A 68350-nucleotide genomic window follows, 5' to 3' on the forward strand; every position below is an offset into this window, starting at 1 on the left:
TTGACGGAGGAGTCAGTCCAGGACTGGGTGCTGCGGTGACCTCCAGCTCTCTCCGTGTTCTCTTCACGGCGGTGATGTTTCCGAGGGGTCAGGAGCAGGTGTCTGCTGGAGTCTCTCTGAACCTGGGTGTGTCCTCCCCTCCTCAAGACAATGCTTTTGGTGAGAACACTGCAGTGGAGGGCGGGGGCCTGCCCCAAGACATACATGGTGAAGTTTGTTCCGAAACGTTTGCTTACCAACTTAATTTCTTATTCATTGAAATGTACTTCGTGGCAAGAAGTGAGGATTTAATCGGGTAGTTTCTCTAACCTGCCCCAGTGGCACTGCGTGCAGGACTTTCAGCGTCTCTTGTTTCCTCCTCTGGAGTCGCTTCAGCTTTTCCGGGCTCTGCGTGTCCCGGCCCGTCTGTCCCGCGCTCCATGCTGTTCTGACGATCCCGGCGCCCTGCCGTCTGACCTTCCTCTTCATGCTCAGAGCCTGTGCGCCTCTTCGTTCTGGGAGCATGGGTGCTCACCCCGCAACTCTGCCTCTTTGGGGCACTCTGATGTCCTCCCCCCGCCCTGCCCGTGAGCCAAGGTCGCCTCCCTGCCGACCCCGCGGGCGCTGGTCGGGCTTGCGCCTCTGCTCCGGGAGGTGCCGGCCTCCCCGCGGGAAACCTTTCCATCCAGTGAGTCCGTCTCTCTGGAGGGACATGCTCTCACCATCTCTCCTCTAGGAGGCCTGGGAAGCCAGCAATGCCTCTCCCCAACCAACCTGTGAGCCCCAGACTCCGGCCTCCCCCTGGGGGCTGAGTCCCATCAAATCTGGAGGCTGTCTACACTCCTCACCCCATCCACAGCCCGGACAGAGGGATGGGGCCGCCAGCAGCCCCTGGGGAAGAGGAGTGCGTTGGCTCTGGGTTCAAGCCAGGTGACCACCAGACTTGAACCTTGGAGCTCACGTCTAAGAGGCAGGAACTCGGCCATGAATCCTGAAGACAACGGTGGGGTGAGGTCTGCCACCGGGGCCTGGCCAGTTGGCAGGCGGCTGTGGGGGACTGGTTTCTCTTTCTGCCCCCGCATGTGTTGGTTCTGCCCCCTAGAACAAGCCCACGACCCTGACACGGTCGCGAGGTCTGTGGGACCTGCCCACCGCCCACCAGTCCCAGCTCATGCCCTCCTGCTGGTCCTCGACACGCCTCGCCGGTTCCTGCTTCCAGGCCTTGGCACAGGCTGCTGTAGGCTGTGTGACCTTTGCCTAGAAGCTTCCATCCTGATCTCGGCACTGGCTCCTTCAGAAGCAGGCCTTCCTGACCACCCCAGCTCCCTGACCTGGAAGCGCGGGCGCTGGCCACTTGCTTGCTGCTCCCTGGAGAGACTGCCGGCGCCGCGAGGGCATCGTGTCAGCGCTGCAGCCCTGTGCCCAGCACGGAAGTACCTGCTGTGTGAGTGAGGGTTTCCGAAAGCAGCCCCACAGGGCTGGCTATTACCAGAGGCAGGAGGGGAGGCGCCAAGATGCTGAAGGGTTTGCTCAGGGTCATACGGCAGACGAGGCAAGCACGCGTGGTGGGCAGAGCAGGCTGCGGGGTGTTCTGGTCTCCAGGTGCTTCGGGCTTCCCAGGGCAGGACTTCCGCCCCGCCCCTGCCCTACTCATACTCACCGGCTTGGCTCCACCGAGGAGACAGGAACTCCGGATGCCCAGACCAGCCTTGTCCAGTAGAAACCTCACTAAAGCCACCACATTAAACACAGGACCGACAAATGGGTGAGATCAGTCGCAATAACAGTTTATTGACTTCATGTATCAAAAGTGCTATCCTTTCAGCAGGTAACAAATGTGACACTTACTAGTGAACATTTTTACACTCTTTATCTCTATACCAGGTCTCGGAGGCCGTGTGCATTTTACACAAACAGCACATACCAGCCACGTTTCAAATGCCCAGTGGCCTCCCGTGGCAGGGGGCTCCCATCCTAGACAGACCAGGTCTGGCCTCAATTCCTGAAACCCCCAAGTGCCCCTTCCCAGAGGTCTTCATTGACAAAATATTCACAGAATGATTGTAGGCCCATACGCTATGTAAAACCTCATTGCGGTTTGTGTGTTTAAAAGGAAAATATTTAATAGGGAGTTAAAACCAACACTGAGCATGGGGAGGCCGGACTGGAAAGGCCTGATCCTGAACCGGGGCCTGGGGCGGCTGAGATGATGACTTAATTAACACCCGCCTGGCACTTTTGATCTTCAAGGAGAGCTGCCCACTCAGCTGAGGCTGCTCCTGGATTAATTGCCCTGAACCAAGAAATCCTTGCCCAGAGATAAAGGGAAATACGGTGTTTCGTCATGACAAATTGTTCTGAGATCTGCTTTGGCAGTGGGCAGAGACCTGGGCCTGGACGCCCAGCTGGCCACCCAGGCGGAGGCAGCTGTGCCCGAGCCTGGGGTGCCAGGGCCTGCAGGCACGTGTGTGCGGCGATTGCCTCCCTGGGCAGGAGGCTGGGTGGTGGGAGACAGCCGTGCACAGCAAGGTTGCCGGCCCCTACTCCTCAGATGTGAGAACAGATTCAAGGCAGGGCAGGGGCAAAGTGCTCCAGCAAAGCCAAGGTCACGGGGCAGAAGGCAGCTAGCACCTCTCGGGACGGGGGAATTGAGGCCCTCACTGCCAGGGGGCCGCGCCATCCTTCGTGTCCCTCTGAAACCTGCAGGGCCAGCTGGCCTGAGAGAGCGCCCACCCCCAGCACTGGGAGAGCTGGCCCAGGAGTGGCTGTCTGGGGCTGCGCTCTGGGGCTGTGGGCAGTGCCCAACTCCCTGGCATCTGTAAGAGGGGTGGTGGGGCGGCTCTCCACCCGTAGGGGCCACTCAGAAACCCTCAGAAACCGAGGCGTCCAGTGGACGTTAGTCATGACTCCCACTGCAAAAAAAAAAAAAAAAAAACAGATAAAAGGATGATAGCAGCAATGGAGTGCCAGCTGGTGCCAGGCCCCAGGCCAGCGCTGCACGAGCGGTGAGGTGGGCTGTAGGGTGAAGGGTCCTGGGCTGGCCTCAGGTCCTTAACAAAGGCGTCCCGCTCTCCAGGAGCGGCCGGGCCCTTCCCGCCCCTCCGCGGGTGGCGGGAGGGAGGGGGGGTCATGGGCGGTGCCCAGAAGAACCAGCGAGGGGCAGACGCGCAGCCACCCGGATGCACCGGGAGTCCCTCTCTGCACCTATTTGTAGCACCTGACTCACCTTAATTATGGGTCCGCGACACGTCGGGGCGCGCCGCCGGGGACGCTGCAGATGGCCCGGAAGCACCAGCTCCGGGGGCGACCGGACATCCCGGCCTGCCAGGTGCGCCTTCACCTCCCACCAGCACTTACCCTCTCTGGAGCTCCCCCCCAGGGCCCCCTTCTTCCGCCTCGGAGCCGTTGGCTGCCAAGGGGCGCCCACAGCCTGCCAGGGCCGCGTGTCCTGGGCCTGGGCTCCCAGCTGTGTGTGTGGGGGGGCGGGGGGGTTAGGGTGGGAGCATCGGGAACCGGGAACTGGTCGGGGTCGAGCCGGACTCTCGGCCTGGGCGGGGATGCCCCGCGGAGCCCCGCCCTTGCGCTCTGCGAGGCCGCCCACGCCTCCTCCGACTCGAGTGTATATTTAGCCTCTTTATCAAGTGTTTGCAGTGAACCGTGTGAACCGCCTAATAGCGGCTGGAAGTGAAACTCGATTCCTGGGCAGAAAGGAGCACGTGACCGCACCTGAGCAGCCAGGATCGCAGGACAGGCGGGCTGGGCAGGTGCCGGAGCGCCCACGTGCCTGGCTTCGGGACCCAGGGTCCCCTCTCCCGCCGCCGAGCCTCCATCTGAAACCGCCTCCCTACTCAGCCCCTTCCCGAGAGATGAGGATGCCAGGCTCTGAAAGGGGAAGGGGCCTCGGAGAGAGGCGCCAGGGTCGGGGAGTCCCCGCACGCGTGGATTCCCGTCCTGGTTGTTGATTCTTGCTCAAGTCGATTCAAGGTCTAGGAAACAGCGGCTAGCGATCTACTTTTGCCGGCTTTTTCGGAGGGGGGAGGGTGGGGGAGGGCTGTCCTTGGTGGCAGGGCAGACCTTGATGGACCAGTGTGAGTCTGCCCTGAGTCTCCCCCAAAAGCGGCTGTCACCGGCTGCACAAGTTTGTGCCACCCTGGGCAGCCGCTGTTGTCGTGGTCGCTATGACAACGAGCCGAGGTTTTATTTTTAATAGCCGCCAGAGATTAGAAGGATGCCTCCGTTGGCGCGCCCCCTCCCCCCCCCCCAATCTCGCCTGCTCTCTAACTTTGGCCTGGGCTCCCGTAGAAGATGCCCCCATTCCATGTTCCCAGATCTTTTCTCTTCTGCCCCAAACCCACATTTCTGTCCCAAACTCAAACTGGGAGCCCCTGAATTTCCAGGCTGGGATGGGGCACCGAGCGAATCACTTGCTCAAAGCTGGTGGGACCGCCCCCGCCCCCAGGACCTAGGGAACCTCTGTACAGAGGTTGGAGCCAGAAGGGCCCCCACCCCAGCCCCTGCAATACAAGGTGACCTTTCCTCATCCGCACACCCGCCATCAAACCAAGTCCTTCAGCCCTGAAGACGTGTGGGTCCTCAGGTCCCCTCTGCCTGTGAGGAACTGGACGCTCAAGCCGGTGTGATGCGGTCAGCTCTCAGGAAATCTCTGGGCTCCGCCAGGGGAACAGCCTGAGTCCAAGCAGTGTGCTCTTCGCCTTCTGGAAACCATTCAGCGGACTCCCTCCAGTGCAGTGGGAGGTCTACTTAGGTGGACAAGGACAGTACCAAGGCTTCCCGAGCTCTGCCTCACCCTCCTTTCTAAGCCCCGAGTGCGTGCTTTGGGGGGGAGGCTGCAGGTGAGGCTAGCAGCGGAGAGGGGCAGGTGCGCTGGGGGACTGAGTGCTGGGAGACCCTGCCCGCTGGGAATCCCAGGGGGGGCCCACCCCTCCTCCCCGGAATCTGGGGGAAGCTGAGGGACCCCCCCCCCGCCCCCCACCGAGGGCCCACTGGACTCGGCCTTTGAAATGCTGGAGCCCAAGAAGCCAAGGATGAAAGAGGGCCTGGAGCGTTGTGTCTTTACTGCCTTTGGCTGGAGGGCAGCCTGGGCGGGGGCAGGGGCCCAACCCGGAGGATGGGGGTGTGGGGTGGAGGGCTCGGGCCAGCGAGGTTCTCTTTCCGCAGCCCACCCAGCCACTCGCAGTCCCTAGCCTTTAATGGCCTCCCGTCTAGCTGCGGGGTCACTTGGCTCGTTACCCCTCTAGCCCTGATACCGGGGGCTTCTCCGCCCTTCTAGAGACCCGTCGCCAGGGTGCGGTCCCACCTGCTTAGGCAGGCGGGAGGGACCCAGCTCGGCGCACCGCCCTTCGGTGGCGGGGGCGCCGTCCAGCCCCGCTCAGGCCTCGGCCTTCCTCGCGTCGCTCCCCCGCATCGCTCTGTGCGGCGCCGCGGCCGGAGGTGGCGCTCTGTGCGCCCAGCGGATCCCGGCGCGGGAGGCTGAGACTCCCGGGCTCCTCTCGAGCGGCTCTTTTCTTTTCCTCCCTTCCAGCCCTCGAGTTTCTGGCTCAGACCGCCGCCAGGCCTTCCACGAGGGCGCGGGGACTTGGGGGTGCGGGAGCCCAGGGCGGGGACGAGGCCCGCGGCAGCCCCCTCCTCCGACCGGGGCGCCTTCCTCTCCCGGAATGTGGGTGGAGGTTCCTCGTTCAGACGCCCCAGGCATCGGATTCCGGGCGGGGGCGCGTGGCAGCCGCCAGGTGAGTGTCCCAGACGCGCCCCTAAACCCGCCCCACCTCTCACCAGAGCCTCACTCCCCCTCCTTTTATGGCGGGGGAGCCGGGGGCCCGGGATCCAAACCGTGCAGAGGCCGGAGCACCAGGGCGGGGGGCGGGAGGCGGGGGCCGGCTCGCTTTTGCCCTTTTTGGCGTAGCAGCTCTGGGCGCTGCCCTCTGCCGCCGCTGGGGCCCGAGAGAGGCGAGCCGGCGACGGCGGCGCTTCTGCGGCCGCCTCCTCCCCTCCCCGTCCGGTGCTGCAGGGCTGCAGCTGGCACTGGGGGGTGGGCAAGCTCGAGGGAGGGGCGCCCGGGGAGCCACGGGCAGCGCGCGGAGCCCCGGCGGCTGTGCTCGGGGCCGGGCCCGGGGCCTTGATGGGTTTTACTGCCTGCGCGAGCGCGTGTGTGTGCTCACTGCGGCCGCGGCGGGGCCCTGCCCGGCCCGTTCGGCCCCCGCGCGCTTCCGAGGTGCGGGTCCGGGGCCCGGAATCCGGGGGAGGCGAGGGGGAGGGGGCGGGGGAGGGGCGCGCCGCGGCGCTATAACCCCCTCCCCGCCGCCGGCCGGCTCCACACGCGCGCCCCGCGGAGCCCGCACAACTCCGGCGAGCCGGGCCTGCCCGCGCCGCCTCCTCCTCCTCCTTCTCTGTCGGCGGCGGCGGCGGCGGCGCCGGCTCGGCCCCGGCTCGGCCCTCAGGCCCGCGCGGCGAGGCCCCGGGCGGGCGGCGGCTGCCAGGCGGAGCGGCCGCGGGCGCTGCCCGGCTCGGGCCGGCGGAGGGCGGAGGGCGGAGCGCTGCGCCGGAGCCGAGGGCGCGCCGCGGAGGGGCGCACGCAGGCCGCCGGGCCGCGCCGTGCTGGGCCGCGCCGTGCCCGGCCGGGCGGCGGCGGCGGCGGCGAGAGGAGGCCGGAGGCGAGCGCGGGGCCGCTGGTGGGCGCGCAGGGCCGCCCGCAGCCCGCAGGGAGAGCGCGAGCCCGCGCCGGGCCTGGCCGGGCGTCCAGACAGGTGATGGGTGGTGCGGCGGCAGCGGCTCCAGCCTCGCTCCGGGGTCCCTTTCGGGGCTGACGCCCGCAAATATGCAGAATTACCGGCCTGGTCGCTCCTAGAGCCAGCGCCGGGGAGCGAGCGCGGCGGCGGCCAGCACCGGGAACGCACCAAGGAAGAGGCCCAGCCCCCGCCCTCCGCCCCTTCCGTCCCCACCCCCTACCCGGCGGCCCAGGAGGCTCCCGGCGCGGCGGGCGCGGCGAGCGCGCACTCCCTGCTCCTCCTCCTCTCTGGCGCTGCCTGCCTCTCTCCGCACTCGCTGCTCGCGCCGGGCGCGCTCCGTCGGCTCCCTGCTCTCCGCGCCACCCTCCTTCGGGCCGCGTTCCCTGAGGGATGGTACTGAATTTCGCCGCCACAGGAGCCCGGCTGGAGCGCCCGCCCCGCGGCCTCGCCTCCCCGCCGAGCCACCGGTGCCTCGGGACGCGATGAGGACCTGGGCTTGTCTGCTGCTCCTCGGCTGCGGGTACCTCGCCAATGCCCTGGCCGAGGTGGGTGCCACCCCCGCGCCCTGTCCTTTCTCCGACTCCCCCTGCGCACGCCCCCTGAGGTCGCCCGAGAGCCCGGGCTCCGGGGCTCTGCAGGGCGCGTTTTGATTTCTGCTAGGGTGGTCGGTTTTAAAATTTTCCCAACTGGGTTCTATTTTCTGCCATGCCTAAGTGTGTCTGGTGAGTTTCCAGCGTGTTGCGTCGCTCCGCCGCGGAGGGACGGAGTGGCGGCTGGGTGGACGAGTGGGGAGAAACTTCGGGGGCCGCGGGCTCCTCTCCGAGGAGGGAGACCTAGGGCGCGGCGGACAATGCAGCATTGGGGTGCGGGAGCGCGGAAGGGGGTGTGTGTGTGTGTGTGTGTGTTTGTGTGTATGTGTGTGAGCCCGCGGAGCCGGGGAAGAGGGAAGAGCCCCCGACAAACTGGTAGGGGTGGTCGCAGCGGGAGCCCCCGGAAGGCAGGGTGAGCAGCGCGGAGCCGCAGACCCCGGGTCCCGGTCCCCACGCCCGGAGCGGCGGCTGGGCCGGCGCAGTCCCGCCCGCCCGGGGCCTGCTTACAGGTGGCTGAGCGAGGCGAGCCGGGGCCGGGCCGGGAGCCCTCGCCCTCCCACCGCCCGCGTCCCCACCCCCACCCCCACCCCCAATCCCAATCTCGAATTCCGAATCCTCGTGAGCTGTGCTGTGATAAATGACTTTCTACACGCCCGTCGTCGGGACTTAGTGCTTGAGACCCCCCACGACCCCCTACTCCCTTTAAAAATCTGGAAAGAGTAGGGGAGGCCGAGAGGTTGGGGGTGGTCTGGGTTGGGACCCGGCGCTGCCAGACATAGATATTTAACCCTCACGTTCCCTGGCAGCCCCTCCCAGTCGCGGCTGGATTTGGGGCGTCTTCGTCGGCGCTAGGGCCGCAGCTGGGCCGGAGCCCGGGGTGGGGCGAGTGTGAGTGTGCGCGCGCGTGTTTGCAGACCCTCTCCCCCGCAGGTTCGGTCGGGATTCCGGGTGTGAAATTTAAACCTCGGGGTAGATTAAAGTGTTAGGGCCGCCGTGACTTTCGTCGCCGGTCCGTGACGCATTTCAACTTGATCTTTCTCGATGTTGATTTCACTATTAGACCAGCAACTCCCCTGGCCCCTCGCTGCCCCTAGACCTCCTGTAATGGACACCCCCGGGCAGAGGGGCCCGGTGGGTTGTTTGTTTGTTTGTTTGTTTTTAAATTTAAAGGCGGAGAGCGGTTTCTTTTTGTAAAGGGCAGACAGGGATGGGGACGGAGAATTGGATTGGGGGTCTCATCCAGCCCCACCCTGGGCCTTAGGCTCCAGGGCCCAGGCTGGGGGTCCAGCGGCCTTCCTGCAAGGCGCCCGCGCGGGCCGTGTGGGGGACCAGGCGCTCTGGACAGCCACGGGCGCTGACCGTGTTGCTATGCTTGCAGGAAGCCGAGATCCCCCGCGAGGTCATTGAGAGGCTGGCGCACAGTCAGATCCACAGCATCCGGGACCTCCAGCGACTCCTGGAGATAGACTCCGTAGGTAAATCGCGCCCCTTCCCTCGGCGCGCGGGGAGGGCGCGGGCGGGTGGGCAGGCTGTATGTGCGCCCCGTGCCGCCTCCCGCGTCCGGGCCGGGCCGGGCGCCGCGCAGGAGCGCACCGAAAGGTCAGAATCCAATCCCGGGCCATAAAAGCCGAGGCGGATGAGTCAGGAGTTTCTCTTCCAATCACCACTTTCTCTCCCGGCGGCGGCCGGGGCTGCTCACTCGCCCAGGGATTGTTTTTTTGCTTTAAGGAAAATGCCGAATGTGTCTCAGAAAGTTAAGCCGCATAGAGGGCGCCGGCGTCCCGGCCAGGTGTGCGGTCCGGGGCCTGCCCTCCGGCCGGGAGGAGCCAGCCCAGGCCTTGGGCGCTGAGCCCTGACCTGGGCGCAAGCTGTTGCGCGGTGCCGCCCCCCACCGCCCCACCGAGGGCCCCTTTGTCATCCGTGCGCATTTTCTCCGCTCCTGCTGCCGGGCTGGGCCTTTGTGGTTGTGAGTCCTGTGTTTTTCTGTTTTCATGAGCCAATAAAAAAGGCGCGCCTCGGACAGTCTGCTGTTTGGGGACTATTTTGGGGCTCCCCCCTCAGGCTCTGGAGCTGAGCCGCTTTAGGAAAGTGTCAGGCAGACTTCTGAAGCTCTTGAGTGTCCGCTGCAGAGTTGGACTGGCCCCAGGTGGGCAGAGGTGCTGACAACCCATATTGGCCTGGGTGGGAGCCGGGGGTGCGGGGTGGCTGTGCTTGCCTGTGGACCAGAGGAAGTCTTCCAGAAGACCAGGGTTCTGGCCCGCATTTCTGTGGCAGGGATTCCACTGTGAGTTAGCTAGGGCAATACTCATGTAAGAAAACTTCCTGTTGGCTGGACAAAAAGGAGCCCCAGGTGAGCTTGTCAAATGGAGCGACCAAAGTTAGCAGGGGTTGGTTGGGAGAATTTTAAGTGGAATGAAGATTTTTCTCTCACTGCAAACTACTCTAAAAAGCGGGGCGGTGGAGGAATTAAGTAAAATCACATGGTCTAGTCATTTGGAAATTTGTACCTAATTATGGTGGTGGAAAGGCCTGAACTATTTTCATTTCATGCCAAAACCATTTTCTAGCAAGGGCATGGTTTCTGTAGTTTCTTGACCCAGGAAATCCTTTGGCTGATCCTTATCAGGAAGAGGGTAGAATTTCACTTGGAGATCAGAGTGGGGCGGGGGGGTGGGGTGGGGGGTTTGATCTGGCTCCTTGATGTGTAACGCTGGGGAGAAGGCTTTGGCTTTGGTTAGGCGAGGAGAACATTTGCCTGCGTGCTGCTGCTCCCTGATGGACTTGGGAAACGGGGAGACTGGCTCCCAAGAGGTTTTTCCCTGGGGAAGGCTGGGCCTCCCGCAGGACCTGCTTTGGGCTGCGCTGGGGAAATGGGCCATTCACTTTCTGCTGGGACCTTTCTTATTCTGTTTTCTGCAGCCCCGCCTCCCGCCTCCCCCACCCCCACCCCCCCACCCCCCACCCATTAATGCTTTTAGCGTTGCAGCTCCGGGGTCATGCTGATAGCATTCCTGACCTGGGGACTTCTGGGTCCACGGCCTCCTTGGAGGGTCCAAGCAGAAGCAGCAAGGGTGCACCAGCCGGTTCTCCGGGCTGGTTTCAAATTGCCCCCTTATGAAAGCCTGGGAGCCTGGCCCCCTCCTGCCCCAGGGAGTGGGCAGAGTGGTTGCCGCCCTCCCTCCCCCACCTGTTGGGGCAGCTGGGGTCTGAGAGGGAGCGCCTAATGCCTGGTGAGCTTTGGGCTGAGAACACGGGAGGGGCCCCAGGACCTCCTTTGTTCAGCAGCCTTGTCCCTCCCGGACCCTTTGTGACGCACACCCCAGGGCGGGCTCCTTCATCAGAGCTCTGGGTGGTCCCCCTCTCACAGCTCTGACCTGAGCTGGTTGCTTCTGTAGCTTGTTTTGCAGGAGTGCGCTGGGGGTGTGGGTGTCCTTTCCCCAGCTTCTGTTTCTGCCCCAAGTGAAGAGTAGCAATGGACCCCGCTGCTAGGAAAGGTTGTGAACTGCTGTGAGGTTACTTCTCCAGGCCCAGGACTCCCCAGCAGGGTCAGCCAGAGGTGGGATCAGTGAGGAGGCGGGTGGGTGCAGAGAGGACCGGTTGGCCTAGGTGCCCGTCCCTCCTCCTACAGCTCGGAGTGGAGCTCTCCGCGACTGACGCCTGGGAGCGGGAACAGACGCTCGGGTTCGCAGCGGCTCCTCCCTGGGGCGGGGCCTCGTGACTGGCAGGTGGGCGGGGCCTCCAGGGGCGGGCGTTCCCGTCTCCCAGGTGAGGCTGCGCCCAGGCCCGCAGGCGCTGGATTCCTTGCCCGCGCCTGAGAGACCGGACAGTTGGTTTTTCACGTGTGACCTTTGAGTGCAGGGGTCAGCATGTGGTCTTTTAATGACCAGTAGCATGGAGTTTGCGGCCTGTGTGTCGGGTGTGCGGAGAGCAGACCATTCAGCCGCGCGGGAGCTTTGTTCTCTGAAGCCTGGCCGGGTGCCCGTGGCCATTGAGTAAGGATAGTAAATGTCATCCCATTAGGCCGTTAATGCTCCTCCAGGACTGACGGCTGGAAGACGGCTTCCTGTCTTTCGGACATCTGTGCAGAAGAGGCAGAAGGGAAAACCAGTTGATGAACCGCCCTGAGAGCCATTTTTGGCTGTGATTCACGTGTGGCCTTCTCTTGGGGGGGGGGGGGGGGGTGGTCCCTGCCAGTCGCATCTCCACCCACATAAATCAGAGGGCTATCTCCCCATCAGCGAGGTCCAGGCTGGGTTTCTGGACCACCCGTCTCCATAGGGTAGTGGATGAGCTTGTCTGACTGGGAGCTCTTTCTACTCTTGTTGGGGAGTGAGTCCTGAGTTCAGGTTTCAGAACAGTTGATGGACCAGGAGGCTTTGTCTTTGCTTCTTCAGAGGCAAGAGGCCTGGGTGTGGTGCAGGCAGGCAGGGGCCTCCTGCTGGCCATCGGCCTTGCTTGTTCTTCTGAGCCTTGGCCTCAGTTTCCTCTGAGCTGGAAAGCTGGCAGCCCCTCCTGTGTGCACGGCACCATGATATCGCGGAAGGCCGCTGTTGCCTGGCTGGAGTGCTGGGTGGAGTGCGGCCTGGGTTGCTGCCGTCCGGTTGTCTCCTAGAAGCTCAGGACGGACCGGCTGCTCCCGGGCTTGGCGACGGCGAGATGGCCACCACCAGGACGTGACTCATCATGTCGCTTTTTTCCTGAAAAAATGCTTCTTGTAACATTTGGTGGATGGGATTCTTACTGCATGAGCAGTTCTGTTCTGATCTTATTTTGGGTCTCAGAAAAAATTAGCGGCAGTGGAACATTGAGTCATTGTGAGGGGAGAGCTGGGCTCTCCTGGACGGCAGCGTGCACGGCCGTGCGTCTTGTGTCCCCGCTGTGTTTTCTGTGTTTGCGCTTCGCTTCTAGTGTGTGCAGGTTCCGACTGCGGGCATGTGGACAGTCTCCAAGGCCTCTGTGCACTGCGCATCGGGGAGAGGGGTCCTCTGGTCTGGGCTCGTGGCCGGGATACCACTGGAGCTTCTTGGGGAGGGGAGGTGGCGAGAATGGGCTCCTTGGGCAGCTGTGGGCTTTGAGGCGTGCTTTCTCAGAGCCCGATGCCTCTGGTTGCCTCTGGTTAACTGTGGGGGAAGCAGTGATGGAGGGGAGAGGCAGGGAGATGCCCCACCGGGTCTGAGGGCCGGGGTGGGGCAGCCGCGTGTGGCCCACTCCACCCTGGTGCAGGTGCTGTCCTTGGGCAGGGTGAGGCCAGACAGCAGGTGTGTGTGTCCCTTCCGAGCCCTGTCTGGGGGCCCTGGGGGCAGAGCGGGTGGTGGTCTGTGTACTGAGGGGGCTGTAGCCAGCCTGGGGCGCTAGGCCCAGTGGTGACCTTGGCTCTGGGGCCGCTCAAAGCACTTTCCTTCCTGAGAGCCGTGTCCCCCACCGGGCACTGGACTCCTGATGCGCTGCGCCCGGCTCTGATGGCCTCTCCGTCATGGCGGGCTGATGTTCAGGGACGAGTGGGGTCTGACCGAGGCCCAGTCTGGCCTTGCTCCTGATGCCCCTGCAAGGCCAGGATGCTCAGCCAGGATTGGGTCAGTGAGGGCAGCAGAGGAGGCGGCAGAAGCAGAGGTGGTGGAAAAGTTGCGGCTGCAGCCTGTGCGGGTCCGCGGTCCAGTCTGCCGTCCAGCCCTCTGTCCAAGGTGCGCTGTCCAGCAAGCAGCAGCAGGCCTGTCGGCTCGGCCTTGCGGGTGGGGCGGGCTGGCTTCAGGCACCTCCCCTGGGTCAGCCCTAACCCGGCTTCCCTGAGGAGGTGCCCCGGGCGGGCTGGCTGCAGGCGCTTCCCGGGTGTTCTGCAGCTTTGAGTAGGGTGCAGGGCAGGCGCCCGTGTCAGGAGCCCCATGCTGGCCGCGTGGGGCGGCTGAGACATCTTCGGCAGCTGGGAGTCTCATCCTGCACACGTCTGGAGGCCCCCCCTTGTGGGTGCAGAGGGGCCCCCTCTGTAACGAGGAGGGCAGTGGGGTGTGCTGCTGTGCAGGCCCCAGGGGCCCAGGTGTGGGCGGATGATCGGCATCTCTTTTTCCTGTAGGAGCTGAGGAGCCTTTGGAAACCAGTCTGAGAGCCCACGGGGGCCACGGCGCTAGGCATGGCCCGGAGAGGCGGCTGGTGCCCATCCGGAGGAAGAGGAGCATCGGTGAGTCCCTGTGCCGGGGGGCTGTGGAGGGGCTCTGGGGATGCGGGCTCCGTCCCTTCTCTGCTGTGCAGGCCCCGCGTCCCCCTCCCCGCCCTGGCCCGCCCACTCCCCGCTGCAGGCCTGGCCTGGGCCAAGAGTTTCCAGAAGCGGGGAGCCGCCGTAAATTCCTGAAGTGCCCGGTCTTGTTGGGGCCTGTGCTGGAGGCAGCCTCGCTGGAGGATGGGTCGTGTTTAACTTGCAGTTCATAACATCGAGCGCGGAGTGCTCCCCGCTGCCCTGCGAGGTGCTGGGTGCAGCCATTGCTGGGCCTGGGGGCCTTTTCCAGGGTCCCCCCCCCCCCGCAGGCCCGGCCTCTGGGCCCCACTCTGAGCATCCAGGGTCTGCCTGGCCCCTTCAGGGGTGAATGGCTGATGGAGGTCTCCTGGGGCCTTGGGCTCATCCTTGAGAGGAGGCCTTGCCCCAGGGGTGCCGTTGGGGGGTTTGAACACCCGGTCCCGTGCCCCCTGGGGGTCCTGACAGCTGCCCGTCCTCCTTGTGACCTTGGGTATATGACTCCCTCTGTCTGAGCTGTCTTTCCAAGAATATGGATTTTATAGCTTCTGCCTTTGGGCGTGGTATGTGGGTAGACGATTCCTGGTTGAGGCCAGCGGGCCCTCCCAGGTGACGTGTGCTGGCTCGAGTCTTCGGGGCTGATGGGGGCCTCTCCTGCTCCAAACCGGCGGCCTGCCCTTGAGTGGAACTGGGGCTGGACTGAAGGCCTGTGGCCCTGCCTAGCTGGACCCCCCAGACCCTTCCTACTGGTGGGCACTGGGTTGGGCGCTGTGAGCGGGGCCCCTTCCCGCACTGGGGTAGCTGGGTCACCAGTACCCTGCCCTCTTGATTTGGGGGCCACTGGAAATGTGCTTGTGGGAGGCGGGGCCCTTGGGAGGTGAGGCAGGTGAGAGATGGCTCCCCGCCCCCGGCCCTGAGTGAAGATGGTGTCTCAGCTCCAAGCTGGCCTCGGGCTGTGTGAGCCCCTTTTCAGCCCCCATGCTCCAAGGGGGCTCTCTGCAGCCCCCTCCCCTCTGGGGCCTCCCCTCCCAGCTCTCCAGTTACCGCTCATCTTTGGGCCAGCCAGTGGCACCGTGCTGGGGGCCGGGGTCTTTCTGCCTCTGCTGGACCAGGGGCTGTGTGACACGTCCCGTGGGCTTAAGCTGTGGGCCGTGGGTCGCTCCTGCCTGGACCCCTGGGTGCTGCTGCACGTTCACCCGCCTCTCACCTCTGCAGAGGAGGCCATCCCGGCGGTCTGCAAGACCAGGACTGTCATTTACGAGATACCTCGGAGCCAGGTGGACCCCACGTCCGCTAACTTCCTGATCTGGCCGCCGTGCGTGGAGGTGAAGCGCTGCACCGGCTGCTGTAACACCAGCAGCGTCAAGTGCCAGCCGTCACGCGTCCACCACCGGAACGTCAAGGTGAGCCCGCGCGCCCCTGGCCCGCGGCGGCCAGCCGTGGCTGGTGAGCCGGAGGATGCGTCCATTTCTCTGACAGGCACACTGAGGCCCGGGGGCGGGGCTGGGGCTTGGGTCCTGGTAGGTGGTTTAGGGGTGGCGTCTAGTCCCCTCTCCAAGGGCCTCTCGTGGATCTTAGGACAAGTGGTGGTTTGCTTGCCGACGGGTTTCGCGTGGTGTCCAGCCATTTAGCTGAGGGCTGCCTGGTGTCCCCTCCAGGCTCTGGAAGGGTCTCTTGGGCACTTTAGCAGGGGCTGTGGTGTGTGGCAAGGGGGCTGGGCGTCCCCTGAGAGCCTCTTCCCACCGAGACCGGAAGGGAGCCCTGGGCTGGGGCTGGGTGGGGAGGCTGACTCCCACCACAGCTCAGAACTTGGCTCAGAACTCAGGCTGCAGGGCCAGGCACATGCCCGTCATGCTAGACCTCTGGCCCCTGTGAAACCTGGGAGGGTGCCCCTCTCCACTGGATGTGCTGTTGATGGGGCACCAGCCTTGGGGTGGCCTTTTGGGGGCCAGGTCACCCCCTGTTTCAGGAAGGTGTGCTCTGCGTGGCGAGCCCCAGGCCCAGCGCTTGGGTCAGACGTCTCTGCCTCCTGTATTGGGCTCCTGGGAGCCAGTGCGCGGCAGTGCTCACTGCGAGGCCTTCTGCCAGGCAGGAGGCTGGCTGGCCTGACCGCTAAGGGCATCGTGGGGTCTTGCAGCGGATCAGGTTCCAAGGACACATATGGGGCTGGTCCTCTGAATCTGGGGGACATTTTGCTCCCTCAGGTCCCTGGGCAGCTAAGCTAGGGGCTGGCTTCTGGCCCCATGTCTGCAAACCTTTCTTAGCCTGGGCTCGCTCCCCTCTGGCTGCACCTGCCTCTTTGGGGGAGTGGGTCTGGGGCGTGGGGACTGCCTGCCCCCATGCAAGGTCTGGCTGCAGGTGGGTCGTGGTCCCTGTGGCCCCGGGGCGTGGACTTGGCACCGCCCCGTGGAGCAGCTCCCTCCCCACTCAGCTGGGCCTCCAGGTTTCCTGGAACGCGGACTTCTGCTCCGGGGGCGCAGTAGAGCTCCTCTCCACTGGGAATTATTTCCGCTCGCCTGCCAGTCTGAGTCCAGGCTTCTGGCCCCAGAGTGCGGTGTGGAGTTGAGGGCCCTGCAGCCGGCGCGCGAGAAGCACTTTAGACTCTAACTGGGCCTTGACGTGACCTCGGGGACTTGGTCCTCTGCGTGCTTTGGGGATTGAGTAAGCAGATTCCACGGCTGGCTGCCTGTGGTCTCAGGTGGACACTCCCCTGGGGCCAAGGTGCCCTGGAGTGCCTGCCTGCAGCACTGGCTCCTGCCTTAGGCCTCAGACTCCGGGTGGGGGGCATCCGCCCCGGGCACCCCGTGGGCCCCGCTGCACCCTCCTCGGTCAGGAGGAAGCAGGCCTGATGCCCGCCGCGGGCTCAGCGGGGGCCCTGGCCCTCAGCCCAGCCTCCTGGGCTTCCGCTGGGTCTGGGGACCCCTCCTTGTGGTGTGTTGAGAGGTCTTAGGAGCCCCAGGAATCCACAGAACTGAGGCCTTTGTCTCTTGGGCCTGGGGGTGGGGTGCCCTAGATTAAATGGTCCTGCTTACGGACGTTGGAGCCTGTCTGTCGGGCCAGCAGCAGGGGCCTGGAGGTACGGGGGGGTGGAAACGGAGCGGGCTCTCTGCCTGTGCCTCCACCCTTTGGGGTCCCCCATGGCCCCCACTCTTGCCCCCTGGTGTGAGGGCCAGGTCATGTCTGGTCCTGGGCTGGGAAGTGACTCCCTGCCTCCCCTGGTCCATCCTAAGGGTGGGCGGTGGTCCACAGCTCCTCAGGGGTCTCGGTGGGTGAGGGCGGGTGCTCCATCTGCCGGGTCACAGGCCTGCCCAGCGGGCGGGAGAGCCTGGTTCCGTCTGCCCAGAGCGGGGTGGGGGGAGGGTCAGCCCGCCGCGGGGGGCCTAGCCACCCAGCTCCGCATGCATCCGGTACCCCGCGCGCCTTCGCCCACCCCCTCTCCCGGGGAGGGCCCCTCCCGCCCTCCCATCAGGAGGTCGGCAAGGAGACATCCGGCGCCAGACCCTGGGGTCCTGGCGGGAGGAGATGGAGGTCAGTGGGAACAGGAGGCCCATTGTGGCGTGCCCGCCCCCCGGCCTGGCCAGGGGCCACCCCTGTTCCATTTGGGGTTGAGGCCGAGCGGAGAGCGGCCCTCGAGGCCCAGACTGAACGCAGGGTTGGTGCTGGGGGTCATGGGGCGACGCACAGCCCGAGGCCCCTCATTGGGAAGAGAGGGCGGGGAGGCTGGAATAGTCTCCCAGGTGACTGAACCAGGTGGGCACCCTCAGCTGCAGGGGGCTCTGGGCCCGGGGTCAGGACGTGCCCCGGTTGGTGGCCTGCCCACCAGGGCCCTGAGGCCTCCGGGCCTGCCCTGGGGGTGGCTTGTGGACCCCGGAGCCCCTCCAGACCCGCCGTATCGCCACGTGGGCAGGAGTCCTGGCTGCCTCCCCTGCGCAGCAAGGTCAGCGCCTGGCGTCTGCCCCCTGGTGCGGGCTGACGCGCGGACCCCGCCCCTAGACCCGAGCCTCCGTGGCCGGGACAGGTGGAGCTGGCGTGGGTGGCGGTGGGCCAGGCAGGAGAGGCTCCCCGCCAGGTGGGCCTCCGGCCTCTCAGGTGTGGGGCGTTTGGGGCGGCCCTGCTTTCGCGGCCGCCGTTGGCTCAGCGCTGCAGCCGTGTTGGGCAGTTAGCTGCAGTCTGACGTCGCTAGACCTCCGGCCTCTGGGAGGTGGGCCCGGTGTGTCTACCTGGGGCAGTCCAGGGTGGGCCTCTGCACCCCTCGTGGACGGGGGCCTGTGCTTTGGGTGGGGCTCCCCAGGGGGCCGCATCGGCCATTGCCGTTCCGGGAGCCAGGTCGGGCCGAGAGGGTGAGGTACTGGCTCTGGCAGCGTGTCTGGGTGCTGGGCTCCTGAGTCCCTGCCCCGTGTGGCGAGGCGCCCGCTGCTTGCCCGACTTGAGCCCTAGTCGGTCAGGGAGGCCAGACCCCATCGGCCACAGGCCCCGAAGCTGGGGTTCTCTTCTCCGGCCGCTGTGGCCTCTAAACCGAGCCTGGAGAAGGCCTCCTGCCGCCCGCCTGGGAGCCAGGTCGGTCTGTCCGTCGTGACTCCAGGAGCTGGACTCAGTTCTGAGTGGACTTTGGGCTGCAGGGCCCTGGCGACCCCGCCCAGCGGACTCAGGACGTGGCCTGGCTGAGGGGCGTGCTCAGGGGCTCTGCTGGTCGCAAGTCCGGGACCCCTGCCGGTGAACCAGGCCCTGTCTGTGCGGCCTCAGTTTCTCCGTCTGTGAAACGGGCCATGGTTGTGCCCTCTCGAGGCTGCTGTGAGAGCTGTGGGCCTGGCCCGTGGGGTTCAGGAGACGCTGTTCATTCCGGATGACCCGTGTCGGGGGGCCCTCCTGGGAGTGTCCTGCTTCATGGGGGCTGGTGGGCGCAGGAACCCAAGGCCTGGCTCAGAAGGTTGACGGCGTCGTGGGGGTGTGCTCGGGTGGGCCTGGCCTGGGGCCCTGCAGGCGGGGCAGCTCTGGCGGGGAGTCCGAGTGTCTGGTTTTTCAGGAGCAGCCGAGACAAACGGTGGGGAGAGCACGGCGTGTGGGCTCCGAGAGGCTGTAGCGTAGGTCTGGAGGTGGGGCGCCGAGGACGGCAGCATCTTCACCGTGGCCTTGGCTAGAGTGGAGGACGCTTTTGAGAATTTAATATTCACAGTGCGTTCTTGGGGGAAAAATGTAGCCATTTCCTGGCCAGATGGAGGTGGTGGACCAGCCCAGAATGCTTGCATACCCAGAAGCAGGTGCAGCCATGAATCCCTGTTTGTTTTTCTGTGATAAGAAAAACAAGATTTTTCTCTAAAGGCTCGAGTGGCCGCTGTTGCGCACCCTTCACTGAGGGGCCCGTTGGGGCAGCGCTGCTGAGCCTAGCGCTAGTCCCCGGGCAGTCTGTCTGATGGCTGGTGAGGCCCCCCGCCTCGGGTCCTGGGTCCTCGTCCTGCCCTGCAGAGGATACCAGGGGAGGCACCCACTGGCCAGAGGCATGCCATACGGAGGGCCAAGCCCTCGGGTAGCCTGTGTCCCCCAGCAGAGGCAGGGTGGCGGGAAGCATGTGGGCACTCAGAGCGGGGTCCGGGGTGGGGTGAGGCGCTGGCCTGTGTGCAGGCCTCTCTGCATGGGGTCCTTGGATAGGCTCTGCGCAGAGGTGCCAACTTCAGTGGCCTCTGGACAGTGACCTGAGTTCCAGGTGCTTCTATTGTGAGCGTGCGTGTGACCTGTGTTCCCACTTTACAGGTGGGAAGGTGGAGGCTGGCTGCCCACATGGCCCGCATGCCCAGCTCTCGGACTCTCCCCGGGGAAGGGGGCAGGGACAGCCGAGCCCCAGGCCGCCCTGGGTGGAGGCGTCCTGCAGCAGCTCCCACCCGAGGCCTCCTGTCTCCCTGGTCTTGAGATCTCGACTTGGGAAACCCCTGGGCCTGGCCGCAAACCTGGCCCAGCTCCTGATCCGTCTGAGCCACAGCCTCGTCACGCGGCTAGTGGGCCTCTGGGTCTCTTCTGCTTGGTTAATTCATGCGGCTGGGTGGCCGTTCCAGGTCTGGACTGGCCTCCAGGCGGCTCGCCTATGGGGTGGGCAGCCTGGCCACCACAGTGCAGGCCAACCCCCTGCCCGGAGTCCCCTGGCTTCTGGCCTCGAAGCTCCTTGTAAAGGATGGTCCCAGGCTGGAGGCTTCTGGTTGCCGCCTGGGGTCCTGTTTGCCCCGGTCAGCTGTGGCCCATGAGCCGGGCTTCCCCGGGGCCTCTGAGTGCTGGAGGTGGGTCTTGGCCAAGCCCTGCTCCCCCCACACCCATGTCCCCGGGCGAAGAGCAAGGGATGGAGAGTGTCCCTGGGGGCCGTTCTGGGAGCCCTGGTGAAGCTGCAGGGCTGGGCCTGGCCGAATGCCAGGCGGCTACGGGGTCCTTGTCCGGAGCCCCAGGTGGGCCCACACCTCCTGCCCCTCCTCGCGGCTCGGGTCTGGGCCGGAGGGCGGATGGTCCCGGGCTGCTGACGGTCAGGCGCACCTTTGCCGACCTCTGTGGCTGTTCCATGTGTCCCTGAAGCGTGGAAGCAAACCCCTTCCCTCACCCAGAGCCTCCCCCTCGCGGGCATCCTCAGGGGCCTCTTCTGGCGGGCACGAGCCTCTGGGCTCAAGTTAAAATGGGGCCAAACCCCAGACGCTGCCCCGGATCTCACCGCTTCCTCACCGGGGCTCCCGCTTTTCCCACGGAGGGGGTCAGGGGCCGGGGGCGTCCCCGCCCCCAGGCCCGTGTGCCGCTCGTCCACGGCGCGCCGCTGTCTCGGCAGGTGGCCAAGGTGGAGTACTTCAGGAAGAAGGCGAAGTTGAAAGAGGTGCAGGTGCGGCTGGAGGAGCACCTGGAGTGTGCGTGCACCAGCGCCAGCCCGAGCCCCGAGCGCCGCGAGGAGGAGGCGGGTGAGTCCCGGCAGGGCCGCGGCCAGCGGCCTCGGGGGGCGGCAGGGGCGGGGGCTGCAGCTGAGGCCTGTTGGCCGTCGACTGCGGGGCCTGTGCGGCCCGGGACCTGCCGGCGGTGGGGGGGGGGCGGTGTGCTGCCCCCTGAGGGGATCGCGGGGGCAGGGCCACGTGCCTGGAGGGAGGGGTCAGGTCGCTGCGGGGTCCCGTCTCCCGCCCTGGCCCAAGCAGTGAGCTGGAGATTTGCGGCCTGTCCCTGGCGGGTGGCAGGTGCTGGCCACAGCGTTGGCGCTCGGGGTCCTGGCCTTCTTGGCCAGACTCTGCCCGGAGCAGCCCGGCGTTGTGGCCGCCGCGCTGGGCCGGCTCACGGGACCAGGAAGTGTCTCCCTGCCAGCGCCATCGAGCTGTTTTCACAGAAAGACAAACACCCCAGGTATTTATTGCTTCAGTGTCCACCCCACACCCTCCCTTGGGCCCACTCACCCTTCCTGCCCTTCTGTCAACAGGAAGGCGTAGGGAGTCAGGTAAAAAACGGAAAAGAAAAAGGTTAAAACCCACCTAACATGGCCAACCAGGTAGGAGCCACCTGCCCGCCGCGCCGCCATCCTGGGGTGGGAGGCGTAGCGCCCGATCGCTCCGCGAATCACCCGCAGGCGAGGACGTGCCCTGATTGGCCTTGATCCGTCCGCGAGCTTCCGCTGTCTGTCCGGCCGGGCTGCGGGTCTCCACCCTCCTGTCCTCTGGCCCCTCTCCTGCCGCTCGGGACGCCTGGCCCCCAGCCCCCTCCTGCTCAGGGGCCCCCGCTCTGGCTTTGGTCCTCGTTGATCGGGAGGCGGAGATCATAGGAGCGGGGTGATCTGGGCTCCCTGAGCAGCAGTGGAGTAGCTCCCACGTTGAATTGCTGGGATCACACGGACAGCTTACCCACTCCTTTGACAGATGGAAAAACTGAGGCTCGCCGGGGTCACAGATGAGACTGGTTGGAGGCTGGATAGCTCCTGCCTGAAATGCTTTGTGAACACGTAGGGCTGTTGGTGGCTGTATTGGAAGTTGTGTTTGGCTGCGAACAAGACACTAGAAATAAGGGCGAGGTGAGGTAGAGACCAGAGCAGGTTTGGCAGTCTCAGAGGACCATCAGACACCCACCTCAGGGCTGGCGAGGCCGTTCTCAGCCTCGTGGTCTGAGGTGGCTGCCACAGCTCCAGAAGTCGTGCCACACTCCAGGCTGGAAGAAGGATGATAGTGGGGAGAACAGTGGAGGGCCCAGTGACTTCTGCTTTATCTCACTGGCCACCCTCCACTCTACGGGGGGCCTGGGAAAAGTGGTCTTTTCGAAGGGCTTCCCAGGGCAGGTGGGTGTGGGCAACTGCAGCCGTCATGAAGGGAGGCAGTGTGGAGTCTCCCGGGCCTTGCTGTTGGACTGTCTGCCTCTGGAGAGCCTGGTCCTTGCTCCTGGGCGTGTGGGAGCCCATGGCATCCAAGACAGATAGCTGTGGGAGGAACTCTTAGCGACAGGCGCCTGGGAACCCAGGCCCAGCTGAGAGATGTAGCTGCAGAACCTGACCAGGCCAGGAGCGTCTGAGGCCTGTGGGCCAGGTCTGCTCGGGAGGCTCCTCTGGGAGGAAAGGCCCATGTACACGGACCCTGAAGCAGCCCCCAGCTGCTCAGCCTTGGCTGTGGGTCCTGAGGGTGTGCAGGGGCTGGCCTGTGCCTGCCTGTGCTTCCGGTCTGCAGCCTCTGGGCTAAGCCTCCATGGGCCGGCTGGTGACAGAGGCCCCGCCTGCCTGCTGGCATTCGGGCTCTGGGCACGTGGCACAAATGCTGGGATGAGCAACAGGCAGGCAGTGGAGGGCAGGGAAGAGCTGCTGCACTCTCAGGTCCCTGTACCCTGCCTGGTCACAGAGACCCCTGTGTCTCACTGGTGACATCCAGAGGCAGGATTGCCTCCTGGCCCAGAGTGGCTGCCAGAGCACCAGAAGTCACACCAAGCTGTAAGCCAGAAGAAAGAGAAAGGTGAGGAGAAAAGCAGAAGAACCCTTCTGGGCCTCAGTTTTCCCCATCTGTACAATGGGAGAATGGGGCTTGCTCTGAAGCTGTGTTCTATGAGATCCCAAGAGCCGAGTGCCAGTTCTGGTCAGGATGTTACAGAAAGGGTAATGGGGCGTGTTTGATTTGAAAGATTTAACAAAGGCTTTAAATCCCGCAAGCTACCACACAGCGTGCGTGCGTGCGTGCCACGGTGGCGCTCGTGAGCTCGTGGCCTCTCAGTGTCCGTCTCTCTCCTGCCTGCAGATGTGAGGTGAAGGTCAGCCAGCAGCCCTCTCCCGGGACACGGATGTACTTGGCGTGTTACATTCCTGAACCTACTATGTACGGTGCTCACTGCCAGCGTGGTCTTTGTTCTCCCCGTGAAAACTGTCTCCCTGCACGCTGCGGAGAACAAAGAGACAGTATACGTGGCTCATGTGACATCAAAGCAAGTATTGTAGCGCTCGGTGAGACAATAAGACGCTTCCTTGTCAAAAAAAAAAAAAAGAGAGCAACCAAAACCACGAAACTCGACAAACAAAACGCACACAAGCATCTGAGCAGTTGCCGGACGGAGGGGCGCCCCGACGGGCGGAGGGGCCGGCGTCGTGGCGGCCCGGCCTCTGTCCAGGTGGCCACAGGTGCTTCTGCCGAGGGTGCAGAGCCTGCTTTCTGGAGGCTGCGCTCGGAGGCCGCGGGCTCTGCAGGCGCACGCGGGAGCCAAGACTGTCTGGGAAACCGCATCTCCTTGCCGTAGTGTCTGAGTCTTATCCAGAAACCTCCCTGAGAGCCTTAAGTGGATTTTTTTTTTACATCATAAAGTGATTATTAAGCTTTCCTTTTTACTCTTGGCCTAGCTTTTTTTTTTTTTTTAATTATCTCTTTGGAAGACATTTACACCGATAACACCAGGCTGCAGTTAACAGTCAGGACCGTGGGACGGTACCTTTCCTGGCAAGATGCAAGTGAGTGAGATGTATTACAATAAACATGGTATACCCACCTGTGCATCATTTCCTGAATGTTTCTGGCTTTACGTGTTCCTTCCTTGCCCGGTCTCACCCGCCTTTTAATTTAAGCCATTTCGACAGAACTGCGTGAAGCAATCACATGCCGTTCCCCAGCCTCCTGCCTGCCGCGGACGGGCCTGAGGACCCGGCTTTCCTGAGCGGCGGCCCGGGGTTGCTCCCTGCTGCTGCCAGTGTTTGGACAGAAACTAAACTCTTATTTTTGGTAAGATGTTATGCTTTACGTGTATTCCACAGAGATTCTGTGTGCTGTTGTTTTTGTTTTTTTTTGTAAAGGTGAAGTTTGTATTTTTGTCTAATATTACCAAGTTTTATATACCTGAGAGCCTGCCATGCTTTTTTTTGTTTTGAACCAAAAGAGAAAAAACAAACCCACCAAAATGCATTCACGGTGAAAAGCATTTGTGGCTGCGGCCCGTCAGCGTCACGTGGCCTATGGCCTGGGTGCTGGAGCTCCAGGTGGTGCCCGGGAGGGCTCGGTGTCCTGGGCCTGCCTCCGGGATTCTGGAACCTAGAGGACCAGGCGCCCTAACCTCACAGAGGCGCAGCGGCGCGCCCCACCAGACGCCAAGCGGACGAGGAAGATTTGCTCCCTCGGAGTGCATGGACCCGTGTCTGCTGTGCCTGCGAACTGGGTCAGCCCTGTGTTGCCCGTGGCCTGCCGCCCCTGTCCTCCTCATCTCGGAGCTCGAGTGACCGTTGGGACCCTTCTGTTGCCCTGGGGCTGTCTCTGGTGACAGGAAGCGTCCCGGGACTCACCTGTCCGTGGGCAGTCTTCCACGTTAAGGAGCATCTTCACGCGCGGCTGTAGGACGCCTTTGAGCGAGCGTGTGGGGCCGTGGTCGTGGGCTGTGGCCCCACCCCATGGGGACCGCCCCCGTGCAGTCCCAGGACGGGTGTCCCGAGGGGTGCGCGATCCTGTGCTATGGACACGTGTCTGATGTGATATGTACAAACGTGATCTGTGTATTTGCGTCTGGTGAGATGCCCAGAGCCCTGCTCACTTACTCTTCCTTTGGGCAAATGCGTCTGATGGTCTGTCCATTAAAGCAACCGCGCAGAAAGGCTTGGTGTGCTCTTGGGGGAGAGGAACGCCCGGGAAGGGGAGGGGCCCCAAGCGGCTGCGGGGAGGATGTTGGTGGGGAGGGTCTTGGCCCGCTCTCCGTTCCCAGGTAAAGGCAGAAGACCCTGAACGCTGGCCCCTCCCAGTGCCCGTCCAGCCCCAGGGCTCCCGGGAGCCCGCGCCATCGACCCCCGAAGGGTCCAGGTGGCGCGCTCAGCTGGCTCAGCTCCCTTGTCCCCCATCTGTTGTAAATTTCCCTGGAAGCTCTAGACAGAAATGGGGAGAACAGGCCCCCCTAAGGAAGATGTGCCCATACAGTGGGGTGCTGGGCCTCCAAAACGGTGCCTGTGAAGGGCTGGGGAGCAGAACGCTTGTTGTAGGGGGCATCCAGGGGTCAAATGGTGAAGCAGGGAGTTGGGCTCCATCCCGGGGGCCTTGGAAGTGCCCATCAGAGCTGTCTGCCCGGTTGTGCACCTGTGAACACACACAACTCCTGCAGGGCCCTTCCCGTGGCCTAGGGGGAGGTGGGCAGGAAGCCAGGGACCCCACTGTGGTGCTGAGTTTGTGAGCGGGAGGATGCTGTGGGCACAGAGCTGCCCACAGCAGCCCCGGCGAAAGCGTGAGTGCAGGGCAGTGCTCAGCCCTGGGAGCACCTGCCGGCCTCCCCACCCCAGCCCTCTCTGAGAGTGCGGTCTGAAACCTGGGCTGGGCTTTGGGCCCTGCCTGGCTGGGAAGTACCCGCTACCTCTGCGCTTTCTGCTTTCCCCCCACCCTGGCCTCGTGAGCCCCCACCCTGGCCTCGTGACCCCCCACCCTGGCCTTGTGACCCCTCATGCTGGCCTCGCCAGGTCTGTCCATTCCATGGGGTATCAGTTGTAGCTGAGTCTTGGGGCTCAGGCTGGGTGGGTGGCCCAGGTGAAGGAGCCAGCATTTTTGGAGCCCAGTGGACAGCTGTCCCCCTGTGGACCCCTGGCCTGAATAGGCGAGCTAGTGCCCTGCGCTGCCCAGGCTGGGGAGGGCTGTTTCCCCAGCGGCCCATCTGCAGACCCCGGCTCATGTGCTGGCGGCCGCTGAGTGTGGAGTGTGGGAACGTGGCTCTGCCCGGCTCTTCCCTGCCACGGCCACCTGGCCCTGTGACCTTGGGCGACCTTGCACGTGACCTTGGCAGGTGGTTTCCCTGCTCTTGATTGGACAGCTGTGCTGGTCTCCTTGGTGAATGGAAGGGCTTGGCCCAGAGCAGACGCTCCAGAAGGACTCATGGGGCTCCCGACCCTGAGCGGGAGCAAGAGGAGCTAGTCTCAGATGGGGGAGCGTCTGCTGGGGCTGTGGGCTGATGGACCCCGGGACCGCTGGTGACAGCCCGCCAGGCCCGCTTCCCCAGTGGGGCTGGGCTGAGCACGAGAGCAGGGCCTCCCTGGAGCTTCCGCCCATCGGGGCCGCCTGCCTGCTCACGGCTCCTTTCTGGGTATCTTCTCACCAGCCTGGGACCCTGGGAGGCAGGGCCAGGGTCTGTCTTTTCTGGGCCCCCAAGGGAGACCTGGTGTTCAAGTGAGCTGTTTGCTCAGAGCGTGTTCCGTGTCCCTGGGGCTGCTCTGAGGGAGGAACCCGGGGTCACCCCTAGGCTGGAGGCCAGGACCCAGCCTGGCCTCGGGGGCCTGCAGCATGGGCAGGGCCTAGCTGTCACCCTACAGCGCCCCCGACACCCCTCCACCATCGGCTGGAAGCCATTCCCGCCTGCTGCGGGGCCCTGTGATGCAAAGCTGGTGGCTTCCGCAGAAGAGCAAAGCAACTGTCAAGACCAGGCCCTTCAGCTGCCAAAAATGTGGAGTGTTCGCCGTCTGCCCCCGGAACGTCAGCCAGACCCTGGCCCTGTGCCCCCGGCCGAGGCCCCTGCCTGGCACTCTGCGGGTGAAGCACCCCACACACCCCCTCCGGCCCCACGGCCTGTGCTGGCACCTGCCTCTGCAGGGCTGGCCACCTCAGGCTCCACCAGGCGCTGTGCTGTCCCGAAGGCCAAGTGTGGTTCTAGTGTGCAGGGTGGACAGACAGACAGAGACTTCTCCAGGTGGGGACACAGAGCAGGCCCCAGGCAGGCAGTCCAGCCCCAGCACCCACAGCCCTTGCGTGGCCCCTGGGCCTCAGGCTGTCCGTCTGGGGACGAGGAACCGGAGTTGCTAGCAGGCCCCTGAGCCCCGGCCTGCCCTCTCTGCACCTCTAGACTCTGGGCAGCCACTCTCTCTGCCCTTTGCCCTCTGCCCTCGCAGGTGGGCTCACAGCCCGGCCCTCGCTCTTCCTGCTGCCCCTCGGGGGTGCTGGCCTCACGGACTTGGTGGACATCACCCTGGGCAGCGCGGGTGTCTGGTGCCTCCCTGGGTGCTTTGCGGGCTGGGCCTCCCTTGGGGCTGTCTGGTGCTAGGAGCTGGAGTCCCTGCCTTCCCGTCTGGTGGCCCCGGCGTCCTTCCTGCAGGCCCTCAGGGAGAGGGAGCAGACAGAGCCCCCTGCCCTCCGGGCCCCTGGCTGCTCCGCAGAGGCTGTGTTTCCGGAGGGAGAGGGGCAGCTGTGGGCTTGTCAGGACCTGCGCTCCCCTGGGTCGCTGGCGCCTGCTGGGGGGCCCGCTGCCACATCAAGACGGAGGCTCAGCTCAGCCCACGGCCGTTGTGGACCCCCCACCCCGGAGCCCCGTCCCTCGTCTGCCCCAGCCCCCAGCACAGTGGAGACCAGGAGCCCAGGTCCCCCACCACCCAGACTTCCTCTGGGGTGGGTGGTGGAAGAGCCAAACCCTGGGTTCTAAATGCAGAGGATGGTGGTTGTCACCGCTGGTCCCTAGAGAGGAGCTCCTTCGTTCGTTCTTGGCCCCGCAGATGCCCGCCGGGGCCGCCCCGAGGCATCAGACAGGAGCTCAGGGGCCTCAGGAGGCCTCCCTGTTGCTGGGCTGTTGTCGGTGAAACTGTTTCCTTAATTTAATTTCTGGACTGTTCTTTGCTGGTGCGTATTGATCCCTGCAGCTGGCTTCTATGTATTGTCCTACAGTCTTGTGGCCTTGTTTTTAGCTCTAACGTGTGTGCGTGTCTGGGTTTCCTGGCATTTTCCATGTACAAGCTTGTGTCACCTTCCAATAGGAGTAGCTGGCTACTTTCTTCTTGATCTATTTCTTTTTTCTTCTTTAATCGCCGGGGTGAGAACCTCTGGGATAGTGGGGAGAAGCTGGCAGAGCAGACATCATTGTCTTGCTCCTGATGGGGAAACTTTTACATTTTTCTGCCTTAAATATGGTGCCAGGTGTGAGTTCCTTCCAGGGTAAGGGAGTTCCCTCCTGTTTCTAGTTTGCTGAGTGTTTACCGTAAAACGCTGTTCGATTTTTTCTGGGTGATGCTTTTCCACAGTAATTGAGAAGATCATGTGCATTTTTTTATCCTGTGAGCATAATGCATGTATATTGTGTGTGTATATACACACACACACACACACACTTACACACACACACACATTTACACACATGTACACACACATTTACGCACACACATTCACACACACAATTTATACACATACACATATACACACATTTACACACACGTACACACACAGTCACACACATACACACACATTTACACATGCACACACATGTATACACACATTTACACGCATATACACACGCACACACACATTTACACACACATACATATACACCTACATTTACACACAGTTACACACACATATACACACATTTACACACGCATACACACATTTACACACATATATACACACATGTATGCACACACGCATATTTACACACATTCACACACATTTACACACATATACACACATTTACACAATATACATATATACACACATTTACACACATGTACACACATACATATACACACGCATTTACACACACATACACACATTTACACACATACATACATATACACACAGTCACACACATACATATATACACACCATTTACACACATATACACACATACACATTTACACACACACGTTTACACACATTCATATATACACACATTTACATATGCACATTTACACACAGACACACATACATATACACACGCATTTACACACACACACACACGCACACACACACACACCAGCGCTGACTGGTTCTTGCTGCTGAGCTGCACCCGCATCCCTGGGATAGCCCTGCCTTGCCACGCGGTCCAGTCACTGTTTTTATGTGCTGCTGGATTTGTTTTGCTAATATTTTGTCGAAGTTTTTACATCTGTACATGAAGGCAGTGGTCTGTGTTTTCTTGTGGTGTCCTTGGTTTTGGTATCAACACCTAAAACTAATGATTCCGTGAGAGTGAGTTCCTTCCTCATGCTTTGGGAAGAGTTTGTAAAGCATCGGTGTGCATTCTTTCGAGAACTGTTCGCTAGAATTCACTGTGGACTGACTCCATCTGGTCCTGGGGTTGCCCTACTTGCGGAAGACCCCCGGGGCTCAGCCCTGCTCCCTCCCAGGCCGCGGGCCTCAGGGGGCCACTCTCCCAGCTCAGGCCCCCGGGGATGGACGGCTCTGTTTGCCCAGCATGGTGGGGGGGGGTTGCAAGCAGCCCTGGGCTCGGGCTCTGGCCTGGGTGGCGTCCATCCCTCAGCCGGCATGCCTTCCTCTCCCCCTCCTCACTGCTGACCTGCGGTGACCCCGAACAAAGGAACTCCCTGACGCCGACGTCCACGGGCTGCATGTGGGGACTGGTCGGGGCCTCCTCGGAAGTCACACGTCTCCGCTCCTTAGAGGGGTGTGGGCCGTGTGCTGAGCCCCCAGGGCGAGTCCCCCCCAGAGAGGAGCAGCAGCCTGTCTGGGCACACGCAGCAGTGCCTCGGTCTCCTCTCGTGGCTTCGGGGCCCCCGGGACCCTCCATCTCGGAGCCCCGACCTCCCCCAACAGCACGTGGCCTCTGGGGGCCCAGCACTGACGGGGGGAGGAGGGGGCCGTGGGGGGACAGACCCGCTTCCTGAGGCACTGGGCTCCTGTCCAAATTCATAACAGCCTGAGAAACACCCTCTGGAAAAAAGCAGCCCAATCATCGTCTCATGTGTTTAAAAAATTCTGGCATTTTCCTCAAAATCTGTCCTAGTTATGCTTGAGATCTCCTGACCCCAGAATACTTTTATTTATGACAGAAAATTCATCTCCATGGCAACGCCTTAGGAAGCTGCAGTCTCGAGATGATAACTTCCCAGGCAATGCAGACAGTAAATGGATTTCTCAGAGAAAAGCGGACAGCGACTCCATCTGCAGTGGCCGCTGGGCAGTCTGGGGGGACTTGGGGGAGGTGCTGGGCAGGCCTGGCAGGGGCCAACAGGGAAGCCTTGCACGGAGCGGCCAGCTCTCACCCTCCCTGCTGAGCAAACAGAGTCCAGGGCTTTCCGAGGCTGCATCTGGCCGGCAGGGCCGCCCCTATGCTGGGCACTTGACTCTCCCAGCCCCATGCGGGCCGCCACCTGTGCCCCGTGTTCCTCCCCTGAGCAGTGGGCACAGGACGGGAGGAGGCGGGCCGGCCCTCGGGAGACCCTAGACACTCTCCCCGCAGCCCTGCTCTGCACCTGGGCTCCCGGGTCAGTTCGCATTCCACAGCAAGGGAGACAGCACGGGCCTCGGCCACAGTTAATCCATCGATTGGTCCACGAGTCCTCACCTGCCCATCCATTGATCCTCAACAGCGTGCACCCACATATGCACCCATCCACCCACCCGTTTATTCTTCTGAACACCCCCCACCCACCCACCCACCCATCCACCCACCCACCCACCCATCCCTCCCCCCACCCCCCCCACCAACCCACCCACCCACCCCCCACCCCACCCACCCCCCCCACCCCCCCCACACCCCCCCCACCCCCCCCACCCACCCACCCATCCACCCACCCACCCACCCACCCATCCATCCACCCACCCACCCAAAAGATGTTTCTTCAGCATCTACCAGGGCCTGTCACTGGGCTGGGCACCAGGGATGTTTGCCTTTGTGGAGCTGATCATTAGGAGAAGAGTCAGGCATTGCTCACACACACACTCACACACACACTCACAACTGTGGACTGAAGTGGGGGCCTGCAGGGAAAATGAAGCCGTGGGTGTGTTGCAGGATCCTGATGCTGGGAGAGATGCTTTATATTTTAATCCTCACAGCTGCCCCAGGATCAGGGCCCCCAGCAAGCCCTGTTTTACAGGAGAGTTCCGTCTGGAACGTGCCTCACATCCGGTGATTGGCAGAGGCGAGGTCTGAACCTGGGCTGGACTGGAGCCCTCAGGATGTTCTCTGTTCGCGGCTTGGGGGGCTGCATGTGGTGAGCGGGGGTCATGGGGGGCGGCGGGAGGGGCTGCTGGGCAAAAGGACCCGTGGTGGCCCCTCAGCCTGCACAGACTTGGTGGGGTGCGGTGGGGGGTGGGTGGGGAGGGGCTGGGCTGCCCATCAGGCCCAGCCCCTACCCCGGACCACCTGTTATCAAACTCTGCTAATGAGCTGCCTTCTAGGAGGGGAGATGGAGAGATTAGGGGAGGGGAGCCTTCGGTTTCCAAACATCAGGACAGAAGGTAGACAAAGCCGGTCTTCAGAGACGCCGCTGTCTGGAGCCCGGCGCTCCGAGCTGTTTGAAGCAATTAATTAGCAGGATCAGGGCCTGGCTTCCTGCCCGCAGTGCCAGCCCCACCTGGGCCTTCCTGCTTCCCCTGGAGGCCGGGCCCCCGTGGGCGCTGCCTCCAGGGTGTGAGGCGCTTGGCCTGGACACAGTGTGGCTCCGGCAGGCGCTTGGGACCCCGTGGCCAAGGACTGGAGGATGGGGCGGCTGCAGAGGAAATGCTTTCACCTCGGGCTCTGCCTGGTGTTGGCCGGCCCGAGGCTTGCTCCTGGGCCTGTCCTGGGCCCATCCTCCTGGTCCTCAGCTGGGCCTGTGGGCTCCGTCCTGCTGAAGCCGTGACCTCCGTGCAGGAGCTGGGAGCCTGGCCACCCCGGGCCCCATCCCTGCGCAGTGCCCAGGACGGGCCTGCAGCCAGGGGTCTGAGCAAGGCGCAGGGTGGGGCGCGCACGGGCCTGGGGCTTTGCTGGATGCGGGCGGACGTGTGAGGAATGAGGACCCGGAGGGTCAGGCGCCCACAGGCCCCGGACCCCGACCGCTCCCCCCGCCTCGGGGCCAGTCCTGGTGGCCCTGGCTCTGGCTCTGGCCCTCCGGCGGCCCCCGAGGCCCTTGGTCTTAGGCTGTTTTCTCCGCACTACTTGTTGCTTGAGGCTTTTCTCCCAGTGTCCAGTGCAGCCGGCACATGCTGTGCGTGGTGGGAACGGACGTGAGGGTCCCAGCTGGGCCCTCCATGATTCACTAAAGGAGCCCTTCCTAAGAGCCACGGCTTGAAGAGCGAGGCTCGCCAGCCTCCAGAGGTCATTCAAAAGGGGTGTGGAAGAGCAACAGAATTCCGGGAGGAGATTCGGGTCCCCAGGCAGTGTGGTGCCTCCCCCGGCTCTGCTTTCCACCCTCTGGCTGACGGTGCCCCCAGACTGTCACTTCCTAGGTCTAGAGGGAGGGAACCTCGACGGGTTACCTGCCCCACTCCTCTCTGTGTCCAGGGCTAAGCATGTGTGGTCCCTTGGCCTCTGGACAGTGAGACCCCCGGAAAGGCTTTCGGAGCCGTCCGCACACCCCTGATGGCCTCGCCGAGGAAGACGTACTAGTGGTGAATAAGCCCAGAAAGATACCGACGGGACCAAATCCCTGCCTCACCTTGTAAAAACTCCTGCACACCCTGGTCCTCCCCACAGCCCACGGCTTCTGTCCAGCTGGGAGGATGGGCGTGACTCTGAGGGCCAGCCGAGGCTGCTTGTCCTGGGGCCACCTAGACTGTGACCCCGAGGAACTGAAGGAAGCCACTGGGCACGCTTGAACCTACGTCTCAGAACCTGGTGCAGAGCCCTCAGACCATCCTCTGATTGGCAGACTCAGTTGCAGATGAGGAAAGTGGGGAGCGGGGCAGGGCGAAGCCCTGGAGCAGGTCTATACCTCAGGCCCAGGACCGTTGTCCACCCAGACGCGCCCACCTGTGCCCGCTCTCTGCTCAGGATGGGCCACCCGGGGCCTGGCTCCCCGGTCCTCTGTGTCCGCCTCGGGGCCGTCCGCCTGGCAGCCCTTCCCTGCTGCCCTGACCGCGGTGGGGGAGTCTACGGTCTCTGCCTGTGAAATCTCATTTCTCAAATTCACAGCCCCGCAGGTGAAACAGCCCCATTTTAGGAGGAAAACCCAATTTATTTTTGCACATGTTTGGGAGAATGGATTCCAAAGATATGAATAATTCATCTCTCTACTTACTCCGCTCCTCCGACATTTCGAGGTCAGGAGAAACGGCTGAATTAATTAATTTTGTGTTTTAATAAAAACAACAACAGTGCTTCAGTCTTTCCCTCATCATGCAAGATGTTTGAGCAAAGGGGAGGGTGTGCTTGCTGTGGCAGTGCCCCAGCTGGCAGGGGGCAGGCAGCCACCCCTCCCGAGACCAGCTCCCCAAGGGGCAGAGTGACCCCCTGTGCAGACCAGACCCACGGACACAGATCCCCGAGGCCCCGGCTCTCAGCCTCAGTGAGTCAGCCCGTCCCTTCTCGCAGGAGCCAGGGTGGGGCTTAAAATCCTTCCTGCTGCCCCGGGAGCCCGGGAAACCGCTGCTGTGGGGAGCAGCCGCTGTGCAGGTGGCCTGCTGCGAGCGGCGTGGGGCGTGGTGCGTTAGCAGGACCTTAGGCCCAGGGTTTGTGTTGGGCTGGCAGCTTGAGAAGAAAGACAGACGCTGTGTGGGCCCGCACGGCCCCCCGCCCTCCCGACCCTGCCTGCCACTGGGCCGAGGGGCCGCGGAGGGGCCTGGGGAGCTGGAGCCGCGGTCATCTGGGCCTGGTTCCCTGAATGAGCATGCGGGCTGCTGCCCAGTGATCAGAACATCGGAGTCGGGCTCAGGAGAGTGAGCCCAGGCCAGGCCCTGGGCGCGGCCTGGGGAGAACCCATCTTCTCCCAGATTTTCCTGGCACACCCTGGCGTTGCCCTGGAGGGACCGAGCCCACAGTTTGGAGCCCAGAAACTGTGCTTTACTGAAAAGAGGGTTTCTTTAGAAAAATGAGTTAATTTTTTTCTTATTACAGGAAGAATAATTGTTCACTTTAGCGTAAAGAAAAGAGCCACCTTTCTGTAATAATCTTGGCAATAGAACTTTAGAGAAGGCTGCTGAGGGTTCCTGGGAGCATCCTCTTGGCTCTTTAAAAATGGGCCACGAGCAGGTGTGTCTTTAGAGGCTGGTGAATAAGGCTGTGATATCCAGAGCTACGGCAGCCATCTTGCAACCAGGAGAACCAAGTCTGAGGAGTGAGGCCAAGTGAGGATGGCAGAGCCGAGAGGAGGGACCCCAAGTCCTGTGACGTCACGCAACCTCTGCACACTAACTTGAACTTCCTGTCATATGACGTGATATATTTTAAAGCCATTTCAAGTTGGTTCCTCTGTACTTGCAGGCAAACATCCTAACTGGTTACTTGAGTACTAAAATTTCCCTTCTTAGCATTAAGAGGGGATCAAAAGATTGCTCCTTGTGCAGAGAAAAGGCAGTTTTAGGAGAGGCAGTGACAAATGAGGGGCTGGAGAAGCACGGCCAGACCTGAGGCCAGTCACCAAGGCCAGCTGCAGGACCCCCGCCCCCCACGGAGAGCCTCCTGGAGGACCCCCACTTCCCGGAGAGCACGTGGAGCCCCGGGTGAGCACGGGGCCCTCGGGCCAGCCCTCTGGCCGCCGGGCGCGTTCCCACAGAGCTCTGAGGAGGGACTGAGTAAGCAGAGCTATTTTTATGTGTTCAGTCATCGGAGTCGTGCTCTTAACTCGTAAGAAGTTTATGCTCCTTGGAAACTCGAGCCGCCCAGGAGCCCCTGGGGGCTGCCAGGACAGATTCGCCCCCAGCCCTCTCCTCCTTCCCTCTGGCCTGGGGGGCCATGGGGGCGCCAGCACCTGCTCCGGGCGCTGCCTGCTGGCAGCATCCTGGGCAGTTAGTCGTCTCCTCCGTGCACCCCCGCCGCTCTCAGCCCCAGTGACCCCAGCTGGAGGGGTGGCGGGCGCATCCTCCATGCTGGGCATGACGCTCCGTGAGAGGGGCTCCATGGGGGCCTGCTGGACGAGGCCCCCGACAGCCCTCCTCTGCCACCCGTCCCTTGCCCAGGGCCATCTTGGTGACCCTTGCTTGCCCCCCAGGTCAGACTGGATGGGAGCCTCCCCTCCCGCCTGCAGAGATGGGGACACGGGGCTCTGGCTGGGGAGAGGTGACGGGCACACCCAGCAGAGCCAGGCCTCAGACCCAGGCCACCTCCCTGAATGTGCGCTTTTCTTGCTTGAGGTGAGCTCTGTGACCGAGGCCCTCCAGAGACTTGGGATGGGCGCCTGCGGCCCCTGTGTCCTCCCTCCCTCACTCGTTTGCTGAGGCAAGTGTTGGCTGGGCCCTCACCGTGGGCCGGGCTCTGGGTTGCAGGGTGCCGAGGCAGGTGCTGGCCCAGGGCTTACGGCCCAAGGTGGAGAGAGATGGGTGGTCTATAGAATAGCGCGGGGGCCCGGAGCAGCAGGAGCTGCAGGCCTGTGGGCTGAGAGGCGTGCTGGGCTGAGGAATGTCTTCCTAGGATCCCCATCCACGTGAGACCAGTGACTGCAGCCTTATTTGGAAATAAGGACTTTGTGGACATCATCAGCTAGGTCGGGGCCACCCGGCGTGCGGTGGCCCAGAATCCGACGGCCGATGCCTTTGAAGAAGAGGGAAGCGTGGACGCAGGCCGGAGGGGAGGGCCCCGTGACGATGGCAGGCCGGGGCTGCTCCACGTGACAGGGGGCCTCAAAGGTGCTGCTAGGAGCTGGGAGAGGCCTGGGCCAAGCCCTCGGGGCCTCCAGCAGAAACCAGCCAAGGCAGCGTCCGGACCGTCAGCTCTGGGCCCACGCAGTCCTGACCTGTCACCGCAAGCCCAGCTCTGCCCATGAGAACTTTCCACCATGATGGGCGTCCTCACCCACGTGGGCAGAGCCCAGCAAGGCAGCCACTGGCCGTGTGTGTCCGCTGCCTCCTGAAATGTGGCCTGTGTGGCCGAGGGACCGAGTGTCTACAGTGTCACTTATTGTATTTAAATGTAAGTGGCCATGTGGGACCAGTGCTGCCGTGTTGGCCTCAGGCCTGGGGGGCTTGCTTATGTCCAGGAAGAGTCCTGCCCCATGGGCCAGGCCCGTGGAGGGCCCGCCTGGGCCCTGGACTTGGCTGAGGGGCCATGTGGGCAGGGATGGCTGGGGGACCGTTCTGTGGCTCTTGTACCAGGTGGGGGTCATAATCCCATCTTCTCTCCACCAGTTGGAGCTCCCCGGGGCTGGCCTTCCCAACCTCGTCTGGCTCCAGGGCCTGGAGCATCCGGAGAAGGGCCTCCTTGAGAGCTATGCCCAAGCGCCCGGGCTGGCTCGCGATGTCCAGCTTTTCCTTCTTGGATTTACAAAGCCCCAGGGCTTTAATGAAACCGCTGTCTTTGCTTTGCGAGCTGCCCCTGAGCCAAGCGAGCCTTCACTTCCCAGGGTTAACAGAACTGCTGTAAATATAAACTCTACCAGCAGTCCTGACTGGGCAATAAAACGCTTTATTGGTGGTAGTCATTCTTCGGTGGGGTGGTTCGTCAGCTCAGACTTCCAGCAAGGGTCATGTAAGCGCAAGTCCAGGGTCCTGGGAGCGGGAAGGCCACGCTGGCCTGGAGGGGCCCATGGTACTTTCCACACGTCATGTGACTTCCTTACAGGTGGCACCTTTGGGTCCATCAGGGAACCTGAGGGGCATCCAGGTACGTGCAGGTTACGCTGGCCTTGAGAACAGGGTCTCAGTGAGCTTTAGTCCGCCACCGGACTTGCGGTGGACGCATCGCCATCTGGGGATGGGTCTTGGCTGTGGGACTGAGTACTGAGGTGCAAAGGCCGTCAGTCAAGGTCTGAAGACTCTCGCTGGAATGTAGGGTTGTTGCTTGCCTGGGGACCCAGATACTAGGACATATACCTGCATCTTAGTAATAAAGCAAGTGGGCTCAGAGCGGGGATCGGTGGTGATGATGGGGCGGTGGAAGTGGTTCTGGAGGCTATGGTGGTGGTGGAAGTCTTGGTGGTGACGTTGGAGGTGATGGAGGTGGTGATGTTGGAGGCGATGGAGGTGGTGATGTTGGAGGTGATGGTGGTGATGTTGGAGGCGATGGAGGTGGTGATATTGGAGGTGATGGTGGTGGTGATGTTGGAGGTGATGGTGGTGGTGATGTTGGAGGTGATGGTGGTGATGTTGGAGGTGATGGTGGTGATGTTGGAGGCGATGGAGGTGGTGATGTTGGAGGCGATGGAGGTGGTGATGTTGGAGGTGATGGTGGTGATGTTGGAGGCGATGGAGGTGGTGATGTTGGAGGTGATGGAGGTGGTGATGTTGGAGGTGATGGTGGTGACCTTGGAGGTGATGGAGGTGGTGATGTTGGAGGTGATGGTGGTGGTGATGTTGGAGGTGATGGTGGTGATGTTGGAGGCGATGGAGGTGGTGGCGTTGGAGGTGATGGGCGTGGCGATGGTGGTGCTGGTCGTGATGCTGGAGGCGATGGAGGTGACAATGGTAGTGATGGTGGCGACGATCTTGCAGGTGGTGGAGGTGGTGTTGGTCCAGGAGGAGGGGCAGTGGGCTGATAGCAGCAGTGGTGCTCGGGAGGAGACAGGATAAAGGTTGTGATGATGTTCCAGACTCTTTTTTTTAGTGTCATCAAACCCAGGGGAACCTGCTGGTCTGCTGGGCCTCGCCCCTTTTTACTCTAGCGTCACCTGGGCTCAGCCCTGGCGTGTCTCTGTGGCCAACCCGCCATGAAGGCACTTGCCCACTGGCCTGCGGAGGCGGCAGCCCAGCCCCCAGGATGAGACAAAGCACACCATCTTCCAGACTGGCGTCCGCCTCCCGTCCTGTGCAGGGTTAGGGTTAGGGTTAGGGTTAGGGTTAGGGCCGGGGTGTGTGCGGGGTGGGCTGGGGCGGGGCCCTTGAGTGTGTCCTTGTCCTTTACCGCACTCTCCTGAGGTGTGAGCTGCACACAGGGAATCCAGGACCTGTGTGCACAGCTCTGACTTACACGTGCAGGCCCGGGACTGCCTCACAGATCCATGTACATGCATTTCCCATGCCCCCAACCCCCTGGGACCAATCCCCACCCGAGGGAAACCCTGTTCTGACTCCCATCACCATAGGTCAACACTCCTCTCCCGAATGTCGTGGGCTGGACCCCGGAGCCCTGCTCGTGTGGGGTCCCATCTCCACATGGCCCTGGCAGTGTCCAGCCCTGGGCCCAGTCAGGCGCAGCTCCTTGTGTGACATCTGTTTATCTGTCACCTTGATGCGTGTTTGCGTTTGTCCGGGTCTTGGACCGTCAGAGCCAGCATGAGCATCCTTGCCGCTTTCGTTCACAAGCCTTGTCCCTCTGGCTGCTCTGAGGGCCACTTGGGGTCAGATCGTGCGAGGACCGCAGTCTGTGGCTGGCACACAGCGGCCACTATGCAGGGCTCTGCCCTTCTGATTTCTGTGTGCCCGCGTGCCTCGGCCTCCGAAACTCCCCTCTCAATGGCCCAGAGCGTTCTGCTGTCAGAAAATGTCCAAGCATCCAGAATTCCGGGAGCAGAGCGGGCAAGCTGAGGGATGGGCGTGGAAACACGTGTTCACAGCCAGCAGCGCACAGCTGTTTCCTCTTGCGGCTTCCCAGCCTCAGATGATTTGTTTTATTAGAGGCGGGTCGTGTTTGCTACCGGCCCACAGCCTGGCGGCCCTGGGTAGGCCGGCGCCCAAGCACTGACCGGGCCCCCCAGCCCTCTCCTGCCGTGTGTGTGCGGGGGAGCAGGGGCCGGGCCGGTGGCACAACATGGTCGGTGGGCTCGGGGCTCTGGAAAGAGCAGGCCCTCCTGGTCTTGCCCCTGGGGGCCTGTGGGCAGTCGAGTGCCCCGACGGTGCTTGGTGGAGCCCTGTCTGCTGGCCGCCTCTGCCCAGCCGTGCCACGGGTGGAGCAGCCTGGCATCGGGGATCCTCAGAACAGGCAGGGCACAGACCATGCCACCCTGGAGGCGCTCTTGCCTGCAGGGCCTCAGCAAACCCCAGGAAGACCCCGCCCTCACCTGCCACAGGGCCGCCGCTGCCCTCCGGGTCAGCGTGACGGCGGGGCGGGCTGGGCGTAGCCAGTCTGCTGCCTTACACACGGTCCCTGTGCCCTGTGTCCTTCCCACCTTGAGTCAGACCAGCGGCCGGTCACAGCAGCCCGTGTGTGAGTGTGTGTGTGTGTCTGTGGTATGTGTATGGTGTGTGTGTGTATGTGTGTGGGTGAGTGTGTGTGGTGTGCATGTGGTGTGTGCATCTGTGTGTGTGCATGTGATGTGTGTGTGTCTGTGTGTGTGGCGTGTGTGTGCATGTGAGTGTGTGTGTTGTGTGCGTCTCTGTGTGTGGCGTGTTTGTGTGTGTTAGTGTGTGTGTGGCGTGTGCATCTGTGTGTGTGCGTCTCTCTGTGTGTGTGCATGTGATGTGTGTGTGTCTGTGTGTGTGTCTGTGTGTGTGGCGTGTTTGTGTGTGTTAGTGTGTGTGTGGTGTGTGTGCATCTGTGTGTGTGGTGTGTGTGTGTGCATGTGATGTGTGTGTGTGGTGTGTGCGTCTCTGTGTGTGGCGTGTTTGTGTGTGTTAGTGTGTGTGTGGTGTGTGCATCTGTGTGTGTGGTGTGTGTGTGATATGTGTGTGTGTGCATGTGATGTGTGTGGCGTGTGTGTGTGTGTATCTGGTGTGTGTGTGCATGTGATGTGTGTGTGTGTGGCGTGTGCATCTGTGTGTGTGCGTCTCTCTGTGTGTGTGCATGTGATGTGTGTGTGTGGTGTGTGTGTCTGGTGTGTGTGTGTGTGATGTGTGTGTGGCGTGTGCATCTGTGTGTGTGAGTGTGTGTGAGTGTGTGTGTGAGTGTGTGTGTGTGTGTGTGTTGGGGGCTGCCCATCACAGAGACCAAGCTGAACAGCGCACCCAGCCTGCCAGCGTCTCAGGAGCCCCTCGGGACGCCCCCGAGCCTGGGCCTGGACGGGCGCAGCGCTGGGAGGCTGGTGGTTTCTCAGGAGAGCGTTTCCTGGTCTCCCCACCCCCGGCCAGCCAGCACCCCCAAACTGAAGTTTCCCAGTGCAGGTGGGCGGCAGGGAAGGCTGTCTGGGTTGGGAGGAAGTGAAAGTGTGAGCTGCTCAGTCGTGTCTGACTCTCTGTGCCCCCATGGACTGTAGCCTGCCAGGCTCTTCTGTCCATGGGGTTCTCCAGGCAAGAATACTGGAGTGGGCTTCCATCCCCTCCTCCAGGGGATCTTTCCGACCCAGGGATTGAACCCGAGTCTCCTGCACTGCAGGCAGGTTCTTGAGCCACCAGGGAAGCTGGTGGGCTGGGAGGAGGTCCATCAAATTAGCATGGTTTGCTCTGACCTTGGGGTCAAATTTGGCCCAAGAACCTTATTTGACACAGAAGTTGACTTCATGTATTTGCCTGAAGTATTTGCCTATGTCCATGTCGCGTGTGAGTGGATGGGGCTCAGCACGCTGGGTCTGGTCTGGGTTTGGCCTCTCCCGGGTGGGGGCCTCTGGGGTCGATGCCCTCCCTGGAGCCGGGGTCCTGGGGGCACAGGGGCCGCCTGCCCGCCTGCTGGCACTCAGCCACGAGGGCCTCCTGCCGGCCCACCCCCAGACCCTCCCCAAGCCCCGCTCCAGCTGCCCTGCACCTGCTTTGTGGGAAACCGTGGAAGGGGATTTTCTCAGGATTCTGGGGTGGGGGTTGGGGTGGCGTGGGGAGGAGCCTCCCATGACATATTAAACCCCCCAACTGGAAAGACTCATTGCAGAGACTGCAGGACCCTCCACTCTTACGCCAGGAACTGAGCGTGCGGCGGGGCATCCCAGCTGGGCCTCTGGGGCCCCAGCTCAGAAAGGATTCCCTTTGCTCTCTTGTCTGGGCTCACAGCTCGTGCTGGAGGGCGCCCAGCCCGCGGCCGGATGCTCGCATACTTCTGTGCCCTGGGCCCACGTTGTCCCATGTCCTCCAGGCTCCCTGCAGCGCATCCACCCTGGGGCCCTTCCTGCAGCCTCTGCCCTGCCCGGCCAGCCCGTCACAGAGCCAGGGGTGGGCTGGACTCTCCCATCCTCTCCAGGTGTCTTGGCAAGCCCTCCTCACGCCCTCAGGACAGCGCTCAGTTTGGGCAAGGTCGGCCCCCTGGGTGTGGTTGCTGTGGCGGTCGGGGGTTCACACCCCCAGATGTCTCCTGTGGGCCCATGGTGCAAACTCCAGAGTACGGCCGACGCCAGGGAAGGTGTGTGTGCCCCTGCGCCGACCCGATGGCGTGGTCCCTGCATGGGGCACGTCTGGCTGTCCCCAGGGGCCTCTGGACGCGGTCCTTCGGGGACAGAGTTCCGGCTCAGGACTTGGCCTGAGTTGGGAGAGGAGGCTGCATGCGGGGTCCTCGTGGTCCCCAAGCTCCCGCCTCCAGGAAGCTCCAGGCCTCGCTGCTCTGTGCTGCGCTATGTGCAGGGAGCGGGGGCCTTTCATCCCCACCCCAGGCCCTCAGCTGAGTGCCTGCTTCTGGGGACAAACATTGACCAGCCTGTCGGGAAAGGGTCATTCCTGGCAGGGACCCCCGGGGGCTGTCAGCTGGGAGCTGGTGGGAAGGGTCTCTGGGTTGGGTGGGAAACGCAGGCAGCTGCCGCCGTCCACTGAGTGGCTGTGGGCTCCGGAGCCGGGGGCCTCTCCCCCAGCTTCCCATCCAGCACCCGTGCTGACGCGTAGCTGCAAGCAGCAGCCGCCACTCCGGCTGGTTTATGCCGAGAAGACATTTGACAAAAATCACTTACTAGGGAGGCCCGCAGACTCCTGAACAAGCCCTACGCCCCAGGGTGCTATCAGCCACAGGCCTGAGGCTCCCACAGCCAGGGACCTCGGGAGGGGCCTGGGGCCAGGGTGCCCTGGAGGATGCTTGTGTGGGGCCTCTGGCAGAGCCCGAATCCAGGGCGGGACACTCCCTGCTTGGGGACTGGGAGGCCCCCTCCTCATCTGGGGGACACTGGTCTCCTAGGGGCACTTTCTCTGAACTTGGGGAGGGTGCCTGCAAAGAAACGATTGTCCATTGCCCAAGTTGCTCGGCAACTTTCTGGAAGGAGTGCTGCCAACCTCTGCCAGGATCTGCTGAGGTGAGGGGCGCCGGAATCCATGTGCTGAACCCTGGGCCCCCTGCACCTTGCGGGCCCCTCTCCACGGAGCCTGCCCTCCCTGGGATGAGAGGCTGTGCTTTCAAGGTGAACAGGGAGACGCTCACCCTTGGCACGTGGTGCTGCCCACATCCTGCCTGTGGCTGCTGCCTCCCATCTTAGAGAGTCTCCAGCACCAGCTCTGCTCAGGCACACAGTAGGCGCCGTGTGTGTGCCCCTGAGGGTAGGCGCAGGGCTGGGGCTCACACAGCCCGGCTTGGACCCCAGGCGCACCCCCGCTCTGGCTCGGTGCCCTTCCTAGCATCCCGGGACCTGCTGGCAGGGTGCTTGACTGAGGGCCAGCCTGGTTCTCAGCTTGGAGCTGGCAGGACAAGGACTGTCCTGTCCCCTGCCAGGGTCAGCTCAGGGCCAGGCAGCGGCAGAGGCTGGAGGTGGCCCGAGAGGGAAATGGTTGAAATTTGCAGCCAGGGCAGGAAGTGGACAAATTGTGGAGGAGGAGTTGGAATGCCAGCTGGAATGCCGCCCCCTCGGTGCCCGCCCCTGCCCGGAGATCTGGGCCCAGAGTCAGGAAGTGCCTGGTGTCTTGGCCGGAGGAGCTCAGGCCCCCTTGGGGTGGGCGCCCGCCCGCCCCTCGCCACCTCCGGTTCCCAGCCAGAGGCTGCCCAGCAGGAGGGCTGGGCGCAGACGGGGCCGTGGGGCGGCAGGGACCGCTTCCTCTCCGCTCGGTCAGCCCCACCAGCCTCTGGGGCCCCAGATGCTGGCACGTGCCACGCCCGCACTCACCCTCTGCTGCGCCTGGAGGCTCCTCCCCAGGGGAAGACTGCTCAGCCTTCCGGGCCCAGCTCTGGCCGAGTTCCTGGATCCAGCTGTCCCTGAAGCCCCCCAACCCACGCTGCCGTGCCCCTGCGCTTCCCTCCCGCCGCTCCGCAGCCCAGGCCCCTCCCCGGCGCCGGGGCGGCCCGCACGCTCCTCTGTCCCCTCCACCGGGCTGCGGCTGCCGCATGCCGCGGGCGCTGGGTGGAACATGCAGTTGGCACCCAGTGTTTGCTGAGCTTGGGGTGGGCACTTCCGTTGCAGTTGCCTGAGTGAACGGCCCTGGGATCTGGGAGGGTCTTCTCTTTCCTGGGCCGCAGGAGCCGCGTGGATGCAGCCTGTAGCCGCCGTGGCCCCCTTCTCACCATCAGGCCCCCGTGTCTGCGCAGCCTGGGCCTCCAAAGTCAGCAGGCCTGTGTCTGCTCCACCACCCACAGGCTCTATCCCAGCTCCTGGAGCCTCGGTTTCCTCCTTTGTCACGTGGGCAGAACAGCACCCCACCTGAGGGTGGGGGTCCCAGTGAAGCTCTGAGCCGCAGCTGACATCCAGCAGGCACCCCTCTCAGAAGGAGGAGGGCCCCCCGCCCCCGGCAATTGCGATTTCCAGGCTGGGAGGGCCCCCCTCAGGATTCCTTTGCCCCAGTGGGGGAGGTAATTAGCATTCCTGCTTTGAGAGAGTCGGACAAGCCCAGCCCAGCAGCCTCCCCAGCCGCCCTCGCTCCTGGGGGCACTGCTCAGGGTGTCACGGGCAAGGGGGCGCGTGGGCTGGGGGTTTGGTTTGCCCCCAGAGTTGGATGTAATTCTGTTGTGGAAGCGACTCAGGTCTCCAGGGGCAGGGAAGCGGGCGGCAGGGTGGGATTCGGCGGGGGGGTGGGGGGTGGTCCCTGCCTCTCTCTCAGGAGCCCTGACATCTTGCCTTGAGCTGGCCGGGCCCCTCAGAATCATCAGCGGGGGCTCTTGGTCCGCCCCGTCCACCGACTCCAGCTCTGTGTACCAGGCGCGCCCGCCCCTGCTGTCGGTCCCGCTCTGGCCCCGTGTGCCAGGCACCCCCCAGGGCGGGGCTGATGCCCGTACCCCTTTCTCCCAGGGCGGCCCGGGGGCTCCCAGTAGGCGTCACGAAGGCTTTCTCCCCAGAAGGGTGGGGTGGTGGAGAGGCAGCCATCTCGGAAGGCTTTCCCCCGGAGCCTCTGGGGCTCTGCAGGGAGTCCGGCCGCTCTGAGCCCTCCCTGCCTGGTGCTGGGTCCTCGCCCACAGGGGCCCGAGGGCTCAGGTGGCCTGGGGAGGGGGCCGCACACCCTCCTGCCCCTGCTCCCCAGCCCCGCTCTCGCCTGCCTCCCAGGGGGAGGTGGTGGGTCCCGGACGGGGGGGCGCCCGAGCCCCAGGAGGGCAGACGCACTGGCCACAGCCCTGACCCCCAGGTTCTGAAGACCCTTCCCATGCAGAGCCCCGCCTCAAACAAGGAGGTGGCAGCGTCTCTGAAAGCTGCATTTGTGGCACTGGGTCTGACCGCCTGACCCCTGGGCTCAGGGCCCCATGTGGCCACGTGTGTCCCTCCCCTCGCCTGTCTGGAGGGGCCCCCAGAGCCCTGTGAGGACCCCTGTGAGGACCCCGTGAGGGGCGGGTGGGGGAGCGTGGCCTCTCGGGATCACCAAGGTGCCCGCCTGGGGACACTCCGGCCGGGCCTCCGCCCCGGGCCTAGCAGGCAAGCCTTGCTCAGAGTCTTGACCTGTCTCGCCGCTTCCCGAAATTTGCCACCGGAGATCAGATTCTAGCTAAGGAAACATTTATTTTAGATGTAAGCTGATCGTGGTGCAGCCTAGCCGGCCTGTGGACGGCGCGGCGCTGATATAAATAGAGCGCAGCTGCCGCCACTCGTAACTGGGGCCCCCGACGGCCTGCAAGGGGAGCGGGGCTGGGGACGCCCGCCGTGGGGCAGCCCGCAGCCGGGGGCCCTCTCAGCCGTGCCCCCGCCCCCATCCCCAGTGGGAGGGAGACTCGTGCGGCCCCTCCGGCGTGGGGGCCTGGGACCCCTGTGCGTGCGGCCCCCAGGGCTGGCGCCGCCCTGCGCCCCTTCACCCAGGTCCAAGACCCTGACTGTGCTCCGCCCGCAAGGCTGAAACTGAGACGGAGCTCCTGCGGCCCTGGGCCTCTCCAGTGGGGACCCCCACCCACCCTCCTGCAGGGGGGCATCCGCACGGCCCCTTCCCTGTCTGCGCCCCCAGGCCTGACATCTTGTGCAGGATTCCAAGGGACTCCGGGCCCCACCCCCTACCCAGGCATCCGAGGCCCCCGGGACGTGTGACAGCGTCTGGCGGGGCTCCAGGAGTCACCCACAGGCATGCTGGGGAGCTGGCAGGCGGCCAGCAGTGCGGGGTGCGGGGCAGAGCGCCCCATCCTGGGAGCTGGAGGAAGGGGAACTGCCAGGGCCGGCCTGCCCCCTGCCAGTGCCCCCCACCCTCCCAGAGCGGGGGTGCCTGAGGCTCAGGAGGGGCTCCCTCTGCCCTGTCCCCTGGTCCTGGAGCCCAGCGGGTCCCAGGCTGGGGCTCCCTGCCCAGGAGGCACTTTCTGGAGACGCCGCCAGCCTTGCTCCGCGTTAGCAGGAAGGTTATCCCTGCTTTATGGGTACGGAAGCCAGAGCTGGGGCGGCTGATCGCGGGTAGCTGTGGTCCGGGGTTAGGACCCGCTCGGGGCGTGTCCTGGAGCTCACGCCCCCCTGGGGGAGCCCATACCTGAATTCCCATTTCAGGGGGCATTGTGAGTCTGTGACCAACAGAGCCCTTGGCCGGGGGCCAGGGGGAAGGGCTGCCCTGGGCATCCTGCTGTGGCCCCAGTGGGCGGCACCCCGAGGCCCTGGGCACCCCTTCACCGCCGCTCTGAGGCATGGCCCCACTGCCTGGAAGCTGCTGGGAGAGGCCGGCTGTGGTCTGGGTGGACGGAAGCCGTAGCAACTCCTGGCCCAGCCCCCCGGGGGCCAGGGGTCCCTGCCGTGTCCCTGGGAGTTCGTGTGGCCCGGCAGTTAGTTCAGACCCAAGAGTCTGCAGGTGATGCAAAGCCAGGCTCCCAACCCGACTCAGACCCGCTCGCCTGCTGCTGGGGGGGCTGCCCGGCCCAGGGTCTGCCTTCAGGGGCTCAGGGTGTGGGGGCGATGTTCAGGGCTGCTGACCCAGCGGACGGGGGCGGGGGCGACGTTCAGGGCTGCTGACCCGGTGCACGAGGGCGGGGCCCCGCTGCTGGGGGGTCCACTCGGGCAGGGAACTCGCGGTCCCCCCCCTTTTCCTCTTCGCAGAGTAGCCGGAGGACAGCTTGCCTCCGGGGCCGGAGCCGTGGGACGAGCTCGCCTCACCCCACGGACAGCCGTCCGCATCAGGCCGTGAGACACACCTGCCAGGACGGTGGGGACGAAGGCAACGCACAGCCTGGGTCATGGCCTCGGAAACCAGCGCAGCAGAGAGACAGCAGGGACCCTGAAGCCAAGGGGCCGCTTGAACTACTGGGGGCGTCCCTGGTGGCTCGGCCGGTAAAGAGTCTGCCTGCAATGTGGGATACCCGCGTTCAGCCCCTGGGTTGGGAAGAACCCCGGGAGAAGGGAAAGGCTACCCACTCCGGTACTCTGGCTGGAGAACTCCAGGGACCGTATAGCCCACAGGGTCGCCAAGAGTCAAACGCGACTGAGCGGCTCTCACTTAAATCGCCGGGGTCTGGTGTGGAGACTGACTCAGGTGCTGGCCCTCCCTCCCCAGCCACGGGACCTTGCGAGCACGCTGGCCTCCCTGCAGCCTCTCTATCTGCAGGGTCTGACGGGAGCGCTGACGGACTAGGGCACAGAGCAGTCTGCAGTGGGCGCTCAGCAAACAGACACTGTCTGGACGCGACACACGCAGCTCTGCTGGAGCTAAAGCAGGGCCTCCCCGCCCTCGGCGCTGCTCCGAGTGTCTGTGGCCCGTCTGCACAGCTCTGCTGGACGCTGATGGGGGTTCGGGGGACACAGGCAGGGCGGCTGTGGCCTCAGAGCGTCTGGGACGTGACCTAGCCGCTGCACCTCCTCCAGGAGGGCGTGGTGCCCCCGAGAGCCCATGGCCGTTCTGTGCGCGTGAGGCCCTGCAGAGCCCGTTGCCCACCCGCGGTGGATGTGGTGGGACCTGTTCCCGGGGCTCCCTTCTGGGGAGCAGCCACCCCGGGCACTTCCTCCATCCCCTGCACAACCTCCTGGCGCGTCACGGAGAGGGGTTGCCCTGTGACCCCCTGGACTGGTTGAGGCCAACCTTCCTGAGACCCCAGGCCCAAACACAGCTGCCCCGGGGACAGAGGGCCAGGCCACTCCCCCTCTCTGGAACGTTCCAAAGCCTCAGAAAAAGCCCGCTTGGAAAGGAAATGGGCAGCAGCTGCCGGCCCACGGAGAGAGGGCAGCGCCTGGGGCACCACCCTGCATTTCCGAGGCCTCCCCATCCCTGTGTGCACAGGGACCCGGGGCCTCCCTCCTGAAGGCAGCATTACCTGTGCGTGTCCCCTGGGGTCAGCAGGGGACCAGCCCTGTCTGTGGGAGGGAAAGGGAGCGGCTGGGCGGAGGCCAGCAGCTGTGACCACGCTCTTGGGAGGCGATCCTGGCCTCACAGACCTCCAGCCTTTCAGAAGGGCCCCGTTTCACAGGTGCAGAAACTGAGGCAGGAAGCTGTGAGTGGCTTGCCCGTGGCCACACGGGCGAGCGCTGGGTATGCCTGCGCCCCCCTGCTGGCCCTCTGCCACCGGCCACGCCCCGAGGCCTTCCCTTCACTCTGGCTGAGTGGGCGGCCTCCCAGCCCTCCCCAAGGGGTTCTGCGCTCAGCTCGGGGGTCACCCAGTGGCGCCAGCATGACGATTGGCAAGTGTCCTGGGGCTGCCCCCCACAGCTGGCATCCAGCCCCTCGCGTTCCAGGGGCCATGGGGCATGAGGCTGGTGGGGCCAGAGCCCCCGAGGCCCTGGAGAGCCGACCCTCATCCTGCCAGCTCCTGAGCTCCTCCTTCCTTCGCCCCCATGCAGACGCCTCTCCGTGGCTCCCGTGGACCAGGCAGGGGAGGAGCCGTGACCCTGCTGTGCTTCTGGAAGCTTCTTCAAGTTCCCTCGAGCTTCAAAGGCCTGGGAGCTGGATGACCTCTGTCCTCAGCCAGGCGTGGTTTCCGGGCATTCCTGGGGTGGCAGGCAGCTCTTTGGGGCTATTTTGGGATCGCCACAAACTTTACCCTTCTCCTGTGAACGGGACTTTTCATCGGACTCGGCTGAGACAGGGCTGATGTCACTCCAAATTATAGGGGCTCTGCGGGGTGGGGCAGGGTGAGGCCGCGGGTGGGACCCCAGGTGCCCTGCCGGGTGACCCCAGGACAGTCACCTGCGGGCGGGCACAGCGCTCCCCTCCCGAGAGCGCACCGGCTGCGTGGGGCTCAGTGCGCGTCTGGAAATGTCAGCATGCTGGGCAAGATGTGTTTATTTAGGACGGGGCCGCTGGATGCGCGCCTTCAGGGAAATGACCAAACGCCTTTGTCTTTCCCAGGGAGGCTGGCCAGTCCTTCAGCCCGGAAGGAAGGGGGCTAAGCGACGCCCCCACGTGAGCAGGTCATCCTGGCCCCAGAGCCCAGGAGCCCCGGCCCTGACGGCTCCGCACACTCTGGGTGAGGCGTCCCTGCGCTGCCCCAGCACTGACGCCCCGGTGTCTCCCGGTGGGCAGGGCAGAGCACCCCCTGGGGCCCCGCTCACCCCTGCAGCAGCAGCCCAGCCCAGCTGGGGGCTGAGGGGCAGAGGGTCCCGGCAGGAGCAGACAGACTCAGGCAACAGGGAAAGGAGCAGAGACCCTCCCGGGAGCCTGGGCCCCGGCCTCTGGGCCCATGCTCAGTGCCCTCTTGAACGGGGCAGGGTACCCTTCCTCAGGGGCCCGCAAACAGTGCCGGCAGGCAGGGCCCCCGAGGTCAGAAGCACACCCTGGCTCATCCATGCACTCGCTCACTGCCTCATCCGTCCCGGCACCCGGGACAGCTTCCCAGGAGGGGCGCGGGGTCAGGCCTCACCCCTCAGCTTGCTTTGAAAATCCATTCTGCCCCTTCAGGGTCGCGGCCCAGAAAACTCCTGTTCACACGCAGCTTGCCTGCGGCCCGGGCAGGCTGGCAGCTGGCACTGGCGAGCGCTGGCAGCTCCTGGTTGGGGGGGTGGGAGGAAGTCATGCTTCCTGCTGACACTTGGCGGGAGGCCGCATGGCCCGGCCGGCTCCCTGCAGGGCCCTGCGGGAGGGTGCACGGTAGGTGCACCCCGCCCCTGCCAGGGGCCCGGAGGACTCTGGCCGCAGGGACCAAAACCCAGCAGCGGACACAGACCCAGAAAGATGGTGACAGGGAGGAGGGAAGACGGGACGGCCGAGGGGCCTGCAGCCGGTATCCCCGCTGAGACCCGGCCGCCCCCTGGACCCTCCCGTCACACTGGCCCCGCGCCTAAACCCGGCAGAAGAGTCAGAGAGAAGGGGGTTGCGGCCGCAAGCCTGAGAGACAAGTCTGTCCAGGCCGATCGGGCCTGGACCCCAGAGGACCATCCCGCCGGGCCAGCACGGTGCCACCCATCAACAAGGGGTGGATGAGCAGCTCATTAATGAGCCGTCGCCCTTTTCCTGCAGCGTCTGCGGCTTAACTTACGCTGACGGCACGGCCAAAATTGCACCTGCATTTTCCCTGCAAAGACCTCCTCTGTCCTTGGATCCCGTGAGGTTACAGCTGAAATGTGGACCCACTTGCTGGGCTGTCTGACCATCCTTGAAAGCTTTCCAGCCGATTCAAATGCCCCCTAAGTCATCCGTCTCTGATACTCACGTTCAAACGACACCACAGCTCTGGTTAGGGTTTTCCCACCTGCTGTTTTCCAGCACGTTTTCACACGACGTCCTTTTCTGCCGTCTCTTCATTTCTTTAGCCCATTTTCTATAGAGCTAGCCTTTTTTTAAATTTGTAAAAGCTATCTAAAAAATCGGCGCTAGTAACTTCTGGCCCATGATATGGCTGGGAGGTAGCTAGCCTTTTTCTATCTGTAAAGGGCACTAAACAGCCTGCGCTGGTAACCTTTGACCCATGATATTTGACCCATGATGATACAGTTGGGAGGCATTTTCTCACTGTCATTTATCTAGTTTCTAATTTCTCTGCAAAGAAAAGTTCTTTTTAAACAAAAAAATATGGAAAACGCGCCCACATTTTCTTGCAGGCCTTTTGGATTGTTTGCTTATTCAAAAGACTTTTCATTGTGAAGCAGCGATGGAATCGCAGGACGTGGCAAAGACAGCACAGAGGTTCCGGCCACCTGGTCCCGCTGGCGGGTGAACTTGACCTGGGGGGTCAGACGAGAACCTCGGCTGGGACGGAGCAGAGCTGCCAGCCGGGCGCTCCCCTGCGCGGCGGTTTCGCGTGTTTGGTTCTGTGTCTCTGAACCATTCCAGTTTGCTTCCGGTATCAAGCACAAGGAAAGAATCCAATTCAATCTTTTTCTTTTGCGTATCCTACCACCCTGATGCCACATTTTCTTTCTTGTTTAAAACAGCGTGATTGAGGCAAAATTGACATTACTCAGATAGCTGAGTATACATACTTGAAGTCATATTTTGGTAAATCCTGACTTAAGTATACACCATCACTAAAAGCAGGGCAGTGGACATGTTTGTTGCCCCACAGCTTCCCTGTGCCCTTGGTAACCTGCCCCCAGCACCTCCCCAGCACCCCAGCTCCACTTCCTGTCACTTCAGGTTGGTTGGCTGGTGTTTCTTATGGTTTTATGTAAATGAAGTCACAATGTATGTAACCTTTGTTTGCTTGGCTTCCTGAACTAAGCCCATCAGTGGGCCCTCCTTTTTCATTGTTGGCTGCCAAGTGCTTCACCTCTATCCCTCTAGCCTGTGTCCATCCACCTACCCACCCACCCACCTATCCATCCATCCATCCACCCCCCCACCCACCTATCCATCCATCCACCCACCCACCCACCACCCCTCCCACCCATCCACCCACCCACTGCCCCATCCACCCACCCACCCACTGCCCCATCCACCTACCCACCCACCCATCCACACACCCACCCACCCACACGCCCACCCATCCAGCAGCTACCATAACCTTGCCAGGGTCAGGCAGGGCCATAGGTGAGGCGACCTAGCCCAGACAGGACGCAGCCCTGCCTTCATGGAGTTGCCATTCCAGGGCTTTAAGCTGTGGGGGAAACAGTGGTCAGAAATGCCGTGGGGCCCGCAGACTCCTGTGCCCAGGGCGTCCCTGTGGGGTGTGCCCTGGTGGCTGTGGGGGGTTCCTACGGCAGGGCTCTCCCAGGCCACGGCCGCCCTGGCTCCCCTCCTGGCCTCACACTCACTGGGAGTTTCCTAGGAGCACAAAGACTAAAGGGTCCCACTTGAAAGCCTCCGTTCTGGGGGCTCTGTCCAGCTGGGAGCTGGGGCGGGGTGAGAGTCCTCTCCCACGGGGTCTCAGAGCTTCTGAGCACCAGAATCCAGAGGCCTTGGAGGCACCGAGCTGAGAGCTAGCGACGTTTATCGAGCGCCTGCTGTGTGTGCCTCCTCCAGGGGTGGGCTCATCCAGCTCCTGAGATTCCATTTTGCAGCCAGGAACAGGCGCTGGGGAAGGGCAGCTGTGTGCCGGAACCAGGTGACCTGCCTGTCTCCCCACTTGCGTTTCTCAACAGGGACCTTCCTCGGGGTGATGGCCGAGTGCCGGCCAGGTCGCCCGGAGTCTCTCCACGTCTGATCTCATTCAGAAGCTGCCGGTGGCTGGGCGGCCACCCTAGCATGACCTTTCACCTCCCGGTGGCCTGGCCCCGGCCCGAGGCGAGGCTCTGCTGCTTTCTTGCCTCCGCTGGGATGACTTGGCCGACAAAGGGTAACTGAGTCCAGGGCTCCAGTGCCGGCCTGGAACAGCCACTGTGGGCGGCCAGGGGCCTCTGGCCGGGGGATCCGGAAAGTCCACCCCCAACTGCGGCAGGGACCCTGGGAGGAGGAGCTCCGGGCCAGGTCGGGAAGTCCCGGGGCAAATCACCCCTCTGTGCAGCAGTGAACTTGGGCAAACCAGGGGCCTCCTCTGTGCCTCCCGCGCTCTGGGGACTGGCAGGCGCGGTCTCACTGCAGACGTCTGGGGCATGAGCTGAGGGGTGGTGGGTGCGGGGCCCAGTGCCAGCCTTGGACCCCCCACCCCGCCCTCTCCTGGGTCCTCACCTGGTTGGACCTGACAACCCCTCCAGGGGACGGCGTGGGCTAGCTCCGGCGCTCGAGGCCGTCAGCACCTGGACCAGCGGTTCCCCGGGGAGCCCAGCCTCCTCTCCTGCCCCCACCCAGCCCTGCGGCATGCCAGATGCCCGGGAGCTTTTCTTGGACTAGTTCCATCTGATTCTGCCACTCACTGAATGGCCCCAGAGCCACAGGATGACGTCCTAACTCCCAGGGTGACTACACTCAGAGACGCAGGCTTCAGGGAGAAATCAGGCTAAATGAGGTCATGGGGTGCCCTGACCCAGTAGGCCCGGTGCCCCTGTAAGAAGGGGAAGGGACACTGATGCACTCCCCTCCACGCGGGAAGACCATGGAGGTCAGCCATCCACCAGCCAAAGCGAGCTCCCCCAGATGACACCGTGGTCTTGGACAGCTGGCCTCTGGGTCCAGGAGAAGGCGCCTCTGGGTCCACGAGAAGGTGCCTCTGGTGCTCATGTTGCCCGTCAGGGCGTGCTGCGGCCTGTGCAAGGAGACTGACGGCCTGTGCAAACCCCTCTCACTTTCTGCCTGGGAACAGGAAATAAACAGGGGAACAGAGAGCCCCGCTTCCCGGACCTGCCAGGACCCGGCTTCCACATGGCTTCAGACGAATGCCTCTTGCTTTCGGGCCTCTTTTTCCTGCCAGGAGACGAGGATGCCGTGCTGGAGGACATGTGTGGCCCCCCACGCCCGCTGTGCAGCCTGACCCTGATGCGGGGTGCACGCTGGGCCTGGAGGAGGCGCCCCTGGGCAGTCTGGCCTTTGCAGGAGCTTTGGAGACGGGCTGCCAGCTGGATCCTTTTTGAGGAGCCTGCGGCCAGCGCTGCGCAGGGCCTGTCCCTCTGGGGCTCCATCCAGCGGGAGCTGTGCGGAGAGAAGAGCCCCTTCTCAGCAAGCCAGGATGCTCTGTGGCCCCGGCAGGAAGCTGGAATCCCTTGCTGGAGGTGGCCCCCCTCGGACCTGCGGTCCTCACCCCGTGTGCCCCGGAAGTGGATGTGGCCTTTGCAACAGAGCTGGTCTCGGAGCCTGGCTGTGATGGACGGGCTGGGCTCCGGGTCTCTGAGCGGAGGAGGAGGCGGGTCTGCTCCCAGGCCCTGAGGGAAGCTGCACTCGGGCCCTTTGCCCTGGGAAGCAGGCTCGAGGGGCCGGGTCCCGGCGGCCCCCCGGAGCCTCCATCCTGAGGCGGGAGCTACCTCTGCTGCAAATGGGCTCCGCTGGCTCAGGGCAGCCTGTCTGCCGTCTTGCAGTTTAGATGAAAACTCCGGAGTAAGACGAGGTCGCCGCTTCACGTGGGCACCTGTGGCCCGCCCTGTGGTGCCTGTTTGCTGGACGGGACCCTCCCTGGGGCTCGCCGTCCACCTCACCGTGCCTCCTGCACCGGGCGTCTGCTTTCCCAGGCTTCACGCCCTGACTCTAACGGGGTCGTTTTTCTGGGTCAGAGCTGCGCAGGGGCCACAGAGGGAGAGTCGTTTGCCATCCCAGGTTCGCTGGTGTCTGCCTGTGAAGGCGACAGACACCGACAGGTGAGAGCACTCACCCGACAACCCAGAGTGCTGCCGCTTCAGCACGCGGCCCGCGTCAGACTGCTAAGGCAGAAGGCTGCCTTGCCGGCACCGAGCCTTCAAAATCCTGTGTGCTTCCTGTTTGCTCCCAAGCTGGGACCCAGCACAGCCGCTCCCCCCTCCCCACCAGGAGAATCCCCGCATCCTGGTCAGCCAGTTCTGGGTCTCAGAGGAGGGCCTGGCCCGAGAGGCGAGCCGGTGAGCCTGCCAGGCAGGTGCTGGGATAAGCCGGGGCCCCGGGGCGGGCAGGGCACGGACGCTCCCCCGACAGCCTTGGCCCAGGAAGCTGCTCCGAGGCCTGGAGGCCAAGGGTGCCGGGCCCCGTGTCCTGCCCTCTCCACTGGGGCCACGCTGGGGGGTGGGCAGGGCGCTGCCTTTCTGCCCTCAGGGATGGTCACCCTGGTGTCCTGCGAGGGCGTCTAGCCCTGAGTTTGAACAGAAACAGCCGCGCTTGCTGATGGTCTCCCGGCTAACTAGTGATGAGGTTTAAGTCGCCCAAACACAGGGAAGCTGGGGTGCGTCAGGAAGCAGACACCTCCAGGCCCGGCCATCCGCCATCTGCTGGGGTCACAGTCCCTGTGCGGCCTTGCGGGAGCCCCCTGGCCAACTCCCTGGGCAGGACCGGCAGCGGCTGCCCCGAAGCCCAGCCCCTTCGGACCCAGGGCCGCTGTGCCCCTGGCAGGGGGGAGGGGGCAACGCTCCCATGGGGGCCCACTGCTCCCCGCTGGGGTCTGAGTGTGGGCGCGGGGCTGAGCACCCAGGCCCCCACCTCTGTCTCCAGGGCAGCCCCCGCCCCAGCTCCTTTCATCTGCTCCGCAGAGCGTTTTACAGACTCTGACTCATTCCCTCCCACGGGCTCGAGGTGACTGGGTCCACTCTGTGGGAGGGAAGCCCAGCCACCTTGCTGATCAAGACTTACGGCTGGGCCACCCATTGAGCCACCCCGACCCGCCGCCCCCGAGACCCCGGGTGCACTCGTGGGGCAGAGCCTCGTCCTGGGGGCGGGCGCCGGGGCCAGCCTGGGGATGAGGGCCGCTGGGCCTGGAGCGTGCGTCTGCTCCCCACGGAGCCGTCTCCCTGCCAGACGCCAGCCCAGGCCCCTCAAGGACCCGCAGGAGTCCTGAAACGGGTTCAGTCCCCGCCTCACAGGCGAGGAAGCAGAGCTCAGAGAGGTTGAATCTGTGAGCACAGAGCTGCCAAGGCTGGCCCTGCGCGCGCCGAGGCCTCGGTCTGTCCCATCACCACGTGGCCACGACGGAGGGGTGTCCTGCTCAGGGGCTGCCCCTTGCGGTCAGGGCGTGTGGCCAGGACCCCGGGACAGGGACCCCGGCGAAGCTGAGGGCCGGCGGGCGAGTCTCACTTGTGCTGGGTGCTGGCTCCAGCTGGGCCTTGGGCGGGGTGCGTGGGGCTGCTGGCGGGCCTGCCTGTGGACCCTGGAGCCTGGGACGTGCCCGCGCTCGCCTGCCCACCTGTGTCTGCTTTGATAACCCGGGCAGCCTCCGCTCACCGTCCTCACACGTCCGTCAGCCTCCTTGGTGAATCACTTCCATCAGCGCAGCCCCTCCTGCGATTTCGGGGGCTCATCAGGTACGACTTGAGGTGAAAACCTGTCTTCTGTTTGACAGGGAGGAGGTGAAAGTCACTCTGTGAACAGAAAAGTGCAGGTCACGCAAACAGCGTGTCACGGGAGCAGGAGCTGAGCCCGCCTGCGGGCGGCAGGGCCGTCGGGGCCCCCGGGCCCTGCAGCCGCCCCTCAGGGCCCCCGAGTCCCCGGAGCGGCCCAGCTGGGTCTCCGTCTGGAGCTTGTTTTCCTGACTCAGCAGGTGAGGAGCCCACCTCCCTTCAGCACGTCCCTGGCCTCAGGCTTTCTTCCGGAAAGTGGGCCCAGCCTGCAGGCCCGGCCCTGGAGGCCCAGATCCCTGCTCAGCTCAAGCTGCCCCCACCGTCCAGGCTGCCTCCAGCCAGCATGGAGGGCCGATGTGGGGGCTGGCCCGTCGGACAGTGACCAGCGCCGCGGCGGTAACAGGTGACTTTCAGCGAGTCAGGGCCCTGGGCCAGCAGGGCAGCTGACTGGCAGCACCTCTGGCTGGCGGTGGGGAGGCTGGGCCCGGTTTCTTGGGCCTCAAGGCTGGACCTGCTCGTCTCTGCACCGATGCCTCCCCGGAAACCCTGACATCTGATGTTCCATTCTGAGCTCGGGTCTCTCATCCACGCAATGACAGACTGTGTTTGGGGGCAGATGTGCCGGTAGAGATCTGTTTAAACTAAGGGATGTGGGACTAGATGCTGGGACCTGGGGATCTGGGGGCGTGGGCCCTGCTCCAGTAGTAGCACCTGAGTGGGAGCCTCCCCGAGGGCCTCGGGCTCCTGCACCTGGGCTTCCACCTGCGAAGGTGCGGCTGTGTGCCTGGGACTGAGCCGGGGTGTCGTGGAGGTGCTCAGGGCAGGAGGTCAGCTGTCCTTTCCGCTGGCGGAATGGGTGGCGGCTGTGTGTGTGGCTCCACCGCCTGTTGGTCTGTCTGTCCATCCATCGTGGTCCCTCTCCACGCCACACTCCTGGCCTGATCTAGAGGCTCCGGGAGGACTCGTGGGGCAACCATGCTGTGTCCCTGAGTCCGGAGAGGGCAGGCCCGAGAGGTCCCCGTGTCCGGGGGGCTTTTCTGGCCCCAGGAAGAGCCTGGCCGCCCCGTCCAGCTGTGATGGCTGTGGTTGGGAAAGGAAGCAGCTGGACAGCTCGCCACCGGGAGCCCCAGCTGCACAGTTCTCTGGGCTGCCGGCTGGCGGGCACTTCTGAGAGCCAGCCCCAGGCTTACCCTCCTCCGCGTGGGCTGTGTCTGTCCCCTGCAGGGACTGCACTTCCCCACTGAGGCTGGCTCCCTGGTGGCCCCAGGGATCTGTCCCAGGCAGCCTCCCCCCACCCGCCCCACCCGCCCCCTCCCAGGGCCGAGCAGTCAGTGCAGCGGGGAGAGGGGTGGGGGGGGTCAGAGACGCCCCAGGAACTTCCCTGAGCGGGCTTCGACAGTCATCCAGAAAGACAGGGCCGCCAGGCAGCTGCTCCCGCGACTGCACCAGCTTCAGGCGGCCTCACGGAGAAGGCGGCTCGGCCTGCTGCCCGCTGAGCCCAGGCCCTGCAGGGCTGGCAAGCAAGGGGGCCTGCCAGGCCGGCCTATGTGGGGCAGCTACGCACGTTCCCTGCCACCGTAGCTTCCTCCAGAGACGTGAGGTGAGCTGCCTGAGGTCACAGGCGGCGTGGGATGGAGCCCAGGTCTGCTGACGTGGGCCGGCTTGTCGGGCCCTGTGGCCCCCGCGGCTCGTCTCACGCCCTCCGCCTGAGGGTGGCCACTCTGCTCAGTCCTGGCCCCGCTGCTGCCTGGGCCCTTGCTCTGTCGCACTCCAGACCGCACGGCCCCAGCCCGCAGCCTCCTGGCCCCCAGCAGCCTGCTCATCATGCCCGCTGGCCTTTGGCTCTGAAGCGGGGGCCCCGGCCCGGTCCTCAGCTCCCCACTGGCTCCCAGCCCGCTCCCAGCTGGCCAGGAGCCCGAGGGCCCAGCCCTGGCCCCACGCTGCCCGCGTCCCTCCTTGCCTCCCTCCATAGCCCTATTCCTGCTGCTCCCCACTGTCTCCAGCCCAGGCCTTACTCCCGGAGAACTGCGCGACCGGGCGGGACTGCCCAGGCTGAGGGCGCAGGCGCCGGCCCCCCTCAGAGGCCCGTGGTGCTTGGATGCAGTCAGAGACGCGTGCGGCCGCCGGGAGGGGCCAGCGCTGTCCGGCCCGCTGGGCCCTTTGTGAGGCCCCCACCCCCGACTGAGCAGCCCCCGCTGCTGACCTGTCAGAGCAGGAAGCTCCCACGTGACAGTGCGGCTCTCCTGCCCGACACCCTGGCCACCGTCCTGACCCCTCTGTCAGAGGCGAGGAGGCTCAGGGCACAGAGGGTGGGCTCCCCAAGGGCCAGAGAGTAAGGACAGGTCCAGCCCTTCCCAGTCGTCAGTCCTTCTTCAAAGCTCCCCACCCCCTCTACTCCCCGCGGGGGACCCGGCCCGAGAGGCCATTCCTGGGTCGGGGCAGCCAGCCTGGCAGGCTTGGGGACCGCCCGAGTCCAGAGCTTGGCCAAGTAACGAGGCACCACCTCCCTTAGGCCCTCAGGGAAGCTCCCGACGGCCACGTCACCCTGGCCGGCGTCCTGGGACAGACCCTCGTCGGCCGCCCTAGAGGCCAAGGGATGCTCCCTCTCACCGACCCTCTCCTGAGCGGCCAGGCCACTGGGCCCGAGGGGTGGTCAAGCGTGGCTTTCTGTGGGGGTGTGGCCGAGTGTGGTCACCGGGAGGGCCCCCACCTCCACACGTCACCCAGCTGCAGGGGTGTCTTTGACAGTGGAGCTTCAGCCCCGTTTCGTCAGGGACCCCAGAATCATGACCTGATGTCCAGTGCATATCGGGATTTGTCTGGCGGGAGGACCTCCAGGGTTGCTTGCTTCACAGCTGTTCCGCCTGATGTGTGACGTCAGTGTTTGGATGCAGGGTGCAGGGGTCTCTCTGTACTCTCGGACTGAAGCGGGTTCCAGTGGAAGTCCCCCCCAAAGAGCGCCCTCCTGGGCCTCTGCCTGGAGTCCAGGCTGGGGGGCCATGTGGGAGGCAGCGTTGAGGGCTGGGACTCTCCCTCACGGCCCATGAGAGCCTCTCCCCATCAGGGTGGACACACTCAGAGAAGCCAGACACGTTCCCGGAGGCCTCACAGCCTGCCTGCAGGAAGGGGGCGGTGGCAGGGCCTTGCCCCCACCCCGGCCAGCCTCGTCTCTGCACAAACAGCTCTGGAGCCCAGTCTCCAACCGTTAGTGGCGTCTTCGAAGTGCGCCCTATGATTTATTAATCCTGCGTTGGAACGCTTCAAAGGCCCGTAGCTGCTGCGTCAGGACCAGACCCTATGGAAGGCTGATGCTCAGAAAACCATTTGGCTCCCATGAAAAATGCATAGCAGCATTGGAAGCAGCCGTGAGGTCCGTGTTAGCCCCACTGCTGTTGGGGCCGGCGCCCAGCCTGGCGCCGTGGTGGCCCTTGGAGACCCTGGCCTGGCCTGGCCTGCCTGCAGGGACTGGGGGAGCGCAGCCCTGTTGGGACAAGGCGCTGGGCTCCAGTCCTGTGCTGGCCCCACAGATGGAGGCGGGCAGCTGGCACGGTGCTCAGGGTTCCCCACTGGGAGCCTTTAAAAAGGCTTTGGGCAAGACAGACAAAGGAACTTTCTAGGGCAGGGGTGCGCCGTCCACCGTGGCAGCCACTGGCCACGTGTTGCTACCAAGCTCTTGGAATGGGGGGACTCAGGAGCCCTGTGCTTTTGGGGGTCACAGACAAACACCTGCTTCTAAGTCCCGTGGTCCCTTGGGGATCCATGGGGAGCTGGGCCTGCTACACAGCTGAGCCAGTGAGCTCCGCCCACAGGCTGGGACCCGCCTCACCCCCACCTCCAGCCCTGCCGCTGCTGGGCATCTGAGCTTGTCCCTGCGGGAGGGGCTTTTCTGCAGGGCTTGCTATCTGGAGGAGGTGCCACCTGGGAGGAGGTGCTCCCTGGGGGAGGGGCGCTTCCTGGGAGGAGGTACTCCCTGGGGAAGGGGCACTCTCTGGGAGGAGGTGCTCCCTGGGGGAGGGGCACTCTCTGGGAAGAGGTGCTCCCTGCAGGAGGGGTGCTCCCTGGGAGGAGGTGCTCCTTGGAGAGTGTCCAGGGCCTCTCTAAGGCCTCCCATCCACATGAAAGCCCCTGGGGATGCAAACAGGGGTCGTCAAGCCCAGCATCTCAGCCCCTTTCCAGGGACCCTTGTCAGTGATGAGGCTGGAGCCTAGGGGGCATTGTCCACACATATGCACACACACACTCGTGCCTGCTCAGGCACACTCACATACACACTCACACATACTTACACATGTCCACACATGCTCACACACACACACGCTCACACACATACACTCACACATGCTCACACTCACACTTGCTCACATACTCACACACACATGTTCACACATGTTCACACATTCTCACATTCACACACATGCTCACACACATTTACACACACTCACACATGCTCACACACACATGCTCACACACATACACTCACACATGCTCACACACACACTCAAACACACACTCAAGCACACTCACACACATGCTCACACTCACACTTGCTCACATGCTCACACACACATGTTCACACATGCTCACACTCACACACATGCCCACACACATTTACACACACTCACACATGCTCACACACACATGCTCACACACATACACTCACACATGCTCACACACACACTCAAGCACACTCACACACATGCTCACACTCACACTTGCTCACGTGCTCACATGCTCACACACACATGTTCACACATGCTCACACTCACACACATGCTCACACTCACACTTGCTCACATACTCACATGCTCACACACATGTTCACACATGTTCATGCTCACACACATGCTCACACTCACACTTGCTCACATGCTCACACACATGTTCACACATGCTCACACTCACACACATGCCCACACACATTTACACACACACATTTACACACACACATGCTCACACACATACACTCACACATGCTCACACACACACTCAAGCACACTCACACACATGCTCACACTCACACTTGCTCACATGCTCACATGCTCACACACACATGTTCACACATGCTCACACTCACACACATGCTCACACTCACACTTGCTCACATACTCACATGCTCACACACACATGTTCACACATGTTCACGCTCACACACATGCTCACACTCACACTTGCTCACATGCTCACACACACATGTTCACACATGCTCACACTCACACACATGCCCACACACATTTACACACACTCACACATGCTCACACACACAAGTGCTGGTCACGCTGCGTCCCTATCAGCCCTCTGGCCACACCCTCCCCTCCATGGGAACCGGGGCCTGGGCGTCGGGGCCCTCAGTGCTCAGCCCGTTCCTGGGCTGCAGCTGGGCGTCCGGCTCGCGGTGAGCTGGCCGTCTCTCCACACGTCCGCAGCCGGCTTCCTTTCCTGGGCTCAGCTTCTGACCGTCTGAGGAAAGCAGGACTTAAACACCACGGGGAAAGTGCTCTCCTGCCCCTCCCCTGCCTGCCCTCCTGGCGGGGGCCTGTGAGCGTGGGATGACGCTGATGAGCCCTCGTGGGCTGGGAGCAGGGCGCACGTTGAAAGGGGTCTGTGGACTGAGCCAGGCCAGGCAGACAGCAGGCAGCCACCTCCCCAGGGAGGGTCAAGAGGGGATGCTGAGCCGTGGGCCGCGGAGGGCAGGGGCAGGGCTGGCTGCAGCCTGAGCCCAGCTCGCTCAGTCGCCTCCCGGGGCAGCGGAAGGCCTGCTTGGCCTGGCCTCAGTCCCTCCAGCCTCTGGGCAGCTCCCGTCCACCACACAGGGTCCAGCAGGCTCGGGTGTGCGCCTGCGGCTCTCATGGCCTCTGGGAGGTGCTCCAGGCCTGTCCTCCCCGCCGTCCCCACCCCCTCCACCCCGCAGCCTCCCCAGGATGTTTCTGGGCTCCCGTCTGAGGGCTGGGCAGGGTGCCTGCCATGGCGGGCTGTGAGCGCCCCCCACCCTCAGTCGAGGGTGAGAAGGGCCTGCTCCCCACCCGCCCCCTTCCCTCGAGTCTAGGAGCCCCCGTCTGGTTCCTGCCACCCTTGGTCTCCCATGAGGGTGGCTGGGTGCTGCGGGCTGGGCGCTGCCTGCTCTGAGCAGAACTGTGGGCTCACTAGCCTCCCCGCTTCCCCAGTGCCCGTCGCCCAGGCACCCTAGGGCTGGGCAGCCACCCTTGCCGACCCCCACCTTGTCCTAAGAGCTGACAGCACCCCCAGGAGCAGAGAGAGGCCACACGGGCCCCCGACTTGGCACTCTGGCCGGATGTCTGCCCGCTGCCCCCTGCCTGGTGCCCGCGGGCCCCACACTGTCCTGGAGGAGGTCAGGGGCTGAGAGTCTCCCAGGCCTGTGCCCAGGGGCCGCCCCCGGTGAAGCAGGCACATGGAGCTGCTCATCTGGGCGCTTCAGCTGAGCACAGTGGGGCCCTGACCCCATCCTTGTGAGGTGGGCGGAGGGACAACCTCGAGGGGTTTGCCCGGCAGAGCTCACATTGGGCTGTTGGCTGCTGCTGCTGCTGAGTCGCTTCAGTCGTGCCCGACTCTGTGCGACCCCATAGACGGCCGCCCACCAGGCTCCCCCGGCCCTGGGATTCCCAGGCAAGAACACTGGAGCGGGTGCCATTTCCTTCTCCAGTGCAGGAAAGTGAAAGTGAAAGTGAAGCCGCTCAGTCGTGTCCGACTCTTCGTGACCCCACAGACTGCAGCCCACCAGGCTCCTCCGTCCATGGGATTTCCCAAGCAAGAGCACTGGAGTGGGGTGCCACTGCCTTCTCTTGGCAGCAGTTTATTCAGGAATACTCGTGAATGTTCCCTGCACACACAGGGCGGGGCTCTCCCTCCAGGGCTGCCCCGACCCCACAGCGGGCCCAGGACGGCGACCTGGGGCTCCAGCTCGAAGAAGAGAAGCAGGCCAGACGGGTTCTCTCTCTTAGGGGTTTGCTGAAGGAACATGGAGGGAACGTGCCGTCAGCAGAGGGAGCGGGAGCCGAGCGACTGTGAGCCACGAGGCTCTCGGGGGAGGCCGAGGACAGGTGGGGCGGCAAGGCCGGGCCGAGGCTTGAGGAGACTAGGGGAGACACAGCTCTCCAAGTGCGCCCCAGGGACCCCGAAGGTGCCGGAGGCTCTTCTAGGCAAGAGGTGAGCTGAGGACCAGTCCTCTCAAGGATGTGGGCTCTTCAGGGCCACACGTGAGTGATGGCAAGATGGCGGTGCAGGCAAGGACCCCGGTTCCCATCCAGCCAGGTGGCGGAGACCCCACGGGGCCCTCCCGGACAAGTGTTTTTTATTTCTGGAAAACTGTTCAGAAAGTTATATTATCAGGTAATGGTCTTATTGTTGTTATTTACAAATAAATGAGCGTGAAAGCAGTTCTCAGTTTAAATTTCTATTACAGAGAAGAATGAAACAAGAGCTACTGGGGTCCTCAAAAGTTTTTAAGAGTTAAAAAGTTTCCAAGCCCAGAGATTTGAGAATTGATGGTGTAAAGAGAAGCAAAGACCCGCGAGGAGAGAGGATGTCCCCTGGCCTGCCCGGAAGCGGCTTCCCGCACGTCTCTGTGTGGCTGGAGTGTGGGTCTTTTCCTGTGGACCCCGTCTCTCCCTCTCCTTTGCAGGTGGTGCAGGTCAGTCCACAGGGTCCTGGGGAGGGCAGAGAGGCTAGGAGGACACTTCCTGGTTGGGGGAGAAGAGGAGAGAACTTTCCAGTAAAGCAGATCCCGATGGGCAGGGAGCTGGCCGTGGCCTGGCTGACCGACCCGGGGGGGGGGCGGGCTGATCTCACCAGCACGTCCCTCCCGCCCTCCCTGGGCTGCACGCGGCTTCTGCCTTTCGGGTTCTCCATCCTGCGGTTACAGTGATGGCTGACCCTTAGACACCCACGTGGGGAAGAAGGCATTTTCGAGGTGTGTGGGCCCAGCCTGCTCTCAGAAATAGCTCCTGAGACGAGGGTCCCCACTGCTGGCCCCAGCATGACACAGGCCTGTCTTCCGCAAGGGCTGGGCTGAGGCAGTCGGGGCCGAGGACACCTGTGTGTGCCCACCAGGCCAGGTCACAGGGCAGCGGGCACTCGGGCGTTTGCTGAGGCTGGCGTGGCCAGGGCCGTCAGCGAGGACTCCTTGTCCCTCAGGAGGGGGGTCCCCACGGGGCACTCTGTGGGGCGCATAGGTGGGGGCTGCAAGCCCAGGCCTCTGACCTCTGATGGGGCGCGTGAGACAGGAACGGCCGGGGGCCGCACTGGACAGCCGGAGGCCTGTGCCCACCCCGGGAGGAAGCGTGATCCAGTCACAAGGCCCTGATGCCGCAGGCCTGCCAGGGAACCACGGTGGCAGGCCCGGCACGGCTCTCGCAGAAAGGAAGGCAGAGGCTGGAGCAGGCCCCGGGCTGGGCTCCCGAGCCGCTGCGTGGAGGTCGCTTCCTGCCCCGCCGGGCCGCGTGCCTGGCCGGCAGCTCTCCCGCGCACTCTTGGCCGCCCCCGCGGGCCTGGGCTTGGGCTGCAGAGGGGCAGGCTTCCAGGCGGATGGAGCCAAAGGCTCCCTGGACAAACCGGAGTTACCTCGGGCCAACTGGGACGGGATTCCTGCAGGACTCCCGCGCCGGCTTGCTGCTGCCCGCTGGGCGCCGTGCCTGGGGTGGGGGCGCAGGAGGACACTCAGGGCAGGACCAGGACCGAGACGCACCCAGGGCCACGTGACGTTTGTGGAGAGGGGTTGCTTGCTGTTTCCTCTCCTCTGAGACTGCCATCTCCCCGCGTCAGACAAAACCCAAAGGCCCAATGCTCAGTAAAATAATAATGAGCCACAGAAACCCATGGCTCATTAACATAAACAGTATTTCCAAGAAAAAGCAACTCCCGTCACCAGCTCAGAGGGGCTCCTGAGGCCCAGGCTTCGTGGGAGGGCACAGGTGCCCCTGCTGGACACACACACGGGCACACGGACACACACACACACGGACACACACATACACACGGACACACACATACACACGGGTACACACATACACACAGACACACACGTACACACGGGCACACGCACACGGGCACACGGGCACACACATACACATAGACACACACACGCACACATGGGCACACGGGCACACACACACGGGCACAGACACACACACATATACAGGCACACGGACACACATACACACAGGCACACAGACACACACACGCACACACGGGCACACGGGCACACACATGCACACACGGGCACACGGGCACACACATGCACACACGGGCACACGGGCACACACATGCACATGGGCACACGGACACACACACATGGGTACACGCACACACACGGGCACAGACACACACGGGCACACGGACACACGCACACACGGGCACACACGGGCACACGGGTACACACACACGGCACAGGGACACACACACAGGCACACGGACACACACAGAGACACACGGACACACACACACGGGCACATGGACACACACACATTCAGGGCACATGGACACACACATACACATGTACACACACGCACACACGGGCACACACACGGGCACACGGACACACACACACACGGGCACACGGACACAGACACACATTCAGGGCACATAGACATACACACATGGATACACACACACCGAAACACAGGCACACACACATACAGGCACACGGACACACACACACGGCACATGGACACACACATTAGGGCACATAGACATACACACACTCACACACGGACACACACACACCTGACTTGGCATGCCCCGTCCCCACCCGGCTGGTTCTGACGTCTGTAATCTGGGCACCAGACTGTGGGTGTCCATCCGGACCACCAACCTCCTTGAGGCCATCACGATGAATTCTAGGTGCATTTTATCTGACTCACACCAGTCATCATGCCTGGAAACTCTGAATCTGGAAGATAAAACACCGGCTCCAGGAGATGCTGGGGGAAGGGCAGGGGCTGAGCGGGCATGACCCCCTCTCTTCCAGCCCCCAGCCCCCCAGGACACCCCCTCACCCTCTAGAAAATGCCCTGAGAATCCCAAACCAGAGCCTCTCAAGGATTAAATCAGACCCTGGAGGTGAGGAAAAGGGGCCCCTCCCATTCCGGCTGAGGCCGAGAGGAGAACCCAGCTGCACGGCCCGCACGCCGCCTCCCGGGGATGCGGGGTCCTCACTCGGGGCCCCCTGCACCCCCCAGGTAGGCCGACAGTGTCAGGGTGGTAGGAGGGGCCGCAGGTTGGGGGCTGGGGCTAATCCCGGATCACCACCCTGGGGCAAGTCGGGCGGCCCTGGGGGATACCGCGGTCTCCTCTCCTTTTTGCTGAGCCCCCCCAACAATCCTGAGAGAGCCTTGCTGAGGCCTTCAGAGGCCCCCGTGCACTCCAGGCCCTGGGAACTCTCCAGGCCCGAGTGGGCAAGAAACCCGATCGGCCCTAATTGCCTGTGGGGATTAGCGGGGCCCAGACAGCCCCTTCTTCAGGTGAGCTCTCTGCCGCCCTGCGGGGACCACCTTCCCCAGAGTGGGGCCTCCTGTGAGCCTGGATTAGTTCGGGCAAACAGATTCGTCTCCGGGGCCTTGAAAGGCCCGCGAGCCCCCATGCAGTGCGCAGCGGGGCAGACAGCAGGCAGGCGAGCAGAGGGCAGTGGCAGCCCAGGGAAGGGGCGGCTACCTGCCCCCCGCCCCACATGGACCGGAGCGGGGCCTGGGGCTCCCCCGGGCCGGCTCACCTGTGCTCGCCCAAGCCTCCGCCTCCCCACGGGGGGCCCAGACTTGCATGCCCCCGCCAGCCGAGGCCCAAACCCCCCGACTGCTTGCTCGGCCCCCCTCGCTGCCCCAGCCCCTCCCCCGCAGATGCCCCCCTCCTCCCAGCGTCGCTGGTGCTGGCGGGCGACAGGCTCCCCTCAACCCTCCTTAACCCCCCGCACCCTCTGCACCACCAGCGTGTTCTGCTCTCCGGAGACGAAAGGTTGCCTCGGGCGCCTGAGATTCTAATGGCCTGTGCACTAACGCTGGGCAACAAAGTCTCTGTCTTAGCTGTGTGTCTGTCCCGCTGTCTGTCTGTCTATCACCATTTACCCTCTAGTCTTGTTTAATGACAGCTGCGGTCCTTTGCAGGGGATTCAGGTTTCAGGATGAGGGAGAAAGAGAAACTCTGTCTTTGAAAACATTTTAATTGTAGTTATAAAACACAGTTAAAATCTACCACCTTAACCTTTTTTTAAAAAAGGACTGTATTTCTGGCTGCGTGTGGGCCTCAGCTGGGGGACAGGGGCCACTCTCTTGCTGCTGTGGGTGGACGCTCAGGAGTGCAGCGAATGGGCTTCTGGGGAACGAGGGTTTTCCCGGGCCAGGGACTGAACCTGTGCTCCCTGCGTTGGCAGGCAGATTCTAACCCCTGGTGCGCCAGGAAGCTCCTCGACCTGACCGTTTCTCAGGGTCAGACCAGGGCGTTAGGCACATCCACGCTGCTGCGCAGCCATTGCCAGAGCCTTCTCACCTCCCCAGCCCGAGGCTCTGACCCCCACCCGCCTCTTCTGTCCGTGTGAGGCCACGGCCCCAGCGACCTCACGGGGTCACGCGGCGTTTGTGCTTCTGTGTCTGGCTCATGTCAGTGAGCATCAGGGCCTCAAGGTCCACCTGAGCCACAGCAGGTGTCGAGGCTTCCTTTCCAAGCCCGAGTGGCAGCCCGTTGAGTGGCTGGACCACGTGGCGTCCATCCATCGCCCGCTGGGGGACACTTGGGTCACTTCCACAGTTTTTAAATACAGTAAAAATTTGATCTGTTCTTTTTTGAACCCTTTGGCTGTACCCTGTAGCATGTGGGACCTTAGCTTCCGGACCAGGGGCTGAAGCTGCACCCCTGCAGAGGAAGCTCGGAAGCCTAACCGCTGGCCTGCCTGCCGGGGAGGCCCCTGCTTCCCCCTTTCACTCGCTGTCAATCACGCTGCTACGAACACGGGTGTGAAAAGGTCATTTTGAGATCCTGTTTTTAATTCTTTTGGATTTACAGCCAGGAGTGTGATTACTGGATCATGGGGTGGTTCTATTTTTAATTTTTGAGGGTGCGTACGCCACTTTCCAGAGCAGTGGTGCTGTTCTGCACTCCCACCCACAGCGCGTGAGGGTCCAGTCTCTCCCCACTCTTGTCCAAGCTGCTCATTTGCCGCCCCCCCCCCCCCCCCCGCTCTTTGATCACGGCCGTCCTGATCCCACAGGTTTTGGCATGTACTTCTGTGAGGATCAGTGATGCTGGCCGTCTTTTCGTGTGCTTCTGGGCCGTTTGCCTAGCATCTTTGGAGAAACGTCTATTGAAATCCGCTGCCTACCCTATGTTTCCAATCAGGTTGTTTGACTTTGTTGTTGAGGCGCAGGAGCTTCTGCAGATCCTGGTCGTCGCCCCTCAGCAGATACGCGACTGCGATTGCACGCGTTCCCCACTCTGCGGCTCCCGCCCTTCCCTGTGCAGGGTTTAAAAGCTTGATGTGGCTGTTTGTCGGGTTAGGGTTTTGCTGCTCGTGTGTCTGGCGTGAGAATTTCTCAGTAACTGACTTGTTGAGGACGGCTCAGGATCCTTTCCTCCTCGAGGGAGCTTGTTAGTATCAGACACTTAATTAGTTGGCACATTAGTTGTTTCCAAAATACCATTCTTTTGCTCTTTTTTTTTGATCTTTGGGAAACCTTGATATTCAAAGTAGGCCTTTGCTTCCCGCTCTTATGAAGACCCTTTGGAGAGAACGTTAGGCATTACCAGAGGGAGGTGGGTGCTGGATTTTCTTAGGGGAGAGGGGTCAGGCTCACGGCCAGCCACGTGAAAGCCAACACCCCCACCGACTGTTGGGCTGGCAGGTTGGGTGAGTACCAGGGTGGTCTGGAGGTGGGAGGGAGAGTGGGGGAGGGCAGCTCAAAGCCCAGGGGCTTGCAGGGTGGGGGGGCCTGGCTGTGGGCCCAGCTGCCCCAACACCCCCCGCCCTGAAGCTGTGGGCCTGAGTCTGTCAAAACACCAGCTGGTGTCCACCCGCGCGCCTCCCCTCCTGCTGGGATCCAGAAACTCAGACAGCTGGTTTTGGCCCCACCTTGGGTCCTGGCACTCCCCAGACCCTGGGCAAGGGGTGTGTTCAGACTTAAAAGAAGTCTGAGTCCACCTTCACAGAGCGGGCGGGTGCAGACAGGGGGCCAGATGCTGGGGCGGAGAAGGCACAGCCCCGGAGGGGCGTGGCCCCCTCCCTGGGGGGCGTGTGTGGTTCAGACCAAAAGGCCAAGGAAGGCAAGCAGAG

At 63.3% G+C, this 68350-nt stretch overlaps 1 protein-coding gene and 1 long non-coding RNA gene across 11 annotated transcripts in view; one reads left to right on the forward strand and one right to left on the reverse strand.

Annotated features, from left to right (window-relative positions):
• The first annotated feature begins 3121 nt into the window (after positions 1 to 3121).
• Positions 3122 to 24575, forward strand: PDGFA (platelet derived growth factor subunit A). 10 transcript variants are annotated; one of them, XM_042240555.2, is made up of 8 exons: positions 3122 to 4832; positions 5522 to 5726; positions 8691 to 8787; positions 13380 to 13484; positions 14751 to 14938; positions 20332 to 20458; positions 20962 to 21030; positions 22748 to 24575. In XM_042240555.2, the coding sequence occupies exons 2-7, from the start codon at positions 5655 to 5657 to the stop codon at positions 21015 to 21017; spliced, it is 645 nt and encodes a 214-aa protein (XP_042096489.1). In that variant the 5' UTR covers positions 3122 to 4832; positions 5522 to 5654; the 3' UTR covers positions 21018 to 21030; positions 22748 to 24575. The 10 variants fall into 10 exon arrangements, 8 of the variants coding, with proteins under 8 accessions (XP_042096489.1, XP_060262107.1, XP_060262110.1 ...); XR_006057996.2 differs by lacking the exon at positions 3122 to 4832 and having other exon boundaries at positions 5411 to 5726; positions 22748 to 23716; positions 23871 to 24575; XR_006057997.2 differs by lacking the exon at positions 3122 to 4832 and having other exon boundaries at positions 5411 to 5726; positions 22748 to 23448; positions 23563 to 24575.
• A 42474-nt stretch (positions 24576 to 67049) lies between these two features.
• The window catches only part of LOC132658593 (uncharacterized), a 6607-nt gene continuing 5306 nt past the window's right edge, over positions 67050 to 68350 (reverse strand). Inside the window, exon 2 of the long non-coding RNA XR_009598448.1 lies at positions 67050 to 68350. This exon is cut by the window's right edge and continues 4496 nt beyond it. This is a non-coding gene — a long non-coding RNA (uncharacterized LOC132658593).

This window comes from Ovis aries, chromosome 24 (assembly GCF_016772045.2).
Source record: "Ovis aries strain OAR_USU_Benz2616 breed Rambouillet chromosome 24, ARS-UI_Ramb_v3.0, whole genome shotgun sequence".
In the NCBI taxonomy this organism is placed as follows: Eukaryota; Metazoa; Chordata; class Mammalia; order Artiodactyla; family Bovidae; genus Ovis; species Ovis aries.

Coding starts and splice junctions, on each gene's coding strand:
- PDGFA (XM_042240555.2), top strand. CDS start 5,655: ATGTGGGTGGAGGTTCCTCGTTCAGACGCCCCAGGCATCGGATTCCGG. Junction 5,727..8,690: donor GGGCGCGTGGCAGCCGCCAG/GTGAGTGTCCCA, acceptor CTATGCTTGCAG/GAAGCCGAGATCCCCCGCGA. Junction 13,485..14,750: donor CCGGAGGAAGAGGAGCATCG/GTGAGTCCCTGT, acceptor TCACCTCTGCAG/AGGAGGCCATCCCGGCGGTC.